Source organism: Parasteatoda tepidariorum, chromosome 4 (assembly GCF_982258835.1).
Source record: "Parasteatoda tepidariorum strain Cologne lab strain chromosome 4, Ptep-v5.0, whole genome shotgun sequence".
NCBI classification, from domain to species: Eukaryota; Metazoa; Arthropoda; class Arachnida; order Araneae; family Theridiidae; genus Parasteatoda; species Parasteatoda tepidariorum.
The window spans coordinates 4,226,476-4,287,423 of NC_141758.1; the positions used below are offsets into that span (position 1 = coordinate 4,226,476).

A 60,948-nucleotide genomic window follows, 5' to 3' on the forward strand; every position below is an offset into this window, starting at 1 on the left:
TGAAATGAGACAGGCTGGGATTTCGGTGGATAAATTTTAAAAATTGTTCGAGAAACCAAAAACAAGATTTTATTTGTTCAACTCGTGTTGTTCGACTTTACTAAAGCGAAAAATCATTTAAATAAAGAAAGTAAATATCGCAATGATTTTTACACTTGTAAATGATCTCGATGTTACATTTTATCTTACTAATTTAAATAACAGCACTGCTGCCATCTAGTGCCATCAAGGTATAAAGTCGATAAAAATAATGCCTAGCAAACAAATTATCCTCAGAATTCTAGAAAAGTATGAGCAAATAAATGTTAATTCGAATAATATAGTTCTATTATTCTTTTGCAGGAATGATTAGAATTAAAGATATCTTATTTAAAATTATATCATTACAATTGATAAAATTATTTTCACAAATATATTAGTACAAATATTGATGTTGTAAGAAGAAAGCTATGTCTCGCACGTATATAAACATATTGTTACACAAAGAGTGGATATTCATGAATTAGGAAAATAAATTAAATTCCCTCGCATTATCTTTTAAATTTCCCAGGTAGCAAAACGATATTTTTTAATATTAGAAGGATGCATTATAATACTGTCTTGCTAGAAAACGCCTGAATCCTATCCTCTTATATTAGAGCTAATATTTATAAGATAAAATAAAATTCGATTTAACATTCGAACTTTTAAAATTGTCATCCATTTCATTAATTAAGGACACTTTGCAGGAAACTTCCTATTACTAATAATTAAAAGTTTATTCATGGAGGAAACAAAATTTCCCATAAAATATCAATTTTCACCGATGCAATATTATGTCGATAACGGAAGAAAATACATTAGTGAAAGTAAATTCGGTTCGCGAATAATCAACTGGAAAAACTTTTTCAACTGTTGAGGTGTAACTTCTTCACGACTGTTACGGGAACGGGTGTTACGCAGTCAGTTCCTAACACCTCGTGACCTCTTTCACCGCGTTGTTTCTGAAAGGGATTCTTCTTCTTTCATTTTGACAATTACGTAGTTTAAAATAAATATCTATTTATTTTAATCTTTGATCTTTCTTCAAAAATTTAATATGTAGCATTTGTTTTAAACTTGTTTGCATTATTGTATTTATTATAAGAGAATCGATTCACTTGTAACTATATTTACAAACAGTTTTGCGAAAAAAAGAATTATTCTAAAAATAAAAAAAATAACATCATATTACAAATCAAATACATCTTTATTTATTACCTTTACTAAAAATCATACTTTAAATGTTTTCTTTTTTAAATAAGTGTAATTGATTCATTCAGAAATATCATCACTATATTTTAAAACTTTAGAAATTATCCTATTATAGAGAGCTTTTAGATTTAACGAACTAATGATTAATTAAGGTTATTTAATTTGACAAAATTTTGAAACTTTCTATTTTTATTATTTATAAAAATTTTATTATATTTATGATTAATTTATTACTTTCTCATTATTTATAATTATTTCATTATATATTTGCAGTTAATAAAATACGTACCTTTATACTACTAAAAATCTTTTAGTTTTAAAGGTACAATAAGTATCAAAATAACGTGCAATTCAGTTTAATTCAGGGGCTCTACGTGCAATAAATGAGCTTTAATAAATAGGCAGAATACATGAAATAAACTTTAAACTATCATTTCTTAAATAATTGTTAGTTAAAATATTGTGAAAAAAAAATTGCATTACAATTAAAAAAAAACTGCTTTTTAAATTTTTTCTTGGTTTTTGGTTATGACATTTTTTTTCGAAATTGCAAACTTATACATTTTAATAAACAGAATTGTACGCTAGTTTTTTAAAAAAAACATTATTTTCTTCTCTTTTATAATATTTTTTATAATCTATATATATATATTTCTCTTACACGTCACTAAAAAAAAAGCCTCATTAGAACTCCCCGAATGGCACCGTTAGAAAATCGACCAATGATTGCATCTAAAAATGCCACATGCCAAATCTAGCTGAGGTGGCTCAACACATAGCGCTTTTAAAAACGGAAACAATAACCAGAGTGAGCATTATCAGGTTGTTTAATTCAGCTGCGGCAACCTCATACTATTAAGCTAGGCAGAAGTGAGTTGTAGATCTCTATTTTAGTATTTTGTCCAAAGCGCTTTTTTTCACGAATTTAGAATTCTGTTAGGTTAAAAAACATTCCGCTAAAAAAAGAACGAATTCTAAAAGAAATAAAAATAAACAACTTAAAAAATAAAAATGCTGTTGCCAGCCATAGAACACTGGCTCCTATTCTATGTAGGATTTTTCGATCCTGCATAGCATTTGGGTATATACCTCTCTCTTGGAGGAATACCAGGGTGATTTTCATACCAAAACCAGGTAAGGAGAATTATTTTGAGGCTAAATCATTCAGACCAATCAGCCTCACTTCCTGTCTGTTGAAAGCGATAGAAAAGCTAATTGACAGACACCTCAGAGACACTGTGCTCATAAAAAGGCCACTGTCCTCCTCACAGCATGCCTATCAACCAGGCAAGTCTACAGACACCGCTCTGTATGAGCTCTCCTACCTGCTTGAGAAATCTATCACAGATAAGGAGATGGCTCTCGCGGTTTTCATTGATATTGAAGGTGCGTTTGATAAAGTCCCTGTTGAGACTATCATCAATGCACTTAGGAACAGAGGCATAAACTCAATAATTACCAGATGGATAGCGAATTTGCTTTCCTCTAGGTATGTTTGTTCCTCTCTATTGGGTGCAAGCATGAAAGTGCATGCAACTGCCGGATGCCCCCAGGGAGGGGTTTTGTCCCCTATCCTATGGTGTATGGTAATGGACTCCCTGTTAGTTCGGTTAACTGCTCTTGGCATTCCCTGTATCGGGTACGCTGATGACGGTGTTATTGTTGTCAGAGGCAAACATGGAAAAACTGTCTCTGATATCATGAATAATGCACTCCTAGAAGTAGCTAGATGGTGTTTTAAATCAGGCTTATTGTCAATCCATCCAAGATAAGTTATGTAGCCTTCACACGGAAAAGGCAACTTGATCTAGGTAATGTATACTACCTGGACCATAAATTGGAACTTACGGAGAAAGTCAAGTTTCTCGGGGTTTATTTTGACTCCAAACTAAATTGGGGTCTTCAACTTGAATACTGCACCAACAGGGCCAGAAAAATTTTCTGGTCTTGTAGAAATGCTATTGGTAGAACATGGGGACTGTCCCCCAAAATAGTCTACTGGATATACTCAATGATTATTAGTCCTATCATCACTTATGGCGCAATCGTCTGGTGGTCAAGGACTAGATTGAGCTCTGCAAGGTCTAATCTTAACAGACTACAAAGAATGGTCTGTGTAGCCCTGTCAGGCTGTCTCAGGACGACTCCTACAGCTGCTCTAGAGAGCTTACTTGGGCTTCTTCCATTGAACTTACGCATTGAAGTTGAAGCTCAGACAGGCGTAAAGCGTCTTATGTACCTTGGCCTATGGAAAGAGAATTCCAAACACTTGTCATGGGGACATCTTGTTTCACAAGTGAAGGATTTATCCTCTTTTATTATGCCTAGTGATTATATGTCACTAAGATACGCTTTTCACAAGCCCTTCAAGATCCATTTTCCTACTAGAGATGAATGGTTTAATTCTCCTCGGTGGCTTAAAGGCAAATGCCTGATATGGTACACTGATGGTTCAAAGATTGGTGCCAAATCAGGAGCAGGAATTCACTGCTCCAGTGATGGTACCAAACTTCACTTTCCCCTGGGAAATTATGCCACCGTTTTTCAGGCTGAGGTCTATGCCATTATCTTGTGCTGCAAGTTATGCATAGACAAAGGATATCAAAATACGACTATCCGCATCTGTTCTGACAGTCAGGCTGCTCTCCTATCACTGTCAAGGTGTAAATTCACCTCCTTGTTAGTGTGGGAATGCTTCTCGGTCCTCTGTGACCTGTCCACTCATAACAAGGTATCCCTGCATTGGGTACCAGGACATATGGGTATCGGTGGAAATGAGCTAGCTGACGAAGCAGCACGGGCTGGCTCTAATGCAATTTTCTGGGGCCCTGAACCTGCGCTGGGAATTTCTCCCTCCTCATTTAGGGCAACCATATTCAAGCTCTACGGCAAGATCGCCCATGAGCAGTGGCGCGCTGCTGACGGTCAAAGACAAGCTAAGGAGCTGAATCGAGACTGTCCTAGTGTACGTCAAAAGGAGCTCTTAAAGCTTAACAGAAACAGTATAAGGAAGATCATTGGTCTCCTTACTGGTCACTGTATCCTCAGAAGACACCTAAACATTATGGGAATAGAATCAAATTCTCTTTGTCGGGGATGTCATCTAGAAGAAGAGACATCACGACACATACTTTGTGATTGTGAGGTCTATTCTGCTCAAAGATTTGAGCATTTAGGACAGCATATTGTCAATGCCTGGGAACTGCAAGATGTTCCTGTAAGGTGCTTGCTGAATTTTATTTCAGCCATAGGGCTTTCATGCTGTCAGGATCCTGATTCCTCTCCCACGCATTTGATTGACCCCTTGACCTGAGGGTCAGAGGGTGAAGGACACTGCAGGTGTCGTCCCCTACATTTGGGGGTGGAGCAAAGGACTGTTTCTTATGGGAAAGAGGATTTTTTTAGAGATCAGATCAGTTTTGAACGCAGGAGAGGAGATTAGCTTTGAACGGAGAAGAGTTGAGTTTCGAGTTGAACTATGCTAGAGAAAGCATGAGAGCGAAGGGAGCAGCAGCGCTCCAGAATATTATATTCTCCAATTCATGTATCAGTTTGTAAATAATTCTATAATCAAGAATTCAGTAATAAATAAGCTAAAATTGAAATAATCCTTGGTCATCCGTATTGAGTAGTCTTTAAAAACGAACCAAGAGACAAAAGGTCTCACAAATGTCGCAGCCTGTCAGGATGGAAGGAGGACTGCTATGCTAAGGAAAAGAATCATCGCCGATGCACACTATGAGAAAAGCCCAGTAAAGAGAGTTGCCTCATGGAGTCAATCTTGATAGAAGGATGCCTACGGAAATGCCTAGTGAAAAAGATTGCCTGAAGGAAAGGGTGACGGTGGACTGACAACATCGACGGGACTATTATCGCCGGAGGCGATAGGCAGCCAGTGCTACCCCCCGTGACCGGTGACCATAGAGTGTGGTTTCAACATCGACTCTCTGACAAAGAGGACAATTGAAAAGATAATAAAGGGAGGTAAGCTTTATCTCATGCATGAAAAGATAAATTACACGCTCACATTTCTGGGTAGAAGTTTAACAAAAAGGGTAGTTAGTTAAGGGGATAAGTTTATTTTGTTTTGGTTTAAAGTCAACCTGATGTGTTATTTTATTTGAGCTTAAGGGATTGGCCAGTTAGCTATAGTATTGTTTGTGTGATTAATGAGTATGATTATTATTGATAAATATAATAAGTAATGATTTGATGTTTTTTTTTTTAAGTAACTTAGTGGTTGGTTTGTTAAGAGTGTAATTTTTTTTTATTGCTTTATTAAGAGTATGTATGAAAGAAGAAGAGTATTGATTTAATTACTTGTAAAAAGTGTAGGATTATTTAAAGATTGTGTTTTTATATGTCAATAGCGAGCTGAGTAAACAAGGCTCTTGGTTTATTATTATTTAATAGTGATTATTATTTATAATGCAGTCTGTTAAAATAATTTTGGACGGAAAAAAAAAAGGTCAAGGAAGGGGTTTGCTTTTGTTTAAATGATGAAATGGTTAATTATTATGACTGTAGAATCTATTAAATTTAAGAGTTTTAATTTTGGGGAAAGTTTAGGTGTATATTTTAGGGGTACCAAAAGAGTACAAAATTTTATTATTTTGCAATGAAAGTTGAAAAGAGTAACTTGTATTTATGTGTATTAAGAAGTAATGTTTGAATAGTGCATGTTTTGAATATTGCATGATACAAATTGTATTGTATATGTTATGGTTACATGTGAAGGGTTAAATTTCATAATAGAAGGTCGGTGTATGAGAATGAGGGAAAGTGTTGCTAAGTTTTATTTTTTTTAAGGTTCATTTTTAAATAGGGGTATATTTTTTTTTGTGGTTAAGAAATTAAATTTATATCGTCAGCATGAGTTTTCTTGCAAGAGCAAAAAAGGAAGATCTGATAGTGCTAGCTAAGGAGGAGTTTGGGATAACGGTTCCTGAGAACGCCAAACTTATTGAGATAAGGGCGTTGATCACCGAGTGTTCAGGTTACGATGAGCAATTTAATAAAGAGGTTTTGAGTAGGATTAGAGAGGATCGGGAACGGGAGCGAGAGGATCAGGAACGGGAACGGGAACGAGAGGAGCGGAAGCAGGAACGGGAGCATGAGTTAAAAATGAAAGAATTAGAGGTGAGGGGTGCAAATAAGGGGAATGATCTTCCGGAGAAGGACAATAGTACAAACCAAGACAACACTTTTCATAGACACTTAAACACTTTGACTAAGGCATTAGGGGAACCTCCGACAAAGGCGGAGGAATGGGGCTTTTATTTTAAAGATGCGGAGTATTTTCTGAATTTCTATAAGGTGCCCGAGGAATATAGAGGGAGAATAATGGTGGTAGCTTTAAGGGGCAAAGTAAGGGGGCTGAGCTCAAATCTAGCGGAAGGGGATTTGGAAAGTTTTGAAAAAATTAAAGAAATCACACTGAAAGAATTTAGAATAACTCCCCTTCAGCATAAAAACAATTTTGATAACTGCTACAGAAGGATTAACGAGTCTTATACTCAATTCGGGGTTAAAATTAAGGACTCCTTAGAGATCTATATGGAGTCGAGGGGGGTCACGACATTAGAACAATTGAAGGAATTGGTAGTGGCAGATAGGATAAAAGATAGTTTACCTCAGGAGCTGAAATCCCACATATATTTGAAGGAGTCAGAGGGATGGTTGGGAGTGTCAGATTTAGGGCAGGAGCTAGATAATGTAGTGGCGGCAAGACCCCAAAACCTTGACGTAGGATTCCGAAATAGGGGAGGGAAAATGGGTGAAAGGCGGGCTCCGGAATACAGAGGTCACGAGACAAGTAGAAGGATTTTCCAAGCCGAAACAATAAGTAGGAATAAAAACAATTTAACGGAACAATTTAAGAAGGGAGTCCCAGAAATACCAGCAAGAAATAGTGGGAACGGGGGAGGATGGACCCCAAAATGTTTTAATTGTAACGAAGAAGGGCATTTAAAGAGGGCTTGTCCGAAAATATATCGGATGAGCATCTGTCGAGAAAATATGAATAGATTGGAAAGGAGAGGATTGAACCCAATGGCAGTGGGAGTGGCTGGATTAAATTTGGAGGATGCAAGGACGAAGGGAGAGGTAGATCTAACAAGAGCAGATTTCGCAATTGACAATGTTTGTTTTTCAGGTGTTATAGATAGTGGGGCGGAAATCAGTGTTGTGAAGCAGTCCTTCATTCCTGAGAAATATTTACAATCAGGGGGGACGCTCTTTCTAAGACCAGCTGTGGGACCTGCCGTGAAAGCAAAGCTGGTAACTGTGCCTATAAGGAGAGGGGGGAGAGAAAAAGAGATAAAGTCATATGTCGAAATCCCAGTAGCGGTGGTAGAGGAGTTGAATGAAACGGCTGCTCTGATTACCCCAAAAGTATTTCGGTTACTAAATGAGCAGTCTTTGAGGGACAGCGGAGGGAAGAGTCAAGAGGAGGGGGGTGATAGGAGTATTCTAGCTATGGGAAAAGAAACGGAAAGGGGAGAAGGTGAAGAAGCGCGGAGTACCCCAGTGGATCCGGGGGCGGTCAGCGAAGGAATAGAAATAGGGGGAGGAATTATAAACCCTAGCAAAAAAATCCCAGTAGTGGTCAGAAGGGAAAATGAGGCGACAGTGATAAGGTCAAGGGAGTTTAAAATATTAGAGGAGCAGGCTTTTGAAAATGCAGGGGATGAACAGTGGGGAAAAGAGTGGGAGAAAAAGATGATCGGTTCTGAGGGAAAAGAACAAGAAGGGAACAAGGGGATGGAGGCTAAGGACACTGACCTTGATTGCGAGAATTCGGACAGGAGAGGAGTGCGAATCATTCCAGGGGGTCTCGAGGTGTTGGAGAGAAAGTCAAGTGGGGGTGAGGACGAAGATCCACCATGTATTTTAATGAATCCGGAGTGTGGGGAGAAAGTAGGGGGTCAAGATAAGAAATCACCCTTTTCTCAAGTCCAAAGAATTAAAGAGGGGCAAGTGCAGGGCTCCGAATTTGAAGGAATGTTAGAGGAAGTGAGGGAAGATTTTAAAGGCAAAGAAGTTTGTGGTCAGCGAGGGGTTGGAGTGAAGGTTAAAAGCCCAATTAACGCGTTGAAGAGGATGGATTTGTCCTGTGAGAAAAGAAAGGGAGATAGCGACGGCGCGATGGAACCTAAACCTCCAGGGGTTGCGAGGGGAGTAAAATTGTTTGGGTATCATTTGAAGGATTTGTACACAGCGGCGAATTCGAACACTCCCGATATCAGAATTAAAACCCGTAAAGTGCAGATGAAAATAAGGAGTGGTTTTCAGAAAGGGGGGTCCGAAAGAAAAAGTAGAGCAAAACAGTTAGCTAGTCACTTAAGAGGAAGTGGTATAGAAAGAGATATGTTCCAGGGGATTAGGTCAATGAACTTAAAAGAGTGGACATTTGGGCAATTTGGACGGTTAATTTTGTATGCTAATTATTATTATTTGTTAGGCAGGAATTTTGGACATGACTTTAAGGATTTTATTTTGATGGAATTTTATAAATGGATTTTGACATGGATATTTTATTTTTGGCCTGATAAAAGTGATTCTAATGTGTTGATTGTAAAAATATTAGGTTCTTTTATGCTATGTTTTGATTTTGTATTTATTAGTTTGTCAAGTGTCCTAAGTGTAATTTTAGGTTTAATAAGGTATAATGCGGCCAATCTCTTTTGCGCACGGGAATGTGTGCGTGTAATTGTTTTTTTGGTGCAGGGATGGGCTTGCATTGTTTTTAGGTTTCACTTGTACGACCAGGGAAGAAGGTCGAACTAGATGAAACCGGGGGGGAGGTGTCAGGATCCTGATTCCTCTCCCACGCATTTGATTGACCCCTTGACCTGAGGGTCAGAGGGTGAAGGACACTGCAGGTGTCGTCCCCTACATTTGGGGGTGGAGCAAAGGACTGTTTCTTATGGGAAAGAGGATTTTTTTAGAGATCAGATCAGTTTTGAACGCAGGAGAGGAGATTAGCTTTGAACGGAGAAGAGTTGAGTTTCGAGTTGAACTATGCTAGAGAAAGCATGAGAGCGAAGGGAGCAGCAGCGCTCCAGAATATTATATTCTCCAATTCATGTATCAGTTTGTAAATAATTCTATAATCAAGAATTCAGTAATAAATAAGCTAAAATTGAAATAATCCTTGGTCATCCGTATTGAGTAGTCTTTAAAAACGAACCAAGAGACAAAAGGTCTCACAAATATGCTAATCATGATTTTAGGGTTTGGGTACAATAGACCTCTGGTCGATGTGCCCTGCTCGTCAGAGCTGCCCAACCTCTAAGTCTAAGTCTAATTATGCTCTTATATTGAATCCAATCCAGAGGATATAAGGGTGCGTAAGATTTTTGTTAGAACTTTTAGTTATACAATTTCATTGCTGTCGGTCTAGCCATAAGGCAAGGGTGGGCAAACTTTTTTGGTCGAGGGTAAAAAAACGAAGAAAAAAGTTTGGTGGGCCAAGTAGAAACTTCTAAAGTAGAAAAACGATATGCAAGTTTTAATTTAAATATTTAATGAGATGAATAAAGTTGCGATTTCATTTTTAAAAGTTCTTTATATTGAGATTCCAAGTGAGATGTACTTATTTTAATGTTCAAGATTAAATGTTTGCCTGTTAGTCTACTTCTAAATTATTTTTTCAAAGGTTTATAGTTGGAAACACTTGTTGACATATATAGGATGAAGCAAACATAGAACTGATTTTCTGGACATGAAATATTAAATTTGGGAAACTAGCTTTTGGTAATGATTTTTAAAACTCTAACTTTGGCATATTTAAATACAACTGCTTCAGATGGAGCCAATCTACGCTATTCTATAAAGAACGTTTGCTTTCAACATTTTACCAATTGAAGCTGTCTATTTCCATCAATTTATGTTTTGTGGAACAAAAATAGAGAAAGTAAAAAGATCATCAATACTTTGTTAAAAAAGTAAAAACAAAAATAGCTTTAAACAAAGTAGACAAGAAAATGGATGTATATTGTTTATATTCGCCACGGATCAGCAAGTTAAAATTCTATCCACGGGCCGGATAAAACCTTCAAGCGGGCCACAGTAGGCCCGCGGGCCGTAGTTTGCCCATCCCTGCCATAAGGATTATTCGTGATTCTATTTTATTACAAATTCGTGTTAGTAGTTCAACACGATGCAAATATCATAAGTTTTCATCAAACACATTTTTAATAACTCTCAATTGTTTTTCTTATTGACGCAAGATATTTTTTTCTTATGATTTACCATTCTGTGTGCAAATAAATTATGCAAAAGTAATTCAAAAGAAATTCTCTTTCTTTACACGTTGCATAAATTCGTAAAAAACTTTTTGAAGTAGAATTAATCGCATACATTAAAATATTCTAAATTATTATTTGAATAAAAACAAATAACGCTAGTTTAATAATAACAAATGAATATAAGGAATATCTTTAGAATAACTTGGTTGATATTTAATAGAGAATCTCTAAACAGAAAAAAAAAATTATGCTTAAATTTTTTTTCACCCTAAAATTTCTTATTTACCATTTTATCAAAGAGTAAGTATTTTAAAAAGGTCAAATGTCAAACAGCAGATTAAGACATAACTAAAATGTTTTTTCTCATTCAAGTACTTTTTTAATGCTATTTCTAACAAAAAATTTAAAAAAATGCTATTTTAGAAATTTTTTAATCTTAATTTTAGCAAATTTTATTCCTAAAATAATACATAATTTTTCAAAAAATAAATTGTCGAATATATTTTGGTATTATAGACATACGAATAAAAAAACATTTTAGTCTTAGAAAATAAAAGGGGGAATTTTCCCATTTTCAAAGATGAACAGAAATATAAAAAAAATAAAATAAAAGGGATTCTTGATTATGCATCTAAATTTATCTGCAACTTCATAATAATTCAAAAACGATTATATTGAAAAAATTTCAGTTCTCCATTTTTCATTATCTCTGTTACCCTCTTATATTCTACCCAAATCGGAAGACAAGTGAAAAGAAATGACATTATGTTTTTTAATTACGCATCTAAAGTTATCAATTACTTTACATTAATTTCAAAAACGATTATATTGTGAAAGCTTCCGTTTTTTTCAAATCTCTAAAAGAAAATTGTACTGCGGATGAAAAATAAGTATACAATTAATAGTAATACTTATTTATGTTTACGGTTTAGTTATCTTTGGAGGGGTTTTATGTGTGTGTTGCAAATGACAACGGACTGTATTATTCAAACAATAATTTTATTCAATATAAGAAACAGCAAATCGTTCAGGACTGGAGAGGAGCGGTTGATTCTCTGTGCAGAGAGAGAATCTCCGGTTATTTTCCGTGGTGCGTGATGAACGCCACCCACTCATGATCCTTTAGAACAGGGGTCTCCAAACTTTCCAGCCTTAGGGCCATACTGATTACTCCAGTAAGTTCCGAGGGCCAAAACCATATTATTATTGTTGCCGGTGGTAAAAAGAGAAATAGTCCACTGATGAAAAAAAAAGTCCGATAAAGTACGCAACGTTTAAAAAAGGCTGCAAATCGGACTAAAGTCCGCTAAACGGCAACACTGCATATTATTAATTTTCCTGTCATTATCTGTAATTTCTAGATTAGTCGTAGAGTACGAGCCATGAGGAGTAACGTGACACGACATCTGGTGGACACAAGCGGAAATAGGTAGTACCTTATATCGCTAACAGATGGCGCTAATAGCACGTACAAAATAATCTCGTTGGTTCGAGAAAGTTCTGGTGTCTTCCATTCACTTCTAGATGGCAGTAATTGGAATATATAAGAAGGCTAGTGGCGCAACCACAAGTCAGTTCCTATGACACTGTTGTGAAATAAAATAGTGCGTACCTCCTTAAAACGTGTTTGTGCGTGTTTAAGTTTAAGAGGTCTTTGTAACAGTATTTTGATTTGAATTGTTGCTTTTGTGTGTGATTTAGTAGTATGGAAAAGAAGCGAAAAATTGATAGTGAATGCAGAAAATTCAAAGATCAGTGGAACATTCAGCATTTCGTAATTGAGTCCAGTAACAAGGCGCTATGTTTGATTTGCAATGAAAGCATAGCCGTTCTCAAAGAATATAACATTAAGCGTCATTATGAAACAAAACATTTTCAAAATTACTCAAAATATACAGGAAGTTTGCGGACAGAAAAATTCGAAGCTATGAAGCGCGGATTGAAATCGCGGCAATCTTCATTTACAAAACTCAAAACTGAACAAGAGGCTGCAACTCGTGCCAGCTTTCGTGTGGCTCTTGAAATTGCAAAACGTGGAAAACCATTCACCGATGGAGAAATGATCAAAGAATCCATAATTGCAGTAGCCGAAGAAATGTGCCCTGAAAAGGCAAATTTATTAAAAACTGTCAGTATGTCAGCAAACACTGTGGCTCGAAGGGTAGAAAAACATCGCTGAAAATATATCCTCTCAACTGTTCGACAAAAATGGACATGTTGAGTGGTTTTCTTTGGCCTTGGATGAGTCAACGGATGTGTCAGATACTGCTCAGGTGTTGATTTATATTCGAGGAGTAGATAAAAGCTATGAAGTGCATGAAGAACTTCTTGATATGTATAGTATTCATGGCACAACTACTGGTACAGATATTTTTAAAGGAGTTGAAATGGCCATTAATCAAAAGAACCTTCGATGGAAAAACTTGAAATGTATCACAACTGATGGAGGCAAAAACATGAGTGGGAAAGATAAAGGAGTGGTCGCTCTTGTGTCAAAGGCTGTAGAAAATGACGGTGGTTCAAAACCATTAGTCTTACATTGTATCATTCATCAACAGTCTTTGTGCGGAAAATGTTTGGATATGTCTGAAGTTCTGAAACCAGTCATATCAACTGTTAAGTGGAAAAATGAACAACAACATGTTTCATTCAATTACTACACGCACGCTGAAATTCGGCAAATCGAATACAACAAAAGAACTTTGGCAAAACTTTACATAGAAAGGTCATAGTCACCCATCTTGCAGTCCAGATCCATCTCCAAATGACCTTCACGTCTTTGGTGAGCTCCAACAAGCATTACGGTGACACTGGTTTTAAATGGACGATGAGATTAAGGAATGTGTTTGTAACTTTTTCTAGCAGCTTTATTTTCTTTCTTTTTTTACGAGCGTGTAATTGTACGACTAATGTCAAAAAAATGTCTAAATAATTGGGGACGTTGCTTTCAAATTTCTTTTAATAAATTGTGTGCAATAGCGTCCGCCTCGTGATATTGTCTGCACAAAATAAATAATGGGAAGCATTTTTTTCAAACATTTGCTTTTAAATTTCCAGCATTTAGTTCTCTTGGTGGATTGATTTCTGGTTTCTTCAAACCATTCTTTGTTGATCCCCAGTTCTGTAATTCAGCGGATCCAAAAGCTGCAAATAAAATGCCACTAATTGCGTAGATAGCGGCTGATGTGTAGAACACCTTGCTCCAATTGGCGAGTGTTGGCTAAAAATAAAGAAACATAATTTTTTTGTTGTTATAACTGGATGTTACTTATTGACTAGCTGTTTTAAAACTTAATCAAACAGGGTTCCCCTCTGTCCTTGAAAAGTTTCAGTAGTGGTAGTAAATTTAGTTTAATGCTAGAAAATATTTTTTAATTTAATATACCACTTTGTCGTTAAGTGGTTAGTCATGTATACATATTTTCTTTGGAAAACAATTTTTAGTGGTGGTTACACAGAAATTAAAATATCGATATTTGTTTTATTTTTGTAACCGCTTTTTAAAATTTTCAAGGCTAGTGAAAACCTCAGGGGTGAAAGCGAGACGGAAAAGAGGAAAGGCTGGTAGTAAAACCATTTCAGTTATAGCTAGTTTTGGGGAGGAGTTTACTTATTCTTTTTTTAAATTTTTCAACAATATCTACTTTATCTTGGAAAAGAAGCAGTTTTATATATATGCCAGAATTATAAAAGAAATCTTGATAGTTACAGATATTTCACTTTTTTCGAAAAAAATGCTGGAATGAAATGTTCTCTCTTTTCCGTCTTGCTATATAAGGGCTTTCACCCATGGAAAACCTTGTAAAAAAAACACAGAAAGAATTAGAATGTAAATTTTCTTAATAAGTTTTAAAAAAATCTAAAAAGTTCGTCAACAGATAACACTGCAAACTGGAATAACTATAAAACATATGGAAGAATGATTTTTTTCGTATATAGGTTTATTCATCACTTTTGAAGAAGTATCAATTTGAATCTCTTTACTATTTCTAGACTTCCAAAGCTCTGCTTAAATTATTCAAGTGAATGCAAACTAATTATAAAAGCAAATGGAATTTGCCGAATTTCGCATCAATTTTAATTAAAAATTTAAACACCTTCTCGTGTGTTTTATTTTTATGTGTTTAAAAAGTTTATGAATAATTGTAGAGATCAGATATTATTGTAGATATGCTAATTAAACACTAGATTAATTTTGATGCTATAATTAATTGTAGATATGCTAATTAAGCACTAGATTAATTGTGATGCTATGATTAATTGTAGATATGCTAATTAAGCACTAGTGTCTGCATTGAGGCAAACTAGAAATTCTAGCTCATATATAATCATATCGTATTATACATTTTACGAATAACAGTTCTGTTATTCGTAAAAGGTTTGTTGTATTTTTTATTTATTTTCGATTATTATGTTTTGTTTTAAGATAAAATGAATATAAACAGTAAGAAAAAATTTCATTTGATTAACTATCCACAAGAGAATCGATTAACTATCTATAATTATCTACAAGCAGTCATTTAACAATGATAAGCAATAACACTTATCTTATCTATATTTATTCTTCTATAAGTAAAAGGATAAATGGTGAATCCTCTAAATATTTTGTTTTTTGATTTAAAATAAAACTAAATTTAAGAAGAAAATTTGAAAAATTAAGTCAAGTCATAATGTACTGTAGGTGCTAATGTAAGCAAGGTGCAACAGTAAGTGAGAAGATAATAACACACAAAGCGCAATAAAGGAACATTAAAATACAGTAAAAGGAAAAATTATTATACTGGATTTTTAAATACAAATTATTAAATATATTTAAACAAATCATTAAATAAAAAATACAAATTATTAAAAATTTCAAATCTTAGATAAAAGTTATTAGCTGAATATTTGAAAAATTAATCACAACGAAATATAATTTCATTATCGGCTTACACGATTATAACCGAAAAAAATTTATTTTTTCTAATAATTCATTAACCCTTTCGCGCCGACTGTCACAAATACGTGCCAGCATAAAACCGTATCAACCAGGGTAAAAAGATAAAACTAGTAATCAAAGTAATTCTTTAGCAGTTTATTTGTGGGTGGGGTTATAATTGTTTGATTTATTTAACTCACCATTACTTTGTTCAAATAAAAGTATTTAGTTATACTTTGAACTAACATTGATTATATATGTGATTGAATTAACAATAATTAAAGTAAAAGCAAAGTAAGTCTGTCAAATTAGCAACGACAACATTTAAGTAACCGTTTTTTATTTAATTACATCTTGATTCTGATTTTGTACGAATGCTTTTCTGAATCAACCGTCCCCAAGGGGTTCATATAGATAAATCAATACAATAGTGTGAGAAGCATTAAATTAATTCTTTTCTGTTAATCTTTAGGGGAGAGTGGGGTCAATTGTAAATTTTTTTACTTAACTATTTTTAACTAACAAAAAATCCAATATATTATTAGTATTAATTGACAGACGAGTAAAGTAGACTATCCTCTACTAGAAAAAAAAACTTATTTTAAATGTTATTATATTAGTTATTAACAATTTTTGACAGTCGTGCACTTGTTACAATTGTCCCCACTTACAGGGTCAATTGTAACAGTTCATAAATTCAACTAAAACATTGTTAATTATACATATTATCATAGTTGTAATATATTTTTTTATTGATCAAAATAGGAGTGATATTTTAGGAGTAAAAATAATAATGAGCAGAGACCTAAAGGGTTAAACTTTTAACTTTAAGGGGTTAAAAATTTTAATTTATGCTGTGAAAGGTGACAAATAAAATAACGCACATGCTACATAATATAGGAAACTATTGGTGGTTCTTAAAGAGTTAAGAAATGGTTTGTAAACATAAGATTATTTATTTTCATCTGTTACAATCGTCCCTTTACTTAGTGTTACAATCGTCCCCAAGACGCCATTTCAGCTTCATTTGTTAAAAACATTGCTAGTTAATTAACAAAACTAATTCTGTCTTATTGAAATGTTAATTAAGGTGTCCACTTACATATTCGGTTAATATTTTTTATTTGTTTAAACAAAATGAATTTGTTACAATATAATAATCTAATACCAAAGGAAGTACTTACGTACCTTGAAAATATCTTTTGTAACTCTTTCGAAAGTACATAAAAATGGTTGCCAGCAGGGGTGTACATGTAGATTTATTAAATACACCTTGTGCGCCACCTAGGAACCAAATCTAGAACCCGACACTCGAAATTTTTGCTCTGTTACAATCGTACCCTGTTACAATTGACCCCACTCTCCCCTACATATACAGAAGGGGTTTTTCCACAATTCTTCTCATCTTCAATGTTAAATAACTTTCGCGGAGAACCATTTTTTTACGTTTTTGATTTGTCAAAACTTACTCTTAAAATGCATCTTAATTTTTGTGAAAAATGGAGGACGTAAACCATTTTTCCCCTTCTCAATATTATATAATAGTGAGACTTTAAAGAGTAATTAGCTTTATTCTACAAGTTTTACTACTTAATCTGTTACCAATTTTTTATAACTTTCGTTAAAAGCGGAGCAGTTAGCATACCTAAATATATAGTGAGTTATTCAATATATATTGGTTTTTTCCGTTAATTGTGTACCAATCTGAGTAGCGAGAATTTAGAAATATTTGAATCTGGTATGTAAAGTAACACCCTCAGTACCCCGAAGGTTTTGTATAGAAGTCCAGGAAAAAACATGAACAACTTTTCTAAATTGGTTCTTTGCATTTCATGTTTTTTCCTGGACTTCTATACAAAACCTTCGGGGTACTGAGGGTGTTACTTTAGGCGATTGTCTCACCCTCAATAGAAAAGGTTTTGTTTTATGGCTACCGGGGCCGGTACCCCCTGAAGACGTCGGCTTCGGTTGTCATATTTTTATTTCCTTCGTTTTCTCTATTGCTTTATTATATTTTTTAAGAAATTTTTGCTGCTTTTAAGCGCGTTTTTTTGCATAGAAGTTTTAATAATTTCGATTTAAAAAAAAATTTGTTTTCTTTTAAGACAGTAAGAAAGTTACTTACGCCACTGGAAGTAAAAATCCCAACACTCATAGGACCAAATATGCCGGCAGTATTTCCAACTGAATTGGTGATAGCATAAGAAGTACCTAAACACGTAAAATGAATATTATTTTCATAAACAACCGAAATTATGCCAATATATATATATATATATATATATATATATATATATATATATATATATATATATATATATTGATATATATATTGATATATATAAATATATATATATATATATACACACACACAAGCTATTCGAAACTTTACTTCACCTAAGCAGATAGGGTTAATTGAATGAATATACTATTCTAGTGATAACTACGAAGACTGTTTGAAAATAAAAACAAAAGAAAAGAAAATTTTAATGAAGCAAATTTATTTTTTTGACTCTATATGCGTTTCTTTTTTTTCTTTTCAAAATAGTTGCCAAGTTTGCTCAAACATTTATCATACCTAACTTGATTTAGAATGCCCTCTTCATAGTAAGTTGCCGCCTGCCCTGATAACTAAGAGGTCAAGACCGTTTTTACGTCTCCGTCACGCTGTACTGGTCGCCGCCAAACATCGGAAAAGATGTATTGAGGGATGGTTCGTAGCTTCCCAGCCTAAACAAGTTCAATAATGCTCTGGACTGAGCTGTGGAGAGAGTCATGGTCATAGAGTAGCAAAATTTCCTGTGGGCATGCCAGTAGGAAGCTTCGTAAATTTCACAAATCTGCCTGGTGAATGTAGGCAGTAGGCAAGTTTTTTACTGACTAAAAACGCATCACTTACCTCATACACGATGGGCGATTGTTAAACATGAACATTTTGAAGACACAGAACCGACCACGCAGGTTACCTACATAGATGTAACTGAGCAGTTGTTCCCTAGGAATGTCAAAACACGACGCAAGCACTCGTTGCTACGTACGTGTAACCTATTAGTGTACACAACAAATATACAGCCCTCGTAAATTCATGTATTATGGAATTTTTTATCCATTTAATTTTATTTTCTACACCACTACGTTTAAATAATTAGAAGTTAAAAAAAGCTAATTTAAAACAGTCTTTATTCACAGAAGCTACAGAAGAGATAAAATTCAGAGCCGATTATAAATTTATACCAAATTATATTAAGGAACAAATTAAAACGAAAACTCGACTAAGAAAAGAATATCAGCAAACAAATAACCCTACCATTAAAACAGAAATTAATAGACTCCAAAAAACAATTAATAAACAACTTACCGAATACAGACAAGACGTTTGGAACGAAAAAAATCATTGGCATGAATACAAGCGATAATTCCGTATGGAAAATGGTTAAATCCCTCAAAACAAATAAAATAATAAACATGCCTCTAAACAGTGGTAATGGAAAAATTTATGCAGACAAAGACAGGACAGAGATATTTGCAAACTCAATCGAAGAACGATTTTCACAAAATAAAGAACCAAATGATAATTCCTCAGATCCACAAATTACATCTACCTAAATTACCTACATCAGTAAAAATCAAATTAATAACTCAATGAGTTGTACGGATAATGACGAAATCAAAAACATCATCAAAAAACTAAATAAGAAGAAAGCCCCCGGCTACGATAACATCACCAATACCATGATTAAAAATATACCCCCCCCCCCTTAAGACTGAACGAACTCACTGATATAATCAACGCAAGCATCAAACAGTGTTATTTTCCAAATCACTGGAAGCATGCTACTATCATCTTATTCCCAAAACCAGGGAAAAGTCATCTGAACTCAGAAAATTACAGACCGATAAGTCTTTTATCCTCATTATCTAAAATCATGGAGAGAATTTTATTAAATCGACTTTACCCACAATTAAGCTTTCTCCCGGACGTACAAATTAGGCTTTCGGAAAAACCTCTCTACAACTGAACAGTTGATTCGAATACTTAAATTTATTAGTGAAGGATTCTTCAAAAAACAAGCCACTGCCTTACTCATGTTGGACGTCGCTAAGGCGTTCGATAGAGTATGGCATACTGGTCTTATATATAACCCCTAACATGATACAACAAAATATTTCTGATGATCTTGTTCATATTATTAATAATTATTTAATCAGTAGAAAATTTCAAATTAAAATTAATGACCATTTCTCTACAAGGAGAAAAATACAAGCAGGCGTACCATAAGGTTTTATTCTGGGGCCCATTCTCTTCCTCATATACTGTTCGGACTTCCCAGTTAACAGGGGAGATATAAATATTCAAACAGCCTTCTATGCGGACGATTCCGCGATTCTCAGCAGACCCTTAAGTGTAAATAATGCAATTAAAAGACTACCAAACAACGTAAAAGATATTGAAACCTGGTGCAGCAGGTGGAAGGTTAAAATCAATAGCTCCAAATCAAACGTACTCATTATTCGTAAAACATATTAAAAGAAAATTATCAACTAAAAGAAAAATTATTATTCGACGAAAAAGTTCCCAAAGTCTCTAAAGCAAACTTTTTTGGTATCACTATAAACTGCACCCTAAATTGGAAATAACGCGTCTCCAATATGCTTAAAAAAGCTGAAGCTGCTTGTCAAGCTTTGAAACCCATTTTAAATAGCAAAATGCATTTTGCTATTTAAAATGGGTTTCAATGGGGCCATGGCCTTAAACACGAAAAGGCACATTTATCTAATGTGCATCAGACCGATCAGCTACGCATCCCCGGCCTGGGGGGCGCTTACAAATGTACAAAGAAAGAGACTCAGGGTCTTCGAACACAAAACCCTAACACGAATCACTGGGGCTCCCTGATTTGTCAGAAACATATATGGCAGTACTTTTACTTTCGTTACTTGTACCGCCGGTACAAGTAAAAAATACGTACTTTTACTTGTACTTCGTTACTTTTTAAATTTAGTACTTTTACTTGTACTTTCGTTACTTTTTTAGGGAAAAAGTACAAGTATTTGTAACGGAAATGTCGAATGAAATCGTTACTTTTTTCTAAAACTCGGTAAGCTTTTTGAAAAAAAAGACAAAAAAACAAAATGCTTTGGAAATGCAATTATTTTGCAAAATGAATAAAAATATTAATTAGCAAGTTATTTTCATTCATTTTCGAGTTTTATGCATTTTTTTAATAAATTTTAAATAAAAAATTTTGGATTTTGTTATTACGTTTTTCAATTTTCTGTTTGAACTCACTAATAATAAAATTTTTGTCTTAATACATTTTTTACTAAATACATTTTTACCTAGTACATTTTTTACTAAAATTATGTTTATGCCCGACCTTGTCAAACAATGCCCAGTCAAATCTTTAAGAACTTCAGAACTATTTGTGCTACTGAAAGCTATTATAATTACTATTTTAACTCTTGAAAACTATTAATTTAGCCGCTGATACTAAAATTCATTTACAAATTTTAATTATTCCGTTAGGCAGAAATGTTCGGAAAACGATTTTCTTGCATGACTTCAGCATTAGCCATTGTTACAAATAAAATTGTAGACTGTTCTGTTTCAACTTATACTGCACATTCAATTATTTTTTACTAGTTCAAAGATCACAAAGCTTTTTGAAATCCCATGTTTGCTTTGTTTATGTTTGTGCTTTTAAAACGCGTTTCTATAAAGTAAAACAATTTTAAATCAATGGTAATTTAAATAAATAAAAATAAACTAAAAATTAAAATAAATAGATAAAATTTCTTTTTCGTGCAAATCCATAAAAAGTTTGATATTAAAATTATATTATACGATTATATTATAAAATTATATTATAATATTCTTCCGAATTTAAAAATAAATAAATGTCCATAACTTTCAAAATTAAAAATAATTAAATAAATAACAACAATTTTGCAAAAACATTAGAGAACATAAGAATATTATTCAATAAAATTTTAGGTTCGATTTCCTAGAAATGTACTTTTAAATCGTTACTTTTTTTGTTTAGTACTTGTACTTTTACTTGTACTTTTTACTCGTTACTTTTTAAAATAAGAACTTTTTACTTTTTACTCGTTACTTTTTTTAAAAATACTTGTACTTTTACTCGTTACTTTTTAAAAGTAACGTTGCCATATATGGTCAGAAATAACACCCTTTGTAATGACCTTAAAATCGACAAAATAGACGAGTACCTTTTTAAACTCATTGCATCCTTTTTTAAAGGTGCCAAAAATTGTTCAACTTGCGAGTTCAATAAGTTGTTAGACATTGATTTTATTGATAACAATAAGAATTTCAGCCTGATAACCGCTTTTTTCTTAAGCGACTGTGTTCTCTCTAAGCATTTCGGATAATCATGACTATCCCCACTGCCCTAGACGAACTGTGCACTCTGCACCAATGAAGCTACCGGGGGAAGGCGAGGGTACACAGAGGGGTCACAGAGAGTCCTCCCCTTTTGTAAATAGAGTAAATATTTTTTCTTTATCAATTTTATCCCTGTATTTTGTATCAACTTGCGATTTATTTTTATGTATAACCCAGACTTGATTTTTTGATTATCAATTATTGTTCATTCTGAGATTTAACCTAATGTTAACGCAGCACTTCCCTTCCCTTCCACCACATATTCTTCCATTTAGATGAAAGAGCAAATATCCATTCCCGGATAGGCACTCAGAAAAACTTGATTAGTTAGTCAGTTAGTAGTCTTTATTCCAACTCTTTCGTATAGAGGCTATTAAAATCTTGGCAAAATTACCAAAAATGCTGAAAACTTTTGATTTTTAAATGCCTACCACTCTATGAAATATTTTGCAAATAACATAATATTTGGGAGGCCTGATTTTCATGATACTTAAGACAAAAATATATTATATATGCCCAAAATGTGTGTACTAAAATTGGCAAATACTAAAATTCCAGCAGGAAATTCTGTAAGGGGTGAGCGAAGAAGCAGAAAATTTTACTTTTTTGTTGTTGCTCGCAGCGTTTTCCAATTACTATAATTAATTGGAAAGGTTTGAACGGTGCTGTACGGTACCAATAAAATCAAAACTAATATTTTTTCAGAAACGTAAAACATGTATAGGTCACCTGCAAAGTCTGGACACATATCCACATGAGTTACATTGAAACCAGATAAAGCAAAACCAGCGAACGCCATTGCGATGCATAATAAAGTTATTATGAGTACCGGATGGCAACCACAAAAAGTGACTCCCACCATAGCGATTGCCGGTATAAATGTACCTGAAAATGAAAAATAACAATGTAATTTGTACACTAATTAAATCAATTGATCTCTGGCAAAAACACAATTGTTTATTATTATTATTTATCCACCAGGGATGACACAGGCGACAATAAATGTAAAAGGGGTAGAAACTCAATTCTTTTCTGTTATTTATTATTTCTTTAATTATTTAATCATAAATTCCCCAATGATTTGTATTTCAAAATATTCATATATTTTACGATCCCTTTCAATAATAATCTAAAGCAAAACATGCAAGAAAAAGTTGCTAATTTCTATATTTTTTAATTAAAAATAAGTCGCCTGTAGCATCCCTGATCCAAGGATACTACAGGCGACAAAATATAAACAAATGAAGATTAATAAATAGCAAAACTCTATTTAAAGAGACTAAAATTATCAACTTTTTTAAAACATTTTTCTGTTAGTTTACTAATGGAAGGAAACGAGAAAATTTTTAACATAATGTAATGTAAACTCGCTAATTGCCGAATTGGTGAGTTTTAAAAAAGTTTAATGACTTTAAAAAAATTCCCCTGCTCTAAGGCCCACATAAATCATCAGGACAAGATTATAATTTAAAATCACCGCATTGCTTTATGTGAAAGACACTTAAATTATGGCTTTTTAATTTCCCTTGGCGACAGAGCATCGAAAAATAGTTTTAATTGGCAGAAAAATATATGTGAGTTCACCTAAGGAGTTCATCAACTTCCTGATGAACGTTATAGAGAGCTTATTGGACTTTCTTAAATAGTCAGCAATGTATGATGACACCCAAGCACCAGCAGTCGTCGAAAGAAATGGAAGAGTTGAAAGAAGGCCATTCTAAATAAATAAATATAAGTTAGCAAAGAAGAATCGCACAAATTTTTTATTTCGGACTAAGTTCTAAGTCCATGTTTGAGAAAATGACTTGAAATATCCACTCGAAAAAAATGTAGATATTGTCCACAATTTGCCTTTTCAAGTTAAATAATGTACAAGAATTTTTACTTTTCAATGTTAAAAAGCAAATAATATATTTTTTTCTTTTCAATGTTAAAAAATGAATAAGAATTCTTTTTTTTAATGTAAAATGTGAATAAGAATTTTGCTTTTTAATGCAGAAAGTGAAAAAGTGTTTTTAACTCAAAATGTCAAAAAATAAACAAAATTTTTTTTAATGTTAAAAAGTGAGCGAGAATTTTAGGTTTCAATGTGAAAAAGTAAAGAAGAATTTTTACTTTTTAATGTTAAAAAGAAAACAAGAATTTTTACTTTTCATTGCTAAAAAGTGAATACTTTTTTTTACTTTTCTGTTGCCACAAATGAACTAGAGTTTTCCCCTCTTACATTACTCTTATTAAAAAGCACTAATCAAATCAATTAAAACGTGCTGATTATATTTAAAGCACTACAAAAATGATTATTGCAATGCACTATAACGCACACATTTAGTAGTTTTAGAAACGGAATTAAAAAGCATTTCTAATAAGCGTCGTTAAACAGCCGACCCAATTTTGAGTTTGCGACTACAAATGTTCAACTCCGTGACCTTGTAATTTTGAACCGAATCCAGAAGACACGGGAACTCCTGGATCAAATATTGGGAGATATTTGCCTTCGTGGAGGACGTTTTGATGGAACTAATGCGCCTATGCGTTACATGGAGAGGAAAACCATGAAACCCTCCCAAGGTGAGCCTACCAGCAAGGGGACTCTTATCCATGATCCGTATACGACTGAGGATAATTTTACGTCAGCACTGCGGTAGGTGCAAGACGAGGGCGGAATTCGTATCGACTTCGAACCCGGTTCACCTCATTGGGAGGCGAACGCTCTATTTACTGAGCCACCACTGCTCTATGGTTGAAATTATCATTTATATTTTCCTCCAAATCTAGTTGATGGCTGTAAAATCATAAAAAATAATAATAATAATACATAATAACTCGAGAAATTTCGCCGTTTAAAAAATTGAGAGACTCACTTAAGAAATTGATCGGTGGTGTTGGCAAATGAGGGCAAAATTGTGAAATTTTGTTACTGACTGACACATATTTAGAACAATTTTAACAGTGGCCTTTTTTGAAAAAAAGCATATGCCCTTTAAAAAAAAACTGGAAATTTTAAATGATTTAAAAATCTGTTGATATTAATGAAGCATGGGCTTTTATTTTGAAGCTTTTTTTAAATATCGTAAACACTAAGAAGCTTATTTCTAAAGCGAATAAAGATTTCACGAAATTAATCGAGAAATAGAGAAATTTTCTAAATATTATAAAATATTCCGAATAATTTCACATTTATAAAAAATAATAATAAAAGGCACTTGAGGGTGCATCTGTGTCGAAAAAAGTAGCAACTGGGGAGTGATTGCTCGAATAATTTTTTAAATCGCTTTTGTTATATTTATTTAGTTGATCAAAGGTCGGTTACGACTGCTAATTCTGCCCTATAATATTTGTATTTAGGTCATTTCAAACAAAACTCAACAGGAATAAAATGGTGTTAAGGCTAGATAATTTTATAAATTGTATTTATTTATTTATTGAATAATATGGTGTTAACGCTCGATAATTTTTATTTTATTTATTTTTCGCCCTGCTGTGGGAAATTTGGCAAAACAAACAGATATTATGCAAAAAATATGCTTTGTAAAAAACAACAACATTTATTTGCAAAAAAAGGAGTTATTTTGCAAAACAAAAAGTGTTCTGTCTATCGTAACAAAGTAATAATAAAACATTTGTTTATGATTCCGAAGTCAAAGCAAAGTGTTCTTTCATATCTAAATTGATATGAACATATGTGTTTGCAACGGGGGGAAATATTCTATATTTACAAATCTTGACATGTGATTAAAAAGCAGAAACTAGATGCAATATTTGTTATAACGTAGAAGGCTTATACCGATTTCAGATCATAATGAAGAGCAGTGCTAAGATAAGTTGGCAACTCTGTCAGCATTGTCCAAAATCCATAATCACACCCAAAGTGTGCAATCATGACTGCCCACAAAGGAATCGATGTCAGCATATTTTTCCATAAATCTCTAGACATCTGGAAAAAGAAAATCAAAAATTGAGATAATAAAATTTGCATCAAATGAAATCATTGATAGTATTTTTTCGTTAAAAAACTTAAATGACCGACATTCTTTTTGCGGAATTTCTACTTTATATAAAAAATTTGTTAGCAAATGCAAGCATATTAACCTCCCAAAAACGATTGCTAATTATATTGAAAATATTTAATATGAAGATAGATTTAACATGAAATTTAAATGTTTTAGAGAAGTAAAATTCTTTCAAAGGCACGCGAACAACATCTCCATAATTGGAAAGCTCCCCTAGCAGCGTAAGATGACATTTCCAGTCATGGTTTCCAATGTAATTCTTTGTCCTCCTTTCTTTAGAGAATTATCGCAACATTTGTGGGCCATCCTGTATTTGACAGTGAAATTCGCAGTCCTGAAGCGGCAATAAAAGAGTTTTTATTATTATTTTCGTAAGAATAAAAACGAAAAGGAACTCTTATAAGCGTTGAGAATAGTTATCATTGAAAAATAATTTATGAATTTACTTTTTCTATTTTAAAACTTGGAAATACTGCAACATCATGACTTTCCACAGCAACCTCTTAAAAATGCTTAATTATGTTTTACTCTCTATATTCTTGTTAGATAAAAAATAAATTTTAGTAAAATGTTGCTATTTATTTTATATACTTGCATTTTATTTAAATAGATTCATTAAGGAAAACCGAAGTATTTTGCAAATAATCTATCACTGAGAGTTATTAATTGGCTTGCTAAAATAACGGAAACACTTTTACACTAACTCTAACAATATTCCTTTCAGTAGCAAATGTTTTGGAAGATGTTAGGAAGATTTTAAATGACAAAACTGTTGGCATAATTTGAAAGACCAGAGGAAATTTATATCTTTTTTTTATTTTTGAATACCAGCAATTACGAAAACTATTGATAGGAGTGAAATATTTATAATATAATGCTTTTTTTTTTATAACTATAATGGAATTAAAAAAGAAAAGAGGGCTTTTGAGTTTCTACGCTCACTCTGATCGATTTAAATTTTGCATGGATAAAAAAGACACTATTTCTAAAAGCTGCAAGCATGATACATTATATTCTCGATATCTCAAAGTTGAAGAGACGCTAAGAAAATTTCAAGATGGCGAGTTTTCGAGGTACCAAGTTCAAAACCAAAAATGTTCTAAAAAATATAAAAAGAAATAAAAAAATCTTAAATAGTATTCTAAAAGTTGAGTTATGGAGTATCATGATAAATACTAATAAAGATATTTGATATAATGATAATTTCATTTTTAAAACCAACGCAAAAATAACTATGTATTAAATCTATTATATATAATTCTCTTACGTGGCTCCCAAATTTTGGCTGTATTTCTTTTCCACCGGTGGCAACGTTTGCTTTGTTTTGAAAACACCAAAGCATTCTGCCTTTTAATGATGTGCTTCTGATCTAATATATATAATTTTCTTACCTGGCTCCCAAATTTTGGCTGAAGTACTTTGTACAACTAAATAAAATTCTTTTCACAACAGTTAAATATTTACTTTATTTTCTTCATTCATAGAGAAAACAGTCGGCAAAGAATTCTGTTAGGTTAAAAAACATTTCGCTAAAAAAATAACGAATTCTAAAAGAAATAAAAATAAACAACTTAAAAAATAAAAATGCTGTTGCCAGCCACAGAATTTTTTGAAAGTTAACTTAGCAACATAAATCAACATGACATAGAAGCGCAACTAGATCAAAATTATGATACCTGAGCGCTTGACGTAACAAATCATTCAATTCTAGAAGTGTTGTATCGCCAAATGCCCAAATTAACAATTGTGTTCTTAAAGAAATTCTATAAAAAGTTTTAAATAAACAACCTACTTCTACAACTGCTTCTTGAAGAACTTGGCTCATTGATTAAAAATATTGTTTTAATTTTACAGTACTAACTTTACTTCTATTTTCATTATTGCTATGACCCTCTTTCATTACATTTTACAACTTCATGCTAAATTTGAGGACTTTAAGTTGTTTTGTGGTTGAATACTGACATTTAGAAATGTGTACATAAAAAATATAATATTTAGAGGTTAAGAGTTGCCTCAGAAAAATTTGAATTGTTGACATGGAACTTAACAATGGAAACAATCGTTTTTGCGAAAAATTGAATTGTACTGTTGACATCAAAACTAAAAATATTGTGTTTCAACTTAACAAGGCTACCTTAATTTGTACCTTAAAATTGCCTCGGAAAAATTTTAATTGTCAGCAATGACTTAAATAAAAAGTTTTATTTTAACTGACAAATACTATATTATAATTTAAACTTTTTCTATGACTATACTCATTTTCTTACTCTTTTCTTTGTTTTTTATACATTTTACTTTTTTGTGATAAAATAAAAAAAACTTATAGTTGTTCTGCTTCTGAATACTTATGAAAACACAAAATGATGGGCTTCATCAACAATCAAAAATGTATACATTTATTTTACAAATTCCATATTATTAAGGTGGCGCCCTTCAGAGTATTAAAAATACAAAATTATCTTCATCAAAGCCGATGCTTTACATCCGGCGTTCAGTGGCAGACTACTATTTCATATTGTTTTAGGGGCCGTTCAAAAAGTACGTACACAAAAATGGAGAAATTTTAAACCCCTCCCCCCCTTCGTACATTACCGTACATAAGGTCTTACTCCCCCCTTAGAGTACGTACATTTTATTAGTCTACCCCCCTTTTTCATAAAAATTAAAATAATTATGTTTTAAATAAAATTAAATATTTACTTAAGGAGTGTGTAGGATAAAGTCAAATTTAAATTTGGTGTATGTTTATAAAGTACGTACTTTGTATAATACCTCCCCCCTCCCCATCGTACAAAACCGTACATAATAGCAAATCCCCCCCCCCCTTCGGGATGTACGTACTTTTTGAACGGCCCCTTACAACACATGGCTTTAGCCCTCTGGTGGGAAAGACTTTAAGACAAAACTTACAACAGTTACTTTTCTCAACTGAAATTTAGAATAGTGTGATTAAGAAAAATTTGTGAACTGTTTGCAATTTCAAATTAATATTGAAATGTACAGGTTTAGAATTTTCTACAGTGAAAAGTTTTCGGAACTTCAGTATTCAAAAAGTATCCAAAAACTAGACGTTAAGAACGTATCCAATGAGCGAGCAAAGCGAGCATTGGATTGCGAAGCAATCCGAAATGAACTGTGAGAGCAGTTCCGGGGGTTGGTGAGCGCCAGCGAGCAGGGGGCGAAGCCTCCTAGTATAAAAGAATTCCTTTACAATAAACCTACATTAATAGAGATTATTAAAAAAAAATCTTCCATCGTGGTCTGTCGGCATCGTTTTCGACATTGCTCATCAATCAAGTTTTCTATTCGAAAAATAGCTGTCAAGTCATCGATTTCACGAAGCATTTCATGAAACGTTTTAATATGTGGGCGGCATTTTTTCTTAGGATGCAGTAATGTGAGAAGGTGGTACACGGTGATTTTTCCGAAAAAATCCATTTTTGGCTTCGAAAAGTATTCGACAAAGCAAATTATTGACAAAAACTCTTCGATATAGGAATTCAAATTAATATTAGGTATCTGCCTAATATGTAATGACTTTAGAGACGTCCAAGTTCAGTTCGAGATATCGAGTGTATACAGTATTTCAAATTGTGTGAACAGTTTTTCCATTTAATATGTTCGAAAATATTTGAACACAAATTGCTGAAAGAAAACATTTGCTGAAAGAAAGATTGTAAGAATTAGCATTATAGAAGTGTTCCCATAGTTTAGTGAACCGACAACTTAGTGGTAAAAAATGGACAAGCTTGGAATGTGTATTTCAAAACTTGGATACAGCTTAAATTGCTTATTTAAGAAAGCAATCATAGCTTCATAAGCATGTTTAAATAATGGTGTAGCTAGAAATGCACTTTTGAAAAATGAACGCAACTTAAACTGCGTGCTGATGAAAACGGCCATATAAAAAAAAGGAGCCCATTTATTTAAGCAACTAAACCAGAAATTTTAAGTTTATTTTTAATCAAAAAAATATATTTTTGAAAATCACCCAACCAAGATCATACCTGCCAACTTTTACGCATTTGGCGTGAAATTTCATTTCTGTATTTAAATTGGTAGTAAAATGCATGCCTTCTACATATTCCTAACATTTATAAACGTAAGTTATAACATTTTTGACCACCACTATGTTTTAAAAAATTAAGCTTATATATATATATGCAATACTTTCGTGTTCATCAGTATAACCTTTTCCAAAATACTGCGCATGTTTCTGCTTTACGCGCTCGCCGGGGTGGCTGGATTTTCTCATCTTAGCAGCGCACCAGAGTAAAAACTGGTAACAATAAATTTTACTTTTTTTTATGGGAATAATAAAAATCCATAATTACCAATTGTTTTTAAGGGATGCAATTTTTATATTGAATTTTTATATTAAATATTATATTTTATATTGAATTTTTTATATAGTTCTTCTACCAGTATCTTCACTTTTCCCGGCGTGAACGTGTTAAAATTGTAATTCTAATTTCATTTTACTACCACTGGGGAAAATCATCCTCGAGTGAATTAAAAGTTGATTTAGACATTACGACTAATTATTTTATTTCTTTCAAAACACGCTAGCTTCAATAGCCTTAACCCCTTGGGGACGGGTGATTCAGAAAAGCATTCATACAAAATCTGAATCAAGTTCTAATTAAATAAAAAACGGTAACTTAAACGTAGTCGTTGCTAATTTGACGGACTTACCTTGCTTTTACTCTAATTATTGTTAGTTTAATCATATATATAATCAATGTTAATTCAAAGTATAACTAAATAGTTTTATTTTGAGCAAAGTAATGGTGAATTAAATAAATCAAAAAATTATAACTCCGCCCACAAATAAACTACTAAAGAATTACTTTGATTACCAGTTTTATCTTTGTACCCTGATTGATACGGTTTTATGCTGGCACGTATTTGTGACAGTCGGCGCGAAAGGGTTAACAATTATATGATAATACCAGAGATGCCAACTTGCTCCGGACAGCGAATAAATATTTTCAAGTGGTAGTTTATGAATTGTGATTCTTGGTTTAATAAATTCAATTTGGTAGATTTTTATCCACCACTATTTCTAAATAATTCGTAAGCTTATATAATTCACCACTCTATGATACTTATGACATGCTATACTTTAAGAAGGTAATCAAAAATAGTCAGATATTTGCAAAATTTACTTGTAGTTATTTACCGGTTATTTAATTTATTTGGCGTGTACGGAGCAGTTGGCATCTCTGTAATACCATAAATAATTGTTTAATAATAAATGTGTCCATTTCTTTCGCTATTTCGGTCCATTTTCTTCAGTGTGTTTTTTTAATTATGCCCTTTTTGTTAAACTTTTATTTTAAAACTATGTTCCTTTTTCCTCAATACACATATCCATATTTTATATAAAGCTGTTCATTTTCCTCAATGAGCATTTTGAGTTATGATATTTATCTCATATTTTCATTTCAAGCTATTTCTGTTCTCCTAGTGTATGCAAACCACAGGGAAACCAAGTTTGTTTTGTATAAACCACACTCGCTAATAAGTTAAACCCAAATTAAAATGTTTTACAGCATAAACTCTTAAGAATTTAAATCAAATTAAGAATTTAAATTTTTTTAAAACTAATTTTTCTTTAAAGCTATGATATTTGAAATGTTTAGGCAATAATAAGTTATTGAATGCTCATTAGTGTCACCAGATTGGCTACACTGCATCGCTAAGGCAAACAATATATATTAGAGAGAAGAAGACCAGCTCTCATAGGCCCTCATGTAAACCTGTTCCGGAGGCAACAGTTACCTCCCTCAAGGTGGGGAAGTATTGTCAGGAAAACAACCTGCCTCATTACAGAGGCTCGCTCCGTCCTTACCCCGTAAGCAACCCCATTCCTCTCCGCTCCCAACAAACACCTTTCTCTTTGTCTACCCCCACTCCATGTAAACAGCTAATGAAAGGTGACTCAAACCCCGTCTGCTTTTGTTCTTTACAGACCTTTATGGTTTTGAAAAAGGTTTACTTATTAAACAAGGAAAATATTTACTTGTGACGAATTCATTAAAAGATAAATATAATTTATTATTTTAACTTAGGTGTATAATTTAAATAGATATCCGTCACTTAAAACAGTCACTTTAAAGATGGTGAAAAATTAGTTGTTAAACAAGTTAGAGACGCTATTATATATTCTTTGGCTAAGGGCGCTTTTTCATTACACGACACGATAACGACAAAACGGATCCGATTGTCGGCGAACGACAGAGGGTCAAGTAAAATACATGGTCAGCAATGGAGCGCTTTTTCACTCACCGATACGATAACGATTATGTCGTATCCGACAAGGCGATATCGTTTGTCGGAATCGAATGTCGGTTAGGCAAGCAAATTTCTCCTCAAATCGTGGCGATTTTATTAGTTGTGTATTTTTCCTGTTTTATCTCCTCTTTTGATATCATTATTTTATTCTTTTAATCAATTTTAATCTTTTATTAGATCATGTCAAATGTAAAATTTGAAAATAAAAGTTTTATATAATTTATTCTCATGTCTGGTTATAAATTTTTAATTTTATGAAGTTGCATTTTTTACATTATACTGAGGTTGAAAGACTTAAACAATCATAAAAGTTTCATTGAAAATTTTTATAAATTCATTATATGCTTTAATAAAGAAATGGTATTTTGTATAATAGTAATGGTTTGATAAAAAGGTAAATAAAGACTGTTGAGGTTTGAGTTCGAGATTAGTTAGATAGTTTGAGTTTCCTGTGCTGGCAACATCTTATTGTTTTTATATTCTTTTGGATGTAAATAAAAGTTAAGTTTTCAGTTTGTTCTACGTGACTTTCAGTCTGATTTGCTCTCAACAAAATCCAACATTTGGTGCCGAAATAACTCGGTAAGTCATACTGATATTGTTATAATTACTTTCGTCAAAAATCTGAATTGGAATGGCTACCGGTAGTGAAAAACTTGTAATATTTAAACGCAAACGAACAACGCTACGTACCGCCATTACGAAACTAACGACGAAATTGAACGATGCTGCTAGTACACAAACTGAAAAAGAATACAACATTGAGCGTTTACAAGATAAAATAAAAGAATTAACCTTGGCAGACGATGAAATACATAATTTTTTAAATGATGAAGAATATCAGCAAGACATAATAGAATGCGAAAGATACACAGAATATGCTCATTTGGCGTTATTTAATTTCAAAAGAACAGAGAATCGGAATACGAATTCAATTTCTGAAACATCGCCAACAGCTGCCAATATAAATAATTTTTCAGCTTCGCCTTCAAATGTTACAGTAAAGTTGCCTACAATAAAAATAAATACGTTTTACGGCGAAATTGAAGAATTCCATAGTTTTTGGGAGCGTTTTGAAAACTGTATCGACAAAAACGAAAGTTTATCGCTGATTGACAAGCATGTTTTTTTGCGGGGATATTTAGATGGAGAAGCAAAACGAATAGTTGATGGAATTAATATAACTGCAGAAACATACGCAACAGCAAAGGATATTTTGAAATCGAAATATGGCGATAAAGATAAAATAATACAGGCTCATCTCGATTATTTAGAAAACTTAAAACCTGTCAAAAATCACTCTCCAGCAGCAATAAATGAGTTATATATTGATTGTAATCGAAGAATACAGGCTTTAGATGCTTTAGGAGAAAAAACTCAATCATACGGAAGAATTTTGGCTCCTAAAATACTTCGTGCTTTTCCTCATGAAATCTGTCGTAACTGGATTGTACATGCCAAACGTGAAAATTTTGGTGAAAGCGATATTTCAAAATTAATGAAATTTTTATCAGAAGAGGTCGAGGGATCAATTACTGCAAGTAATATTAAAGGTTCACTTGCTCCAGACTATCCTATTAAATCCTCCTTAGAAAATTTTAACGTGAATTCTAAATCAGTTACCAAAAGTAAAACAATGTCACCATTTTGTCCTTTCTGTGAAACTGTCGGACATTGGCCTCAACAGTGCAATGTTGTAACGGACATAGACGCGCGCATACAGAAATTGAAGACTAGTAATAGATGTTTTTTGTGCACTAACCGAGGACATAACAAAAAAAATTGCCCTCGTAGAGAAAAATTTGTCTGTTCCAAATGCAAAAGAAAACACCATACATCAATATGCAAACCTCTAAGCAATGAGCAGCCTGTCGCTACATCTACAAACAAAATTGATGTATCGCCTTCCAATTTCGTTCATTTGCAAACTGCACGAGTTTTCATAACTGGGCCCACTGGGATTACAAAATTGACACGTTGTCTTTTGGATGGTGGAAGTCAATCTAGTTTCGTTTCTTCTAATCTTGTGGATACTTTAAAACTTCCAATCATTTCAACCAGACATTTGGACATTCAAGCCTTTGAATCCCCAGCTAATGTTGGCTACATGCGAAGACAAGTCAAATTTCAGTTATCAAGTATCTGGGACAAATCTAAAGTTAATGTTACTGCATTTGAAAGCTCCAACAAATATGCATCACACCTACCTTCATCAACGGATGTTTCACTCTTTGCTAAAAACAAGCGAATGAAACTTGCTGATCCAGATGATTCATTGTCGAACTTACCAATTGAGATTTTAATCGGTGCAGATTACTACTGGATTGTTATGAATTCTGAAGCTCCAGTCAGGTTGTCGGATTCTCTGGCCTTGGTCCCATCAAGATTTGGTTGGGTACTTAGTGGAACTCGATCACACGCAACAGTTTCCTTCATTTCAACGGTTCATAATGTCGATGTGGATACTTCAACTCAGGAATTAGATAATGTGGTACGAAATTTCTGGAACTTAGAGAGCATTGGCATACAACCAACACAAGAAAAAATAAGTCCTCACAACTCTGAACTCTTAACGAACTTTCATCAATCTTTTGAAATCATCGATGGTAGAAGAGTTGTAAAATTGCCTTGGAAACCAGAAGTTCAACTTTCGTCGAACAATTATGAAGTCGCAATTCAACGATTTAAATCTTTAACAAGGAAAATGCATGCAAATTCAGAATTCAAAGAAAAATATATTGAGCACATGCAAGATTACATTGATAAAAAACACGTTGAAGTTGTCTCAGAAACACATAATGAGGAAGGTTTATATTACTTGCCCCATCACGCTGTAAAGAAAATCACAAATGGAGAAACTAAGTGGCGTATAGTTTTTGATGCATCTTCACATTCTCCAGGTCACCCATCTTTGAACGACGCTCTTGAAGTAGGACCAAATCTTCTTCCCGATATCTTAGCCACATTGTTGAGATTTCGACTTTCTAAAATAGCAATCACTAGTGATGGGCGACAAGCATTTCTGCAGCTGATTCTAGCAGAAGAAGACAGAGATGCAACACGATTTATTTGGTACAATACTACATATACTCCTGATGGGAAACTCTGCACTGAAGATAAAATTGTAACCTATCGATTCACACGTCTTCCATTTGGACTCGTCTCTAGTCCATTTTTATTAGCAGCTTCTCTTCGTGAATTGGCTTCAAAACACAAACAAGCATATCCTACAGCAACTAGACACATTGAGAATAACACCTATATGGATGATTTTGTAACCGGAACGTCTACGGATACTGAAGCTCTGATTCTTTACCAAGAACTGCAGCAACTTACATCACTTATTAGCCTACCATTAGACAAATGGACTACAAATTCTAAGATTTTGAAAGATATGTGGAAACAAGAAAACGTCTCGTTTAAGGATATCACGCAAGTCTTGGGTGTTAAATGGGATACTAACAGTGATGTTTTTCAAATTGATGTGCAGACAAAAATTGTTCAAGCATGTAAAGAACCAGTAACAAAACGCTTACTACTGAAGTTGATGTCAAAGTTTTACGATCCTCTAGGCTTGTTTGCTCCAGTTACAGTAGTTGTGAAGATATTGTTTCAAGATACATGGCTTAGTGGTATTCAGTGGGATGAACTATTACCTCCATCTGTAGCGCAGCAGTGGCACAAGTGGATAAATGAATTACACTATCTGAATGAAATATGCATCCCAAGATGGATTGGCTTTTCCGAAAATTCCGACGTTACCATACATGTGTTTTGCGACGCTTCGGAACGTGCATATGGTGCTTGCTTGTACGCGCGTCACGCAGATGATATTTCCACAGAGATCCATCTCATTTGCAGTCGAAATAAACTAGCCCCAATCAAAAGGGTCACCCTTCCGAGACTTGAATTGTTAGCTGCACTACTAGGAGCTCGCCTACTCCAGTATTTTTGCAAGGAAACGAACATGAAATCCCACACTGCAATACTATGGAGCGATTCTACTGTAGCTTTAAGTTGGATAAAGGGAAATCCTAACCAGTGGAAAACATTTGTCTGCAACAGAACAACAGAAATCCTTCAAAGCACTACTTCAGCACAATGGCGCCACTGTCCCGGTACAGATAACCCAGCGGATCATCTTACTCGTGGTACCTTTCCATCACAGTTATCGATTTTAGAATCTTGGTGGCACGGCCCGAAATGGCTAAAACATGATCCAGAAACTTGGCCTATCAAAGTTTTTTCTACACGTACACAACCTTTAGTTGAAGCTGAATCACGAAAAACCAAATTTCAATCCTCCTACGTTGCAACTACAGAACCCATCATAGACATATCTCGTTATAGTTCTTACACGAAACTTCTTCATGTGACTGCCTGGATTCTACGTTTTGTATGCAACTGTAAGACACAGCAACGCATGACTCATGAACTGAATTGTAATGAAATAGAGAAAGCTAAAAACTATTGGATACAAACTGTACAGAATCAATGTTTCTCAGCTGAAATAAATGCCTTAAAAGCGGAACGTCCCCTGCCGAAAAAATCCAAAATTTCCTGTTTCAATCCCTTTCTCGAAGATAATTATTTACGCCTTGGGGGAAGGCTGCAATTTTCAAACATTTCATCTGACACTCGACACCCTTTATTGCTCGATGGTAAACACTATTTTGTCCACCTTTTGATCCAGCATACCCACATACGACTTCACCACTTAGGTGTGCGTATAATCCTGTCCGAATTACGTTCAACCTTCTGGATTTTAAGAGGACGTCAAGCTATAAAGCAAGTTATTCACAAATGCCTACCTTGCAAGCTGTTCAAAGCGAAATGCGGAAAACAAATCGAAGCTCCTTTACCTCCTGAAAGAGTTGTACCTTCTGCTCCATTTACAACCACAGGAATTGATTTTGCTGGACCCGTGAATATTCGATGTTTGAAATCAAGAGACACAGCCTACATAACACTATTTACTTGTGCAACAACACGTGCATTACACATTGAACTTGTGTCGGATCTTACCACAGACAAATTTCTTTTGGCACTACAACGTTTTGTTGGCCGCAGAGGACTCCCACACACAATTTATACCGACAATGCTACCACTTTTCATGCAGCAAATAAGGACTTGATTCTACTATGGCAAGTTGTGTCATCAGCTAAAACTCAGCAATACTATGCCCAAAATGGCATAACTTGGAAATTTATCGCCCCACGAGCGGCTTGGTGGGGAGGCTGGTGGGAACGCCTAATCGGAGTTGTCAAGCGATGTTTACGAAAGGTACTCGGACGAGCACTTCTTGACGAGGAAGGTCTGTCCACGGCCCTCATTGGAATAGAAGCCGCTCTGAACAGCCGACCATTGATATACGAAGATGACAGTTCCACAGCCTTAACACCAAGCCATTTCTTGACAGGACGAAAACTAACGGCCATTCCATCCAGCCCAAATAACAACACGAAGTTAAGAAAAATCTACAAGCAGCAGCAGGACTTACTCGACTGCTTTTGGAAAAAATGGTCTAAGGAATATTTGCTTCAATTGCGGTCATTTCATCAAGTTCGTAATCAGGACAATATCATTAACATCCGAATTGGCGATATTGTACTTCTACAAGAAGATGTCCGACCACGTCACATGTGGAAGAAAGCTAGAGTGGTTAACTTGCATGAAGGACAAGATGGAAAAATAAGATCCTGTGAGCTGAGAGTTAATGGTCACAATATAACCCGTCCGGTAGCTCTGGTCATCCCTCTCGAGGTCGACCAGGGTGGGGAGGATGTTGAGGTTTGAGTTCGAGATTAGTTAGATAGTTTGAGTTTCCTGTGCTGGCAACATCTTATTGTTTTTATATTCTTTTGGATGTAAATAAAAGTTAAGTTTTCAGTTTGTTCTACGTGACTTTCAGTCTGATTTGCTCTCAACAAAATCCAACAAAGACCATTATGTATTTCAAACAGAACTCGATCTAACTACTGGTTTCTGCTTGATTGAATAATAAAAAGTCTGCTCCCTGATTCAAGTGAAACATTTTTTGAAACATGGTAGAGCGGCTTCATAAGATAAATTTGATAAAACTCATTTAAACAATCATCTAAAAAGATTATTCTAAATGAAACTAATATTTTAATTCGATTTTAAAAAAAACGTTAATACTTTAAAACATTTAAAGAATTTAAGTAATGTTAAGTGATTACAGACGTAAGTTGGCGAGCAGACGCCAACTCAAAAGCCATATAAAAATTATTCCTCATTAACATCATTCTTGTTCTTGGTTTCTCTCATTCGGACGTAATCAAAAAATTTATTTGGGACTTTTTGTAGCTTATGGAAAAGCACATAAAAATCTTCTTCAACATATCTTGCCTCATTTATTTCGCTCGTACTTACGTTGTTGCAGAAGTTGCGCCAATAAAGGCTGTAGATTAGCGGCACTTAAAAACCGCCAAATCTGTAGCTGCGGTGGCGTTAATACGTAAGTACCATTTCGTGCACCCAAAAACGTTTCTGCACTGCTAGCTTTTTTCTTCTAAAATAAAGTAAGAAGTTTGAGACGACGATTATCATCCGGCATATTTAAAGTTTGCAGAAAAAAATCACAGCAGAACACAAGCAACTGCTCACTTGTTGGGTCTTTGTGCTAACTAAATTAAATGAATGCCAATTTACGATACTACAAATAATTTTATCAAAAAAATAACATATTTTAATTCTTAAACATTTTAGAACACAACAACATTTATTATATATCTAACTCCGTTGCCAAAACGAATTCAAAAGTAAAACTTATAATTTTTCAAAACACGTTCAAATAAATTATTTAAATTTTATGTCTCTACACACTCAAACTCAATACATTGAATGAACAAGAATTTCTACTTCTCGGACTAACGATATCGGACAAGTGAAAAAACAATTGCTTGAACGATCCGGCAAAGACATAGTCGTTCACACATTTGTCGTCCGATTTCGTCGGTATCGTGTCGTGTAATGAAAAAGCGCCCTAAGGGTTAATGACGTTACTTGAAAATAAGTCAAGTCTTTAAAAAAATTCTTTTTTTCTTCCTTTTTGATCATTGTAAATTAGTATTATTTGAAATTTAATATCTACTAACCTTCATTTTTGCTTCATTCTTGTTTTCCTCAATGTGAAATAGTTCCTCTCTCGAAATTGTAGGATGCATAGAAGGTTCTTCGTAAATCAGAAGCCACCAAAACACGGACCATAAGCAAGTTATTGAACCTACAATTCAGGTAAGATTCATGTGTCTAATGAAATCAAAATAAGCAGTTAATTCATATATATATATATATTAAAATAATAAAGCTAATACATAAAATTAAACGGATATCAATTCTACAGCGTCTGTGATTTACAAACATCGTCCTTCCCTTACAAACATCATTGAGAAAATATGAGATAATAACATTTAATGGAAAAAATAATATTAGCCAAAAGTTAAGATAAATAACAAAAAATGGTAACCCTGTTACGAGGTACCGTTCGGGCAATTAAGCAACCCTATCTGCAACTCGGAAGTGCGAAATTGCTTTTAAAGTTAAAAATAGAGTAAAGCTTGCTTTCGCGGTTGCTCTTATTTTTCTCTAGCGTAAGTGAAATGAAAAATTCAATGTCAAATTAGCTATGCAGCTTTTACGTATTACCTTTGCCGCATTTAAGGTACCGCTTTTTTCTTTTTTTTTTCCTTTTTGATTCAATACGAATGCAATTATAATTCGTCCGTCTTGAAGATGTTGCTGTTTATTTATTGTATTCTTTGGAAAATTTTGATTTTATGGCATTATTCTAACATTTTTAAAGTGAATAGGTCCTTCTTTAAATTGTAATAAAAACTTACCAAAAATGTAATAAACTGATGGCCAGCCTCCTAGCAAGTCCGAAGTACACAGTATTCCAGAAATAGGCATGCCTATTACTGTGCCAATCTGTATTCCTGAAAATATAATTGCTGAAAATCTGCTTCGTTCGTATGTTGGTGACCATTTACTGATCGCCACATTTATCGCTGGAAAAGTCAAGCCCTGGTGAAAGAGAAAAATACTGGTCTTATATTTTTTTGAGAAGTATAATATAAAATAAATAAATTGATAAATCTAAAAGGTTATATCAATTCAGTACAATTAGTTCAATTCACAGGTTTTAATTTTTTGTTCATGAAATTTTCAAATTAATTAGAGAAATTATTAAGCTGAAAATTTTATTAGTGATTTTATAAGTATTTGTTTGAAAAGGTAAGATAATCTGAAGGAAATAACTGAAACCAAAAAAAATTAATCAGTTTCATAATCAATGTCATAAGCATTTCTTTGCAAGGGAAATAATTGAAATCAAGAAAAATAATCAGATTCATTATCAATGTCATAAGCATTTCTTTGTAAGGGAGAAAATTGAAGAAAAAAAAAATCAGTTTCATTATCAATGTCATAAGCATTTCTTTGTAAGAGGAATAATTGAAATCAAGAAAAATAATAAAGAAATTCCATAAGAATTTCTTTGAAAGGGTAACCTCATCTGAAAGGAATTCATTAAAACCATCAATATTTTTGCATTTTCTGAAGGTTACTTGTATGCAAAATAAGGAGTAATAATAATTATTTTCTGATATTAAAAGACTAATTAAAATAACATACCTATATAACTAATCTATATAAAACGATATAGATACATCAAAAATTAAAATCCAAATTTCAATCATATTTTCAAAAAAATAAAATTTTTTACAAAGTTACATCAGATGTTAAAATAATTTAATTTTTATTAAGTGTAAAAGGTTTTTGTTATAGTTAATCACATTACAAACGGCCATTTGTACCATAAAATTCTATCACCCCTGCTATTATTTTAAAAAAGTGGTAGTCAAGATTTCATAAAAAATGGGGAAAGCTTGTTACTATAGCTACAAATTCAATTAAAAAAATACGACGAGCGAGATTCTAGTACTGATTATATACCTACATTTATATTTGTGATAATCACTAATGGATAATTTATTTTAAAAAACTGGGCGGAATCGATGCAGTATTTCTATCACTTTGTCAACTTCTCTATTCTATTCCCTTAGACCAGTGGTCGGCAAAGTGCGGCTCCGGAGCCGCATGTGGCTCTTTGGCTCCTTAAGTGCGGCTCTGGCACAAATATCCAAGGAAGGCGCAATAATATTTTCATTTTAAAAAAAAACTTGGTAAGAAAAAAAATTACATCTTATTTTGATAAATTAAAATTCTTCTATAAATCGAAAACATGTATAATTTTTTGTTTAAGTTAAAAGATAGATAGGTAATTAAAATTTTATATTGTAGTAAAAATACGTAACGAACATCGAGTTAAAGTTTATTAGTTTTCGTAAACGTAAACACAAACCATGTACAAGCTACAGGCTGAAATTGTTCGTATGTTCTCGGCGTACTCCGGTGTGATACAAAGGTACCACAAGCATGCGCGGGAACAAATTGGCATCACAACACAAGTGGTCTGCTTTGAATGACCTGGAGAAGGAAGACATGATCATATTCAACGCTTGGAATAGTATTCCTGACTCTTACGATCAGCTGAAAAAGCTCGCGTTTGCTGTTCTTTCCCTTTTCGGTTCTACATATATGTATGCGAACAATCATTTTCAAGCATGAACATTATCAAGAGTAAACTGAGAAGTCCTCTTATTGATGAGAACTTGGAATCATGCCTAAAATTAAAAACAACGGCATGCAAACTTGACTTACTCAAACTTTCCAAGGAGATGCAAGCACATTGTTCGCATTAATAAATATTTATTAAGCATGAAATTTAGTTTTATTTAGTGTACTACTTATTTAGTGTAATAAAAGTTTACTAAATAAGCAGATTTGGCTCCCAATTTGTTTTAAAAATTGTTGTAATGTTCATATTTGGCTCTTTGGCTAAAAAGTTTGCCGACCACTGCCTTAGACAGATGATCAGAATAAGATATATTACGGTGGATCTAGTCAAAATTTCGTGAACTTGTCAAGTACCTATCTGGAAACAATAAACAAGGAAGAGTTTGGTGCAAAAATTTCACCTCCAAAGTGTAGCTTTTCACAATATTGTACCAACCAAGAGTATTCAAAAGAGAATGAGTGCAGCTTTTCGTATACATAACTAATGAGGGAAACAGCTCGGTGTGGTATGCTATACCAGAGAATTATCTTACAACGCGAGCTACACATTCAGATATAGCAGACCACCATACTAAGGTCTAGCGCATGCGCATCAGATACAAAGTAACTGTCAGGAGGTACGTCACCTGTGAGTTAGTTGTTGGACTATTCTAAATGTACGGTTGCGTACTTTGTCTCCCGTTAGCTAATATTTTTTTCTTTCTTTCTTTCTCAAAATATGTTAAATTTAAACAACATGGATAATATAAATACATTACCAAAGAAATATCTTTATGAATAGTACAGTATTGTTCTACATATAGTGCAAAAATGCAGAACAAACCGAAAATAAATAGAAAAAAAAGAAACTTTTCCTCTCTTCCCCAACCCCAGTAGTCGTTGGGAGGAGAGGACGGGGAAAACCCGTATCAAAAGCCTCTGCTGCTGTGCCCAAAATGTTGTTTCTATTATACACAACGGCAGCACCAAGTCTTGGGAGACCAGTTCACATTATGTCTATCAAAGTTAGCCTTTTTTTCCCCTTTGTATTCTCTTTGGTACTAAGACCTTAAAAGGTTAAATGCAAACAATAAATGAAATTTTTGACATGAAATTATTAAAAATAATTTTCTTTGCATATAAAGAAAATACATATGACTTAAAGTTATAAAAGTTAAATAATCATTTTCATACATCACCCAAACCTTGAATTATCCGAATAATAATTACTGCAGTATAACCCCAACTGGAAACTACAGGTATCAACAAAGTAACTATTGCTGTCATGAGTATTCCACCGCCATAAATGAACTTGAAACCAAATTTTTCAGCCAATATACCTCCTAGGACTTGAGTAGCAACGTTTCCATAAAAATAACAGCCTAAAATATCGGCCTGCGTTTTAATATCCCAGTTATAGTGTTCACCCTAGAATATAAAACAGAATTAGAAAAACGAGTGGTATGGAAATTTTGCAACACTAAAATTATATCTACATCTATCCTTATATATTGCTAATACGGAACTTACGTATTTTCAGATAGTATTTTTCCTACTGATACAAAAAGAGCATACAGGGCCCACGCTAAGCATTCGTCACCTCGCCAAATACGATGAAATCTTAAATTATGTTTGGGCGAAAGTATTTGCGAATGCTTTTTTCCTTTGGAAAGAAAAATATATATTTTACTCGATCCTCAAAATTACGCCAAAATGAATTTTTCTATGTAAATCAGCATTTTTTATTCGATTACAGTAGTTTTCGGTATATGTGCAACACCTCCTAGAATAAGGAAGGCCTCAGCACGGATCAAATTAGTAGTCCGATATGACGAAGTTAACTGCGCAGTTGATGAAAAATAAGAAAGATGTCATTACGTTCGGGGTACTAAGCTGCGCAGTGGTTGATAATACGAAATAAGTCATTACGTTTGGACTACTAAAGGATATTTATGTTAACCCGTGCAGAGGCCTACTCTTTTGTAGGAGGTGTTAATATGTGCCGCATAGTATCGCAACAAATTAGAATTTGGTCCAAATAATAGTCTGAAACAAACTACCGTAAAATAGTTTTTTACTGAAAGAAAATTAATCTTAAGAAATTTTTAAGATTTGCATTTGGCGAAGACTTTCGAAAATTGGCGCATACTTTTGATATTTGACTAATTCATTGGCTAATAATTTGAAATCCTTTGAGCGGGGTCAGAAACTTGCATGACTTTTCTAAAGAATTTTATCTACCACTTCATATAAATAATATAGACAGACTTATCAATGGTCAAATACAAATGGTTAGAATTTGAAGTTCCGACAAACGGCTCTATCTGCTTTAAAAATCTCTGCTTTAGAATATTACCAGCGGAAAAAATCCGCTAAAATTCCAAGCATTAAAGGAAATGTCTATAGCGTGTTTCAAAAACTTAACAACAGAGTTTCGGGGAAAATACAGTATAACACCCCATTGCAAATGCCATTTTTCGCTGTTAGGTGGAGCTCTGATGCAAGGATGCACTTACCAACAAGGCGCTAGATGTCCTTCATACTTACCCAATCTACCTCTACTTTTAGCTACTTTATGCACTTATTATTGCAACTATATTTTGTTAAATGTGCAAAACTAAAAAAAGGCGAAAATTTTGATGCTATTTAAAATCGAAGTACGAGGACTAGTTTTGCATAGAAATATCATTACGATTTAAGATTTTTTGGGCACAAATTTTGCAAGGTTAGGTTTGAGTGGAGTCTTGTATTTTATGATGAGATTTTAGGAAGATGATATCTTAATTTCTTTGCTCTGTGGGTTTACCAGGACATCGACATGCTCAATTATTTAAATCCTTCAATATCCTGCTGATTCCGTTCTTAAGAAAATGCACATTCTTCTGAAAAAACCAGTCCACAGTTGTATAGACAATAATACTTTTAATAAAAATAGAATAACCGGTGTACAGAATCGAATAAAATATCACAAATAAATGACCATCTTCATATAACTCATCAGAAGGAATAATTAATGAATATTACGATATCTTGCTTCTACACATTCACTTTTGATTAGCCAATTAAAGCAAAATTATCCATTTTTTAGTAAATAGGAAATTGCAATTTTATAAATAATATAAAGTAGTATGACCTACAAAGTTTAGGAAGACCCTGAACGTGACAAATGTATTGTTAAAAAGTAAACTTAGGTAATTTCTGAACTTTCATAGTTTATGATTTTAAAATTTAAATACTAAAAAGGACTCGGCAGGATCATTGGAATCAAAAGAATTCCATTTCGAAAGGCTAAGGGTCATTATAAACCAAAAAGCGTACTCCTGGATTAAATATTGAAGGGAACTAGACTTTTTAGATGGGTAACAATGGAGTCCAGAAGTATTTTTTTACAAAAACATTTGTTGCTAGATTTGTTGCCAATATATCAAGTCAATAGTTATTATTCATCAACTTAATAATTCTTAATTCTACCCTACGCACCACTGGTATCATATGACATCTCTTGGCACCCTGCTGTTCATAAAATGCGACAGAAGAACCCTGACTGCTTTGGCCTGATTTGCAAGTGGACATTTTAAGTGCCTTAACTTTTGAGGGAGGCAGAAAGACCTTCCCTACTTGCAAAATATGTCTGTGTTAAAACAGCTTCGCTGGAACATATCCTGGGTTGCTTTAGACTTTCTAAGGTCGATCTTACATCAGATCCCCTTTTTATTGCGGATTTTTTTGCTGTCAGTGGAGTCTGATATATGTCAGATTAAAAGGATGAACAACAACGACAAATATTCTCAGATCTTCAGGTTGTATATAGGATTGTCTCGTAAAAAGTCATAAGCTTTCTTTCATTGCATTTTTCACATTAACTCAAGATATGTTTTATGCATAATCGTATTATAATTGTGTTGTAAGTTTTACCTTTAAATAAATTTTCTGGCTACATCTGTTAGCTGGTGGGATCCGGAAAGATGAAATGCAGGACTGTTATTATTATTGATATTGTGAATGACCGAAATTGGTGGTTGTTGATTTCCATCTGTGAATGTGGATGATCGCTTTGGTGAATGTCCGAAATATATATTAGGTCTAGTAAAGTGCCACTGCTCGGTACACATTTGCCAGGTATGCTGTACATCAATTTTGCTAAGGTCAAGTGCCATTTCCCAGTATGCATTTAACCGGTACTCCAAACGCTGTTGTTTCTCCTAATCTAACCTCAGCAGATGTTAAAATATCGAATAAATATAATAATATCAACGGATAAATTAATATTAAATCGGATATAACAAACATTTCGGGCATTCACAAAAGAGACTTGTTGATACCGGTGATTATATGCATATTCACCGGTGAATATCGACATTCTCTTGATTTCCGTCATTCACGGTAACATTATTATTATTAGTTGAGAAATGGGGATGACTGAAAGACTGAAACATTAGAGACATGAAAAACTGAAACTAACCTTGTATTCATGTTCAATCCCTTTTGATGTCTGTTCGGGATCCGAACATTCATTCAAACTTTCTGAGGAACTATTTATGGATAGGGCGTCCGTATGATTCACCATGGCCACAATAGATATGCTAACACTGGCTCGCATTGTAAACACACAGAAAGTTCCTAGCAGTGAAAGAAAGACGAATGTATATCGTTTCGGAAAATAAAACTTCTTGCAATCTGAAAATGAAATATGAGTCGTGAAAAGATTCAAAATACATAGTTTTATTGAAATCGAAAAATTTAGTAATGCAGCTCGTTTGTTAGCTTATTTTATATACGCTTATATGTTTTCAAAAATGTACTTTTTAGAGTGAAATAATTTTTTTTTTTATTATTTTACATTTGCGGTACCGGTTAATAGTTTTGAAAAATATCAGTAAGGCATTGGCGAAAGCTACACAGTTTTATTCACAGTTAATAATACGCAGTTTTATTGAAATCCAAAAATTTAGTTGTTGTTAATTTACGTCGCACTAGAGCTGCACAATGAGCTTTTGGCGACGGTCTGGGAAACATCCCGGAGGATGATCCGAAGACATGCCATCACAATTTTGATCCTCTACGGAGGGGATGGCACCCCCGCTTCGGTAGCCCGACAAAATGCGCGCGAAGTCGAGCACTTTACGGTGGCACAGTTTAACGAGGACCAATACTGCACACCCTCGGTCCCTTCGCACACTGATCCAAATGGTCACCCACCCGCACACTGACCGCAGCCAGTGATGCTTGTCTTCGGTGATCTGCTGGAAACCGTGTCTTAACGATCAGTCTACTGCGGGACCCAAAAACTTTGTATTGTAGCTCGTTTGTTAGATTATTTTTAAGATTCTTGTATGCTTTCAAAAATTTATGCTTGGAGTGAAGTAATATTTTTTAATATTTTACATTTGAGGTACCAGTTAATTGCTTTGAAGAAATATTAGTAGGGCATCGGCGAATATTACAAAGATGGGGGATAAAATAGTAGCACAAATAATACTGTTGGCAGATCAGATAACAAATACAGATAGTACATATAAATCAACAGTTCTTAAAAACAGTCAGAGTAGTTCTGAACCTGATAACAGCCATAAGATAAAATGTGAGAAGATAATTTCTTCTGTGTTGCCCTTAGAAATAAATTTGAATTTGTGTGGACATTCATCATCCAATACATTCTTCAGCTATGACGGACAAAACTGATAATAACTAATGTAATGCTTGATCAATTTACATTATGAATCGTTGTTCTACAAGTACTATTAGTAACTTCGAAGCAGTGTGTTGGTATGGAAAATGGACAGAATTCTTGTCGCCGTAACGCCTAAAAAATCGCAGTTAATGCCAAAGATTTAAAAAATTTTCAAACTTTTTTTTTATAAATTCAAATTTCGAGTTTTTCGTTTCAAATAAATATATAAATAGAGATGTTTTCTCGTATCATAGCATCCAATTGGGATATCCAACTAATATTATTTGCAAGATAAATAGAAATGTTTTAGAACGGAAATTATCTCCGTTCATAAGTATATTTAACATGATATTTTCTTTAATTTTCTGAATCCATTTCTTCTTTGATCAGACTGTGTAATGGATAAGGACGCATATGTAAAATTGGAACCTTTTTGAAAGTTCCTTTGCATCTTAGCTATAAGTTTCCATAATATTCAAGATGTATATTTGAACATTTTACAAAAAGCGACAAAAAAAACTATTAAATTGCTTCACAATAAATTTATTATGAAGCAATTATGATCTTCCATTCTGATACATTCATACCAAACAAACTTGCGGAAAGTTTCGTGAACATATTTATGCTTCTAATGAAAAAGGATAAAATTTATAGCCCTACCAGTTTCCAACATTTCATAAATTTCATTTCATGAACTTTTCGCGTACCTCAGCGAATGTTTTTTTTTTTGTCTTCCAGATATAAAGAAAGACATTTTTGATTGTTGACTCAGGTATGTAGTAGTTGAAGTATTTGTATTTATCTCAACGCATTTCGCAAAAAATCATGTCTATTAGATCAAATCCAATTTCGAAGTGCTTAAGAAAACTGTTCCGGAACGAAATTTGTAATATTAAGGCATCTACATATAATTCTTTTTTTCTTTTCCTTTTCCTCGCCAAAGAAATATCTTGTTGAAGTAGAAAACAACAATCCAAACTTGAAGAAGAGCTTGGTGGAAGAACCAGATAAATAAATTTTTTCTTTTATTCCAGGTACATAACCAGGTAAATCACAAATTTTATGCATCAGAGAAAATAAGTCGTTTCTTTAATATGGGTATGTTTAAAGTAACAGAATTGATTTTTTTTAACTTTAATCTTAACATAAATAATCCATGTCATTTTTGAGTATGCTTATAATTAATTTATATTAGGAAGGGCCAATATAATAAGGCAAAGGATTATTACTTCAAAAACTCGATAACGGTCAAAAATTCGGTGGCTATGTGGGTTTTTTTACTCACTAGGTTCTTCTATTCAACTCTTCGGTTCTCAACAGAATATTTATCCAACAATGTAAATAAATCCACCATTCCTTGACTTCTCTTACTCAGTTCCTTCCCTTCAAGACTTTATCTACCAATTTTGTTGAAAACGAATAAACATTTGAAATTTTATTATGTTTAATAAGATTCATGTTTTTCTTTTATGATGATTTGTGGCGCCATAGTGTCGTCTATTTTTCTGCTTTCTCTGTTGATTTTTTACTCCCAAAATGTAGAGAAAACATGGAAAAAATTACGGAAAAAAAAGAGAAAAAAAATAATTAAAAATAAAAAAATTAAAAAAAATTATAAAAATCCAAAAAAAAATATTAATAAGAATCCGGAAAAAAATATATAATCTTTTCATTAGCTCACACGATTATATCCACAAAAATAAGGGCTTTCTAATATTGTAATAATATAGCCAAAGCAAAATACATCAATACAATAGTGTGACGAGCACTCAAAAAATAATTCTTTTTGAAACAAAACAAAATAGAACACATTAAGTAATAAATATCGCGTAAAAACAGAAAATAAAATGCAACGAAAACACAGAAGAAGGCATAAAACGAAATGTATAAAGCGCGTATTGAATTCAAATGAACTTAATGATCTTTTCAGGGTCTATTCTATAGCATTCCCCTTTCTAAACTAAAAGATGTATTTTTGAATTAATACTATGATTTTAAAAATATCCTTAATTGCGATTTTGATTATTAGGAATTTCTAATTTATTATTGTCTTTTTAATAATTATTTCATAATTTAATAATATTGTCTTTTTAATAATATCTTAACAATGAAAAAGATATTTTTCTTCAAATTGTTGAATTACCACAGGGGTCTAATTTTTCCTCTCTCTTAACTAACTTATTTGTGACTATTACAAAAAAAAAAAAATATTTTCTTAATATCAAATTTGTTTTTAGATTTATTGAGGATTTAATTATCTTTAATTTTCAAGATAATACAATTATATTAAATAATATTAACCCCTAGGAATTAATCTTGCTTTGTAATCATGACGATAATATTAATTTTTAATTTTTTGGATTTGGGTATTGTAAAAAAAAAATATCTGTTTCGTTGATTTATACGATAAAAGAAGTGATTTTAAGTTTAATATAAGTAAACTGATTACATGGAATTCTGATGTTTCTAAAAACATTTATTTAAATACCATTTTTAATCAAATTAATAGAATTAACCCTTTTGCACTCCGAGTACTTTTAAAAGCTGTTTGATCTAATATCAGCACTACAGCATTTAAAATACACAATATAGTATTGTTATACAATTTTAAAATTCTTAAAATAATGTGGTTACTAATTATTAAAGGTATAAATTTCTTAATTTTAAAGTGGGGACTGTTTATGGTTCCTCAGTGGGGACATCGGAGTGCAAAGAGTTAAAAGTAATGTTTATTTATCCAAAAAACAAATAGACAAACTCCTTCAAAATGTGATTAAAAAAAAACAATGGATACCCAACTAAAGTAATTAAATTCTATATTAAACCATTGAGTTATTTGAATTTTATTATAAATAAGTCTACTAAAAACTTCTTTGTTAATTTACGTAATTTTAAACATGCGTAAAACCTTTTCAGGAAAATCAGTGCCTAAAATTACGTGCAAAACAAGCAAGTTATGTTTCTCTCTTTCTCTTTTTTTTCTTCTTAAATTAAAGTTATTTTCTAAAATCTTTAAAACTGTATAGTTAAATATCAACCTTATTAAGTGTAAACTTCTTTAAATTATCCAGTATAATATTACCTTGTGCACATCCATTTTCGGACCCATCCTTGGTGACTAACAAATCAAACGCGCTTCTGTACTTCGGCTAGAACGCACTATGAAACAAAATTCCTCTATTTACGCTTTTTCCTAAGCTTCTGTTTTCTTATTTTGTATTGTGGTAATCTTTTTACGAAAATATTTTAAATCATTCTTGAAAAATTTTACGTTCATGTAACTTCATTTGAATTCGCCATTCGCTTTATAGATTTCGTTTTATGTTTTGTTCTGTTTCTTCTTTACATTTTATTTTCTGTTTTAGCGTGCTATTTATTACTTAATTTGCTCTATTCTATTATGTTTGAAGAAAAAATTTTTTTACTGCTCCTCTCCCTATTGTATTGATATATTTTGCTTTGGCTACATTCATACAATATTAGAAAGCACTCCTTTTTGCGGATATAATAGTGAGAGCTGATTAAAAGATTATATATTTTTTTCCGGATTTTTATTATTATTTTTTTTCCGATTTTTATAATTTTTTTAGTATTTTTTGTTAATTGATTTTTCGTTCCCTTTTTTATTATTCTGTAATTTTTTCCCTGTTTTCTCTACATTTTGAACTTATTTTATGAGTTGTATTTTATTGCAGCTCATGCGGGGTAAATAAAACTTAATGCTTTTTTTAATTTTCTACGTTTTTATCTTTTTTCTTTTTTGTATTTATTTATTGTGCTATATATATGTATATACACTAAGTGGCCAAATTATTATGACCACCCCTTCAGTACGCTGTTGGGTCACCTTTTGCGCGTATTACTGCCTTAATTCGTCTGGGTATAGATTCTATGAGATGTTGGTAGGTGGTAGAAGGTATGCCAGACCACGCTCGCTGAACTGCACTTGCCAATTCCTGCAAATTTGATGATACTGGATCCATCTGTCTGAGCGCCTGTTCAATTTCATCCCACAAATTCTCAATTGGATTGAGATCTGGGCATTGTGCTGGCCAACGAAGCAAGTTGAATTCTCCGTCATGCTCTTCGAACCATCTGAGGACAATGCCAGCTTTATGACAAGGAGTGTTGTCCTACTGGAAGTATCCATCCCCGCCAGAATACACCATGGATATAAACGGATGTACTTGATCTGCGATGATACTTAAATACCCTTGGGCATTAAGGCGTTGTGGTACAGGAATTAAAGGACCCATACAATACCAAGAGAACATTCCCCATACCATAACGTTGCCACCACCAGCTTGAAGTGTCGTAGTGTCGTGGCAATGCATTTGGGGTCCATGCTTTCGTGCTGTTTTCTCCATATTCTCATCCTGTCATCTGCGCGATGCATTTGAAATCGTGATTCATTGGACCACATGACCCTCTTCCAGTCATCTACTGTCCAATGTTTGTGCTCCTTTGCAAATTGGAGACGTCTGTGCTTATTTAAAGCAGACAGTAGAGGTTTACGAACAGGTCGTCTGCTTCCATACCCTATACGGCGCAATGTGCATCGAACAGTCCATTCAGAGGCGTTCACGGTTGCTCCTTGATTAAGATCACTTGCAATTTGTCGCACTGTTGCTCTCCTGTTGCGCTGCACAACCCTGGCCAGCCTTCTCTTTGATCGAGCATTCAGTACCCTGTGACGACCACAAGTCTGATGTTGAGACCCGGTTTTTTGCTTGATTGTCCATTCTTTGTGCACATTAACAACTGCTGCTCTAGAACACTCCACAAGTGCAGCCGTTTTGCTGATACTCGTTCCGACACATCTCGCACCCACAATCATTCCACGTTGAAATTCAGTTAAATCACTTTTCTTTCCCATATCTGAGCAAGCAACACAGTATAACTAATGACTCACTTGTCCAGCATTCCCGTGTTATAGTTATCTTGCCCTCTAGCGGCAGCGCTGTGAAGCAATAACTCATTTGCATAAAACTCTGAGGTGGTCATAATAATTTGGCTACTCAGTGTATATATATATATATATATATATATATATATATATATATAATAAATAAATAAATACAAGAAAACACTAAGAAAGTTAAGAAAAACAATAAGTATCATTTATTGCGCTTAAGCTGCAAGTAAACAGCACTCATTAGATAAGTTCAAAATGAAGAATTAAACAAAGAAAAATTATAGACATATGAAAAAAGGGGGTGGGAAATAATAAGTAAAAAAAATAACAAGCAACATTTTATTAAAAAAAAAAAAAAAAAAAAAAAAAAAAATTGAAATGTTAATTAAAAAACCGGAAAAAAGCCGGAAAAAAATATATAATCTTTTCTTCAGCCCACACGATTATATCCGCAAAACAGAGTGCTTTCTGATATTGTATCAATAAAGCCAAAGCAAAATATATTAATACAATAGTGTGAGGAGCACTCAAAAATTTTTTTTTATAAAATAACTACATAAAAATAGATCATAGAAAGTAAATATAACATGTAAAAACAGATAATAAAATAAAAAGAAAAAACATTAAAAAGGGGGGACTATAAAGCGAGTAGCAAAATCATAACAACTTACATGGACGGTTATTTTTCAAGAATGATTTAAAAATGTTTTCGCAGAAAGATTGCCAGATTACAAAATATGAAAACAAAAGCGCAAATCGAGTGTAACAAAAGGGTTTTAAAGTGTCGTTCTTACTGCACTGCTGAAGTGATTTGTTATTCTAAGTTTTGATTTGTTAGTTACCAAGGATGGGCCCGAGATGGATGTGCGCAAGGTAATATTATACTGGATAATTTTAAAAATTGATCATAAATAGTTTTAGAAGATAGATGTTTATTTAAGAAAAAATATAAAATAGAAAAGAGAAACATAAATTGCCTGCTTTGCAAATAATTTTAGCCGCAGATTTGCACGATATGGATTAGCACATAGAAAAATTATTTAAATTATCAAAGAAAAAATTTTAATAGATAATTTTTAACACGGATTTGCCCGAAATGGATTTGCACATGGAAAAATTAACAAAGAAAAAATTTTAGCAGATAATTTTAACCACGGATTTGCCCATGGAAAATTGTATAAATTAATAAAGAAATTTTCAGCAAATAATTTATCCACGGATTTGCCCGAAATGGATTTGCACATGGAAAAACTGTATAGATTAACAAGGGAAATTATTTAGCAAAGGAATTTTTAGTAAATAATTCTAACCACGGATTTGCCCGAAATGGATTTGCACATGGAAAGATTAACAAAGAAAAAATTTTAGTACATAATTTTAGCCACGGATTTGCCCGAAATGGATTTGCACATGGAAAAATTACATAAATTAACAAAGAAATTATTTAGTAAATAATTTTGGCAATGAATTTTGGCCTGAAATGGATTTGCACATGGGAAAATCATAAAAATTAACAAAAAAAAATGTTTAGAAAATATATCCACCAAAATATACGATTAATTCAATGATTTTATATAGAATTTTATTACATTAGTTGGGTATTCATTGTTTTTTATCAGATTTTGAAAGAGTTTATCGATTTGTATTTTGGATAAATAAATATTACTACATATTCTTTTAATTCTGTTCATTTCATTAAAAGTGGTATTTAAATAGATGCTCCTAGAAACATTAGAATTCCAAGTAACTAGTTTATTAATATTAAAATTAAAATCATTTCTTTTATCGTATAAATCAACAAAGCAGATATTTTCAACTTTCATAATACCCAAATCCAAAAAATTGAAATTAATATTATCATCATGATTACGAAGTAAGATTAATTCCTCAGGGTATATATCACTCAATAAAACAGTAAAATCTTGGAAATTAAAGATAATTAAGTCATCAATATATCTAAAAACAAATTTAATACTCAGAGTAAAATATTTTTCATAATAATGCAAAAATAAGTTAGCTAAGAGAGATGAATAATTAGATCCCTGTGGTATTCCATTAATTTGAAGAAAGATATCCCTTCCATTGTAAAGATAATTACTAAAAAGACAAAAATTAATCAGAATTTCCCAATAATCAAAATCGCAACAAAGGATATTTTTAAAATCATGGTAATAATTCAAAAGGACATCTTTTAGTTTAGAAAGGGGAATGCTATTGAAAAGATCCTGGAAATCAAAAGTCGCAATAGAATTAATTTTATTATGTTTAATGAAATCTAAAATCGGTTGATTATTAGTGATTATCCAAGAGAAACCTTCTTTAGTAATATAGTTAATAATCTTATTTAAGTAGTTAGAGAAAATGGTGCCAGGTTTAGTTAAATAAGTATTAGACCCACATGTGATAGTTCTAAATTTTACTGGAATTTTATGAAATTTAGGACTGATAATTAAGTAAGGAAATTGTATATTGCTAATTTTAATTTTTAATCTCTTGTAAAAAGCTAAAATTTTTTTAATGGCAATATTATTATTAAAATTACTAAGTTCAAAATTTTTACTATTTTTTAATTCCGTATTTAAAAGTTCAGCATAGAATTTTTTACAGAATATAGCATAATTATTGTTAGCTTTGTCTATGGGAGTAATTACAAAATTTTTTTGAAGTTGCTTAATTGATTGAACAATATTAGAAAAATTTGTTGAATTGTTATTCTTATTTAAATTATCCTTATTATTGAAAATAAAGTTTTTAAAGTAATAATAAACTTCCCATTTCCATTCTGTTAGCATACCTAAAGGTAAAGAGAATCTATTTGATATCTTTAAACAAAAACTATTGAGATCATTAAGAAAGTATTTTAGAATCCTATTGATTGATATATGGTAAATGGGTCTAAATTTTGTGCCTTTTATCATTAAATTCCTAAGTTCCAAGTTTTCTATAATATTTAAATTACCAGTGATAATATGTTTATGATGTTTATCAACAAAATCAAAATATTTATCCTCCTCACAGTGACATTCAAAATCGGATATATTAATACTCCCTAAATTTTTGCTTATATCATTATAGTTAAAAATGGTTCTACCAAGTGATTTGTTATATTTAAAACTTTTAATAATGTTAAAATCTTTTAATGGAAATAAAGCTTTAAAATTTTCAAAAATTTTGTGAAATTTGATCTTATCGAAAATAGGATTTTGAAAGTTAATAACGAAATATAAATTATCTAAACTTTTCTTATTATTAGGCAAAATTTTGCTCATTTTGGCTTTTATAAGATCGAAACAAAGAATTTTGAAATGTAAATTAATGAAAGAAAAGTTAATAATAAGATCGTAGAACTTATATGTTTCATAATTCTTAAGGGAGAAGACAAAATCTTTAATTGGTTTAATGCTATATTGTTTATTAAAGTCTTTTTCCATATTAGAAAGAAATTTTATATTTAATTTGTCACTATTAAGAGAGTTTCTATTACTTCTTGAACCCCGTTTACCTCGATTTGTACGCTTATCTTTAATATGAAAAAGTGAATAAGTTGATGAGTTATTGTAGTTAATCTGTGTATGTTGGAAGGTATCGTTTAGCCCATACGGCAGAATTGTTTTGTATAGAAGCATGTAGTAATTTTCTTTCTGTAGTCTTAAATCTAAATCCTCTATAATATCTAAGATATTAATTTTGACTCTGTTAAATTTATGTACTCTAAAATGATTCAATTCCAGGTTATTGATAGCCTTATTACTGTTAATATCAGAACGGTGTTGATTAATTCGAATGTTAAGTGAGTTACAAGTTTGTCCAACATATTTCATATTACAGAAACCACAGGTTAACATATAAATAACATTTTTAATTTTACAAAAAGATTTGGAGCTAACGTTATAAGGAACAGTGTGTTTTTTGTCAATATTAGGGCAAGTTTTGCATCTTTTATCATCACACGCTTTATAGGAAGGTAAAGTTTCGGGAATAGAATGCAATTCAAAAAATCGTTTGCTTTCGCTTTTGCTTTCAGAGTAGCAGGATGTCGATCCGAAGTTCCCCTCTGATTTAGGCTCTCCGTACCGGGTACAACATGAAGAATAATTTAAATATTGAACACATTTTTTACCAGGCGCTAAATTGTGATAATTGTTTAATTCCATAATAATAGGCTCAAAGAGCAACATCCTAAACACACGTAACGTCCTAAAGACTGGAAATAAAAACGAAAACAGAAGGAGAATGAAAGAAAGTTAATAGTAGATAATATTAAGCGCTAAAGCTGCATTAAATATGATCACTATAATAATAAATAAATAAATACAAGAAAACACTAAGAAAGTTAAGAAAAACAATAAGTATCATTTATTGCGCTTAAGCTGCAAGTAAACAGCACTCATTAGATAAGTTCAAAATGAAGAATTAAACAAAGAAAAATTATAGACATATGAAAAAAGGGGGTGGGAAATAATAAGTAAAAAAAATAACAAGCAACATTTTATTAAAAAAAAAAAAAAAAAAAAAAAAAATTGAAATGTTAATTAAAAAACCGGAAAAAAAGCCGGAAAAAAAAGATATAATCTTTTCTTCAGCCCACACGATTATATCCGCAAAACAGAGTGCTTTCTGATATTGTATCAATAAAGCCAAAGCAAAATATATTAATACAATAGTGTGAGGAGCACTCAAAAAAATTTTTTTTATAAAATAACTACATAAAAATAGATCATAGAAAGTAAATATAACATGTAAAAACAGATAATAAAATAAAAAGAAAAAACATTAAAAAGGGGGGACTATAAAGCGAGTAGCAAAATCATAACAACTTACATGGACGGTTATTTTTCAAGAATGATTTAAAAATGTTTTCGCAGAAAGATTGCCAGATTACAAAATATGAAAACAAAAGCGCAAATCGAGTGTAACAAAAGGGTTTTAAAGTGTCGTTCTTACTGCACTGCTGAAGTGATTTGTTATTCTAAGTTTTGATTTGTTAGTTATCAAGGATGGGCCCGAGATGGATGTGCGCAAGGTAATATTATACTGGATAATTTTAAAAATTGATCATAAATAGTTTTAGAAGATAGATGTTTATTTAAGAAAAAATATAAAATAGAAAAGAGAAACATAAATTGCCTGCTTTGCAAATAATTTTAGCCGCAGATTTGCACGATATGGATTAGCACATAGAAAAATTATTTAAATTATCAAAGAAAAAATTTTAATAGATAATTTTTAACACGGATTTGCCCGAAATGGATTTGCACATGGAAAAATTAACAAAGAAAAAATTTTAGCAGATAATTTTAACCACGGATTTGCCCATGGAAAATTGTATAAATTAATAAAGAAATTTTCAGCAAATAATTTATCCACGGATTTGCCCGAAATGGATTTGCACATGGAAAAACTGTATAGATTAACAAGGGAAATTATTTAGCAAAGGAATTTTTAGTAAATAATTCTAACCACGGATTTGCCCGAAATGGATTTGCACATGGAAAGATTAACAAAGAAAAAATTTTAGTACATAATTTTAGCCACGGATTTGCCCGAAATGGATTTGCACATGGAAAAATTACATAAATTAACAAAGAAATTATTTAGTAAATAATTTTGGCAATGAATTTTGGCCTGAAATGGATTTGCACATGGGAAAATCATAAAAATTAACAAAAAAAAATGTTTAGAAAATATATCCACCAAAATATACGATTAATTCAATGATTTTATATAGAATTTTATTACATTAGTTGGGTATTCATTGTTTTTTATCAGATTTTGAAAGAGTTTATCGATTTGTATTTTGGATAAATAAATATTACTACATATTCTTTTAATTCTGTTCATTTCATTAAAAGTGGTATTTAAATAGAAAACATGGAAAATAATAAAGATTACTGAAAAGAGAAGAAAAAAAAATTTTAAAATAAAATATTTGTAAAAATATTTAAAAAAAAATTTCTTTTCGAGAAATAAAAAGCTAGAACACAAAATAACTAAAAGATATAATCTCTTCATCCGCTCTCAGATTATATCTGCAAAAAGAAGTGCTTTCTAATATTGTACCAATATAGCCTGAGTAAAATTTATATCAATAAAATAGTGTGAGGAGCATTAAAAAATTGAAACAAAAATAGAACACATTAAGCAAATAATTTATATGAAATAAAACATATCAGCAAAAAACAGAAAATAAAATGTAGAGAAAATACAGAACACAACAGTAAACGAAATCCATAAAGCGAGAAGGGAATTCAACTTACAGGTACCGGAATTTTTCAAGAATGATTTAAAATATTTTCGTAATAAGATTACCAGATTACAAAATTGCCAATTACCAATAGCTTATTGTGCAGCTCTAGTACAACGTAATTGAACCACAACAAAGAATGAATATTGGAGTAATACAATTTCTAAAATTTTTTCATAATTAATCAGCTACATTTTATGCTACATTTAGTTGACAAAAAGCATAATTACTGGCAGTCATGAGGTCATTATTAGCAAATTGAAAAACTAAAGATACATACGTGCTGATTCATTGATTTCTTCCTTTTTGTGATCCATTTTTGTGAAGAATTGAGGAAGTGAAAAAGACGTTATGCTTAAGGAAATTTTATAGAAAATTTCCGTCGAACCATTTTATAAAAAAAAATTTCTATTAGTAATCCTGCAAACCCGAGATACCGAAACGAAACAAATATATTTTAGGAAAAAAAAGCCTAAATGTCACTGAGCTCTCTGCACGTGGTAACTGCTGTCGGCCTTACCGGTTTAAATTTACTGCTTTATTACCCATTTGAAAAGAATACAGCAATAAAATATAACTTATTATCAGAAAAAAGATGACATCTTTTCGTTTAAAGCTTACTTTTATAAAATGGAAAATAATTTAATCAAGATAAGTGTAATTTAATATCCAGTTATTAAATTAACTAAAGTTCAAAAAACATAACCCATAATTTTCACGAACTTCTGAAAGAGCTGATAATTTTGTCATTATTACTACAGCAAGAGAAACTTTCGAATCATATTGCATCAAACAAAACGAAAGGATTAAGAGAAGATAGAGTGATTTATGATTTTAACAAGCGACATCCGGCTGAGTATGAAGAAATAGTGTTTTCTTGCAACTCTAACAGTTTCTTATTTTGTGCAAGAGACTGGAAGTGATTAGTGTCAAGTATTTTATGATCAAATATTTCTTATAGGTTGTTATACTCTGTAATGTTTCTTATACGTGACTGTTATGTATATACATATCTGGAAACTAGTACTGCCTTTGGAAAAGAGTTTACTAAGCGGTTGTACAGAAATGCCAATTTGCTCCGGACAGTGGATAAGTATTCTCAAGTGGTAGTCTTTTAATGTATGATTCTTGGTTTAGTAATTTCCATTTATCCGGTTTTTATTCACCACCATTTGTAAGTAATTCAAAAGTTTAAGTGATGTGCCACTTTGTTTCAGTTAAGCTACGTTGAGTCTTTTAAAAAAGTTGGTAAAATTAATCGAATGCCTGAAAATTTTATTTTATAATTCACAACCAGTTTTTGAAATGTTTTGTCGATTCCGGTGCAGTTGGTAAATCTTGTAGTAAGATAGCGAACTGAGATTATTTTTTTTAAAATTAAGATACGGTGCCAACACTTGGAAGTACTATTGCCTTTCGTCTTCGAGAATAATATACCTGACCCCAGAGGCTAATTTACAATCCAGCTTCCTTTTACGACTTGCTATTTTTTTCTTCTTCTTTTTTTGAGGTTTTCCCCTTGGCTGTAGTTGGTGGCAATTATAAGGGTAGATTTTATTTCTTTTAAAATTTGCTATCTGAACTAATGAAAATCAAAAATAAATTTTTTAATTAAGAGAATACCAAACAGGAGAGCAGGATGTTTAAGTCAGCTAGATTGAAACATCGTGACCTAGAGTACCTTTCTCTATTCATCATATATTTTTCTATATCCAACATATTTTTGTTCGTGTAACAAACATAAAAGAAAATATTTAATTCTAGACTCTTTAATTTTAGACTCACTATTCTAGAATATATATTGATTTGCAGAGTTAGATTAAAGAATTTAAGAATTAAATTTTGAAATTGAGATTCTTACTTTTGATAGTAAATGCTACAGCTAAGAAAAATGGTTCTCAATGATTGTATAGCAACCGTTTCTTCATCACAGAAAATCACTGTGCGGATATACAAATAGGTCTTTTATTCTTACTACATTAACTATTAACTTTCAACCATTACGGATTGTACTAAAATTTCATTTTTATTTTAAAAGTGATTAGGCAATCTTTTTTTTAGCTATTAGAATTCATTTGAAGTTACTTCAATCAACACGCACACTATACATAACAATAAAATATTCTTATTTATTTATCCCTTTGACGAAGGCAAGACACCAGTGCCCCTTTTATAATTTTTTTCAGAAACACCAATTACAAGCAAAAATAAATTTTAGCGCAAAGATTAAAGTGAGTTATTTAAATAAATGTATGTTGAGGTCTTAGCAAATTAATAAGATTATATCCACATACAATTCTATCTTGACTACCTTTTTGCTATCTTTTAATGAAACACTTTTCGGAACATATATTTCATTTTTA

At 32.4% G+C, this 60,948-nt stretch overlaps 2 protein-coding genes across 2 annotated transcripts; one reads left to right on the forward strand and one right to left on the reverse strand.

Moving 5' to 3' along the window:
* The first annotated feature begins 3,244 nt into the window (after positions 1-3,244).
* Positions 3,245-5,611, forward strand: LOC147810159 (uncharacterized). The gene is made up of 2 exons (XM_087160437.1): positions 3,245-4,271; positions 5,604-5,611. Exons 1-2 carry the CDS (start codon positions 3,245-3,247, stop codon positions 5,609-5,611), a joined length of 1,035 nt encoding a protein of 344 aa, XP_087016563.1.
* Positions 5,612-13,418: 7,807 nt separating this feature from the next.
* On the reverse strand, positions 13,419-59,094 carry LOC147810160 (putative inorganic phosphate cotransporter). The gene is made up of 10 exons (XM_087160542.1): positions 58,866-59,094; positions 46,218-46,432; positions 42,950-43,183; positions 39,979-40,162; positions 39,235-39,362; positions 25,593-25,742; positions 23,393-23,525; positions 22,538-22,693; positions 17,528-17,613; positions 13,419-13,704 (listed from the first exon to the last, which is right to left on the reverse strand). Exons 1-10 carry the CDS (start codon positions 58,900-58,902, stop codon positions 13,516-13,518), a joined length of 1,512 nt encoding a protein of 503 aa, XP_087016668.1. The 5' UTR covers positions 58,903-59,094; the 3' UTR covers positions 13,419-13,515.
* Positions 59,095-60,948: the final 1,854 nt, after the last annotated feature.

Bases quoted from the DNA above. Each gene is read 5' to 3' on its own strand.
- LOC147810160 (XM_087160542.1), bottom strand. From the start codon at position 58,902: ATGGATCACAAAAAGGAAGAAATCAATGAATCAGCAC. The intron at 40,163-42,949 runs GTATGAAAATGA...CTCTTTCACCAG, and splicing joins TAATTCAAGGTTTGGGTGAT to GGCTTGACTTTTCCAGCGAT. The intron at 13,705-17,527 runs GTAAGTAACTTT...CTTTATTTTTAG, and splicing joins GGATTTTTACTTCCAGTGGC to CCAACACTCGCCAATTGGAG.
- LOC147810159 (XM_087160437.1), top strand. From the start codon at position 3,245: ATGATTATTAGTCCTATCATCACTTATGGCGCAATCGTCTGGTGGTCA.